At 41.2% G+C, this 64,852-nt stretch overlaps 3 protein-coding genes across 4 annotated transcripts; 2 read left to right on the plus strand and 1 right to left on the minus strand.

The window, feature by feature from the left end:
• The first annotated feature begins 4,509 nt into the window (after positions 1 to 4,509).
• Positions 4,510 to 28,772, plus strand: otud4 (OTU deubiquitinase 4). Of its 2 annotated transcripts, none has more exons than XM_078163777.1 (21): positions 4,510 to 4,945; positions 8,140 to 8,223; positions 9,505 to 9,555; positions 9,686 to 9,732; positions 11,032 to 11,104; positions 11,924 to 12,005; positions 12,797 to 12,959; positions 13,439 to 13,487; positions 13,579 to 13,681; positions 14,301 to 14,365; positions 14,460 to 14,557; positions 15,106 to 15,203; positions 15,315 to 15,480; positions 15,660 to 15,792; positions 16,015 to 16,080; positions 17,669 to 18,509; positions 21,072 to 21,875; positions 22,095 to 22,135; positions 24,055 to 24,712; positions 24,914 to 24,990; positions 27,642 to 28,772. In XM_078163777.1, the coding sequence occupies exons 1-21, from the start codon at positions 4,805 to 4,807 to the stop codon at positions 28,119 to 28,121; spliced, it is 4,320 nt and encodes a 1,439-aa protein (XP_078019903.1). In that variant the 5' UTR covers positions 4,510 to 4,804; the 3' UTR covers positions 28,122 to 28,772. The 2 variants fall into 2 exon arrangements, with proteins under 2 accessions (XP_078019903.1, XP_033465247.2); XM_033609356.2 differs by having other exon boundaries at positions 4,511 to 4,945; positions 17,666 to 18,509.
• Positions 28,773 to 37,893: 9,121 nt separating this feature from the next.
• Positions 37,894 to 51,364, minus strand: abce1 (ATP-binding cassette, sub-family E (OABP), member 1). The gene is made up of 19 exons (XM_033609426.2): positions 51,225 to 51,364; positions 49,914 to 50,055; positions 49,713 to 49,798; positions 49,408 to 49,505; positions 48,333 to 48,450; positions 47,601 to 47,738; positions 47,174 to 47,243; positions 45,126 to 45,222; positions 44,951 to 45,040; positions 44,684 to 44,805; positions 44,316 to 44,440; positions 44,069 to 44,165; positions 40,734 to 40,793; positions 40,588 to 40,646; positions 40,350 to 40,460; positions 39,984 to 40,126; positions 38,918 to 39,040; positions 38,685 to 38,796; positions 37,894 to 38,330 (listed from the first exon to the last, which is right to left on the minus strand). Exons 2-19 carry the CDS (start codon positions 50,014 to 50,016, stop codon positions 38,283 to 38,285), a joined length of 1,800 nt encoding a protein of 599 aa, XP_033465317.1. The 5' UTR covers positions 50,017 to 50,055; positions 51,225 to 51,364; the 3' UTR covers positions 37,894 to 38,282.
• anapc10 (anaphase promoting complex subunit 10) lies at positions 51,363 to 55,838 on the plus strand. The gene is made up of 6 exons (XM_033609627.2): positions 51,363 to 51,541; positions 52,811 to 52,926; positions 53,012 to 53,102; positions 53,203 to 53,323; positions 53,414 to 53,467; positions 55,169 to 55,838. The coding sequence occupies exons 2-6, from the start codon at positions 52,812 to 52,814 to the stop codon at positions 55,346 to 55,348; spliced, it is 561 nt and encodes a 186-aa protein (XP_033465518.1). The 5' UTR covers positions 51,363 to 51,541; position 52,811; the 3' UTR covers positions 55,349 to 55,838.
• The last annotated feature ends 9,014 nt before the right edge of the window (positions 55,839 to 64,852 follow it).

Consider the following 64,852-nt stretch of genomic DNA (forward strand, 5'->3'; position numbering starts at 1 on the left):
TTCATTTGCCCCCTCAGAGCGGTTCGTTTGGGCAGGTGTGAACACAGCAGTCACACTCAGGTGCGCACCACAACAACCAGACAGAGACCCTCTTGAAGAGGTGGTCTGAGTCCAGTTATAAACGAACTCAGTAAATCAATCCAACTTTATTTGCACAACATCTTACAGGTCAGAGCAGTTCGATGTGCTTCACAAGACAGTGAAGTCTGGATCATAAAAACAACGACACAGACAACAATTATTTGATTTGTAATTATTTGAGACGGATGGATACAGGACAATAAAAATTATGAATATGTGATAAAAGAGATTTAATAGCTTTAATAACAGTAAAAATAGTAAAAATAAAAGTAGATTAAAGAACTAGATTAAAAAGACAAAACCACAAAAAGATCAACAAAATACTTTTAATGGCTATAATAATAATAATAATAATGATAAAAAATAAAAACAAAAATAATAATAATTATCATTATTAAAAAAAATTAAAATCTACACTGAACCTAGACTATATATATATATATATATATATATAATTATTATTATTAGCAAGGATTAAAATGATTACAGTAACACAGATTTAATTGTAATAATAATAATAATACTAATAAATAATTATAAAATTAAAATAAAATCTAGAGTGAATCAAGACTATATACATAAATACATACACACACACGTATATAACAACATAAAAAACCAAAATTTTAAAATATAAACACTGCATTATTGTGTTTTCTGTCATTAAAGAGACCTTGATAATAATAAAATAGTTAAATAATAAAAGCTAGACTAGATATGATGGTTTAAAAGACAAAACAAGAATTAAAATAATTACAATAAAGATAGCTTTATCAATAATAAAAAAAATGTAAATAAATGAAAATGGTGACATTAAATATATATATATATATATGTATGTATGTATGTATGTATATATATATACATTAGCCTAATAAAACAATAGAATGAAATTCTAAAATATAAATACAGTTGTTATTATTGACATTCTTCTACAGTTTGGACTGTTTGTAATAAATATGTGACACATTTAACAGAGAACATGAGGCAGTAATTCTTGAACCCATGGGGACAGAAGTGTTGCTGCGTGTGAAGAATAAAGAATAAATCATATAAGCGGCACAAAAACATAAACTCAGTCAGATTTGCATCAGAAAGGAGAAAAGCGGAGAGTTTAAGAGGCGTTTTAGAGCGAAATCAGGGATGAAGGTCACACACCACACTCACTGAACGAGTGGGAGGATAAGTGTCAATCGCCATGGGTCCTATCCCCCTCCTCTGCGGTCGCCATGGTTACCTAGCATGTTGTTCATGTTGCTCTCGGGCTCATCACTTGACACTTTACCATTATACTGTCACATTAGCTTTTATATACTTTTACTCACTGTTTACACCTTTATGGGTGCATCATTAATCACATACCTGTGCTGCAGTCACGCTCACGTTCAGATTTATATTCAGTTATACTTTATTTATGCTACATCACATCCTTATTGTGACTACACTGCACTATTATATGTTGAGATTCTCATTTTATATTGACGGGTGTGATGCTCTCTTTATTTTCTTTATACATATTTGATGAGCGCTGTCTGAGGAAGACTTTGGATTTTCTCTGTAATTATTATTTATTATATGATAAATTAAGATCTTGAGATTTTTATAGGTCTCCATGGCGGCAAGCAGACGGTGTGTGCATTGGCTGGGAGCAGCTCGGGGCTCAGCGAATCATCAGGCAGCATGAAAAACATGCCGCACGCACAAAGGTCATTGTATCCTGTGTTATAGAGGAGAGGAGAGGAGAGGAAGAGTATGGAGGGAGGAAGAGGAGATGTAAAACGGGGGAGGTGAAGAAGGACAGAAGCCGAGAGGAGGAAGTGAAAAGGAGAGAGAGCAGGTCAAAAGGATTCTTGATAAAAGAGGAGGAGGGGATGAAGGTCTAAAGGTCAAAGGTCAAGGCCTAAAGGACAAGAGAGATGACGTCATGTGCACTTCAGGAACAGTTAGCTACAACTGATGATGTCATGTCAGTATTCATACACAGTCACAAACATCCAGCGTCAGCAGATAATTCTCCATAAATACTCTGCACTGTATCCACCTTGTTCCTCGCCCCCGTCGCACCTTGTGTGAATATGGGCGCAACTTCTGGCGCCGAACCTGTACCGCCATTTTCCCATTTTAATGGTACAGTAATCCAAAGCAAGTGGGAAATAAAATATGTGAAACACACCACCGGTTACACCTCAGACGGTATGACGTGATCATAATTCTGTCACTGCTGACCAACACATCCTCACTCCGACCCCGTCACGTATTGACGTTTGGTCGTGGACTCTCCACGTCCACACACGACGTCCAAGGTACCCTGGGTGTGTTGGTTGTTGACGTTCTGGGACGCCGTGTCAAGTTCTGCCTGTTACATGCATTGTCTTCTTTCAAAATACACTGTCTGTTTATCTGGACACATTTTCCCCACAAATACAACCTGCTAACGTTATTAGCACAAGCCTATGGCATTTTACATTGTATAAATTAGCCTAGCAGCTAGCGAACTTTTCCTTTTCTCATATAAAACCAGGGACAACAGCAACATTTAACAAAGGTAACGTTACAAAATTCAGCTCCGTTACAGCTCACAAGGTTCACTGACAAAACAACTGTCTTATACTAAACATTTTTACAAACAAATACAACATGCTAACGTTATTAGCACAAGCCTATGGCATTTTACATTGTATAAATTAGCCTAGCAGCTAGAAGACTTTTCCTCTGCTCATATGAAGCCAGGATAAATCACACACAAGACTTAAAATGATATTTTGTGGAGGCTTTATTGTCTTCACAATTTATTGTTTCTTATCTGTGAAATTAAAGTAAATAAAAGCTTTGTTTCCACTGAGGGAAATGGTGTCAGTGTTTCTGTGTCCCTGCGACATGTAGTTGCATTTCTTTGGAGGTGCATGTCAGGATACAGCCTGGGATCTACATCAACGCAGTCGTATGAATCCCGCGTTAGTGTGTCTTGTATTATTTTTACTAACAGTCAAAGATCTGCGCCCCCTGCTGGTAGACTTTTTGAGTCCCTAATAACACAGTGAGCAACAGCTGGAGATCAGAGGATGCACATCACACACAGTGTTCGCCAACACCCTCTCTGCCTCTTAGCACTCTGCAGGACTGAAAATCAATATGTGCTGTGTGAGACAGGAAGAGATGGAGGAACCACAGACTGAGGGCCGGAAACAGCAGAGAGAGGGAGGGAAGAGTTCAGCTGGGTCACTGAAGGGTGGGGAACAGGAAGGAGGCTCCCCAGAGGGACTGATGGAGGAGTAAAAGTATTGGTTAATAGAAGACACTTAAAGTATCCAAAGTAAAAGTACTTGTGAGTCTATATAGTGTCAGATATCTATTGATCTGTACTATTAGACTGTATCTGATCACTCAGTCAAACGTCGGATTTTGACGACTTCAGAGTGAGGCCGGGCCTTTGTTTTATGGGTGGCGTGGTGTGGCATCTTGGCCAAGGGACTACGGATGAAAAACAGCTTTTTGGCGAATTCTGGCATTTTCATACCATGTGTTTTTATTGATTTGCACTGTCCCTACTTAACTAAACTAAACTCAATCGCTCTGACCAGCACCTCCAAGTGTCTAACTTCGTCCTACCAATGGTCCAAACCTCAAAATTAGTCTCTTTAATAACATTTAAGATGCAATTTGCACATTTGAGAAGCTGAAACCATGAAAACAAAGTTACTATGAGATCTAATCTTTTGCGTCCTTTTCCCCTCATGTATGACTGTATATTTAAGTACACAACCTGCACATATTTGCTCAACATGTCTGACTGAAAACCTTTTTTCCACTTAGAATTAACAAAACTACCAAAGTGTATAAGTCTTCACAGAAAACTGTTATTTCAGTCATTTTTTTTTTTTTTATTGTGCTCCAGTTTCCGGTCCCCTTGCAGCGTGACGCAGCCTACAGTGGGCGGTGTCCTGACGTGTTTTTTTTTTTTTTTTTTCCCACACTTGTTTTTTTCCTCTGATCCACCACGTGGAGCTCGGGATTTCGCGGGATTTTCCCTGCACGTGACAATCTGTGACTGCAGCGCAAAGTCAAACACACACCACCACAAAGGGTGGGTGAGGTGTCATGTAATATGAGTTCTTAAAACGGATTCTTTATTAATTGATCCTAGTGTTGAGGTATCACGATGCTTTTATTTTGATAGCAAATACCAGGGATGTGATTCTGTCATGGTTGATTTTATTTTGAAAAACGGGAAAGGAAGGTGTTGAATAAAGCCCGATGTAATTTATCTTCTTTATAGAAATTATTTTTATATTTAAAGCTTTGAACATTCGTTGTATTTTATTCAGGTTGCGGTTTATTCTGAACAAAATTCATCACATTTTTTTACGTTGTTGAAAAACCGGAAACGTTGTAACGCGCGCTGTCTAACTTGACACCGTAGAAGAAGAAGGGGGCGTGTTGCTAGTTGTTAGCCTGGCTGCTAACTGCGGGCTAAAGTTGACCGTACTACTTTCACTTTCTGACCGTGCCTGGGATGAGTCGGGCTTCCTGGAAAACGAAACTAGACGCTGTCATTGCTGTGTTTGACACTCGCTGGATCATAGATGTAGATATTTAACACTCTTCGGCGCCGATATTTACAACTTGTAGCCGGTGGCGTCTTAAAGATTGAACCACTGCACCGTCACACACGCAGGTAGCGTTGTTTCACCAGCTAGCTTTTAGCGGTTAGCCCCCCGCTAGCATGGACAGCGGCGGAAGCATGCAGGGTAATGAGGAGAGGGGGGCAGAGAAACTAATGGATTCCTACTTGAAATCAATCGGTTTGCATCGGAAGAAGATCGCCAAGGACGGGTCGTGCTTGTTTCGGGCTGTCGCCGAGCAGGTAAAGTGATAAAACTTGTGGGAAAAGCTAGTTTGAAACTAACGTTAGCTTGTTGGGCACAGGTGAAGAGCTGGGCTTGGTCGGTTTGTTGTGCTCATGCAGGGCAGCAAGTGTGTGGTCATGTTAGCCGGATGAAAGTTAGCTTAACTATGAAGGTTGACAGCATGTTTCAAAAGCTGACAGTTAACATTTATTAACTTTAATCACTGAAACACTTTAATTTGAGTCTTTTCTAAATTGGCTTTTGAATGTAACGTAGCTGAAGCGGTATGGGGAAAGTTATGTAAAGTAACAGGGTTGTCAGCGGGTTTTAAAAGCTAAAACATTTCTTAACTTCAGTCTAAAACACTTAAAGTTGTAACTTTTCCAATTTGAGGTTTGTATGTAATGTCGATAAAGATGTACGAAACAAAGTTTGCTTAGTATCAAGGTTGTCAGCGCAGTTTAAAACAGTAAACATTTATAAACTTTAATCTCTAAAACATTTACATTTGTGACATTTCTAAATGGACTTATGAATATAATGTAAAGCTGTGTGAATAAAAGGAGTAAGTTGTCAACAGTTTAAAAGTTAACCGTAAATATGAGCAAACTTTAATCTCTTAAACAATTAAATTTGTATATTTTCCAATCTGACTCCTGAATGCAACACAGCTAAAGGTTTATGGGACAAAATAGCTTAAGTAAGAAGGCTATCAGCAGACTTTAAAAGCTAACAGTAAACATTTATAACCTTTTTAATATTTAAAACACTTAAATTTAGATTTAAAACACTGTGTGGATCAAAGTTACTTAAAGTTACAAGGTTGTACAGTTAATATTTAGGGATGCACAATATTGGATTTTTTGCTAATATATAACGACTCATTTGACCGATAACTAATCTCGATATACCTTCTTTATTCTCCACCTTATTTTAGTGATCAAGTCTCTTCTTTAGAGGAATTAACATCGTATTACGTATGTACACTCATATCGTGACAGCCCACCAGCAGATGGAGGCATGAAATATCGTACTTTTTAATGTATGCAATATTTATTTATTGTGCAAATTAAGAAAAAAAAGTTTGCTCATTTTGATGTTTCATTCTAAAGCCAGTATCATGTTATCATGCATCCCTATTAACATTTATAAACTTTAACGTCTAAAACACTTAAATTTGTAACTTCTCTAAATTTATTTCTGAATGTAACGTAATGCTGTACGGATCGAAGGTAGTGGGTGGAGTTCAGGAGCTAACGTTAACGTTTATAATCTGTAATCAAAACACTTAAATTTATAACTTTTTTTAATTGACTTCTGAATTTACGGTAGATAAAGCTGGATGGATAAAAGTTGGCTCAAGTTAAGTTAGCTTAAGGTTGTCAGCAGGCTTCAAAAGATAACAGTAACTATTTATATACTTTAATCTCTAAAACAACAAACTTTCTAAATTGATTTCTGGATGTAACGTAAAGCTGTTTAGATTAAAGTTAGCTTTAATAATAGTTATAGTAATAATAGTAGCTTTAATAGGTAGTCAGTGCAGTTCAAATGCCAGCAGTAAACATTTATACACTTAAATCTCTGGACACTTAAATTTGTAACTTTTTTAAATTGACTCCTGAATGTAACGTAGCTAAAGCTGTAAAAGTGAGTTTAAGTAACCAGGTTGTCAGCAGAGTTCAGAAGCTAACAGTTAATATTTATAATTTTCAAAATAACTAGATTTATAATTCTTATAAATGAGTTATGAATGTAATGTAAAGCTGGATTGGTAAATGTTAGCTTAAGTAAGAAGACTATTGCTGGAGTTTAAAAGCTAACAGTAAACATTTAAAGTAAACTTTAATATCCAAGACGCTTAAATTTGTGACTTCTTTAAATTGAGTTCTGAATTTACTGTAGATAAAGCTAAACGTTAACTTAAGTAACAATGTTGTCAGCGCAGTTCCAAAGCTGACAGTAACCATATATGAACTTAAATCTTAAAAACACTTAAATTTGTAACTTTTCTATAAAAGTTCTGAACGACTGTCAATAAAGCTGTATGGAAAAAAGTTGGCCCAAGTAACGAGGTTGTCAGTGGATTTCAGAAGCTAACGGTAAATATTTATAAACTATAATCTCTAAAACGGTTAAATTCCTATCTTTTCTAAATTTACTTCTGAATGTAACGTTTTTCAAAGCTAAAGGTCAAAATTTTTAAACTCTTATCTCTTAACACTTAAATTTACAACTTTTCAAAATGAATTTCTGAATGTAACATTAAGTTGTTTAGATAATTTAGCTTCAATAAAAGGTTGTCGGTGGATTTCAAAGGCTAACAGTAAACATTCATAAACTTTAACCTTTAAAATACTTCAATGTGTAACATTTGTAAAGTGGCCTCTAAAGATAACGTAGATAAAGCTGTATGGATGGAAGTAGCTTGAGTAACATCGTTGTCAACAGAGGTCAAGAGCTAACAGGAAACATTTCTAAACTTTAATCGCTAAAACACTTAATTTAGAAAAGTTACGAATTTGACTTCTGAATGTAACGTAAAGCTGTACTGATAAAAGTTAGCTTAAGGAACAAAGCTGTCAGCAGACTGTAAAACAGCTTTATGAGTGTAACCTACAGGCCCATAAAGTCTTAAAATGTCTTAAATTAAGTTCTAATAATGTAAGGTCTTAAAAAGTCTTAAAATCAGATATGATGGGTCTTAAATATTTTCAGTCACATTACCGCGAAAATTCCTCCAGCCTGACTGACGGAAGAATTGCAATAATAAGTAGCATTTGTGACAGTGATAAGATTTTGTTTTCGTTTTACATGAAACACGTTAAACTCACCCAAATTGTTGTTGTTTTTCCTTACTGGTCATTTTGAACTGACATCACTTGGAAAGAGTACTTACATAGGTTTGGTCTCAAATTTAATATAAGGTGGTATTAAAAAGGTCTTAAAAAGTCGTACATTTAACGTGGTTGTATCCGTAGACACCCTGGTGACGTGCGTAAAGCTGTATTGATAAAAGATAGCTTAAGTGGCTCATGAGGTTTTCAGCACATTTATAAACTTTAATCTTCAGGACACTTAAATTTGTAGCTTTGTAAAGTTTACTTATTAATTTAAGGTAGATAAATATGCATGAATAAAAGTTAGCTTACATACTACTACTTTGTTTGAATATTACAGTGTGTTGGTGTTGACCTTTGACCCCGTTTAGGTGCTGCACTGCCAAAGTCTTCACACTAAAGTTCGGGCCAAGTGTGTGGAGTTCCTGAGGAAGAACAGAGAGAGCTATGAAGCGGTATGTACACTGTGACTCACACCTGATCAGGCAGGTCTCTCTGATGTCATTAAATAGTTTTATTTTGAATTGGAGGAGGATGTTTTGTTATGTTGAACTATAGGTAATTTTGGTAGAATGCTGTGAACCAACTCTAGGCAATTATACAGCCTAGTATTAAAATGAGTCCCTGATTCAGACCAAAGGAGACAACGCACCCTAAGTTATTGTAAGTAATTGAATATCTTTGGGTTTTGGACTATTGGCAAAAAGCCGGACAATTTACAGATGTCATCTTGGATTTTAGGAAATTTCTCACTATTTTCTGACATTTAAAAGAACAAAAGGAGATGAATCTATAGGAAATAATATCGTTATTCTGCTCTTTGTTAAATGTTTTGTAGGAACATATTGTGTTGGAAAATAACTATAAAGGAGCATAACTGAACAAATCCAAGGGACTCTTAGTGATAGCAGCAGTTTAAAAGCTCCTCCCTGTGAATCAGCAGAGTCTCAAGCAACTGATCATGAGATTCAGAGGTTACTGTGAGACGTAATCGATCGTCGATCAGGGATAAATGTAGAAATCACAGATGGTGCTGTAGCTGGTGAGGTGGCATGGCAGGTTTGTGTGACTTGTTTCATAACTGAGGTTGAGAGTGAACTGAAAGTAAAAGCTCTCGTGGTTGTTTTATGATGGTGATATAATCGCACCGCCTGAGCTCGTTCTACAGCCTGGCATTACTACATCTCCCAGAATGCAGTTCAGTCTCTGGCAGAGCAGGACAGAGCAGGGCTGTGAGCTGGCTGGTGTTATTCTATATTTTCCTTGTCGTCCATGATCAGACTGAAACTAACAACGTGTCAGTACTTACTGACTTCCACCTCAAGCTCACTGGGTCTTAATAAAGACAAAGATCTTTTAAAAATCAAATCATGAGTTTATACTTTTATTTAAAATGAATGAATGAATAAATAATTTGTTTTAGCTAATGTTTAAAGTTGGGACGAAACACATGTCTGCATACATGCAGCTCTGAAATGACAAATAATTGTAGCTTTTAACACACGAGATCGGTTTGTTTTTAACTTTTACAAAGTGAATTTGAAACTGCTGAGTAAATATCTTTTTAAAAAATGTTTAGAATTTAAGAAAGCGTGCATTATTTCTGTGTTCTTACTACACTAACTGTTTCTCTGAAGATTCAAAGTGAAGTTACTTACTGTGTTGAAGACTTCAAAGCCGAGACTTGAGACAAACTGGACTTTAAATACTAACGTTGTCCCTTTGCTGTGTTGCAGTTTATCGAAGGTGACTTTGAGGATTACCTGTTCAAGCTCCAGGACCCGCAGGTAACACAGAATCAGTGACTCTGGTTTATTTACTGAAATATTTTATGTTCTTGTGTTCGCTCTGTTTACTGGAGCTGTTTGTTGATGTATGAATAACTGATGTCACTTCTTTGGGCTTTGTGTTTTTCAGCAGTGGGTGGGCGAGGTGGAGATCAACGCGCTGGCCGTCATGTACAAGTAAGAGTTGTGTAGAAAAAGTTTGAATGAATGAAAGTAGAAATAGTGATTTTTCTTATGTGGCTTCACATGAGACGGGATGTTGAGGTGCAACTGTTGACTGGATCATGTTTGGCCATGATCGTGGAGACGTTCCTGATTGTAGCCACATGAACCAGCTGACCTGCAGCTGAGAATGAAACTATATCAGATGAATCAGATATTGGCTCATGTTGATTTCGACGGCGGCAACACATCTTAAAAAAAATTGGGTGAGGGCCGTGGTTACCATCGTGTAGCATCCCCTCTTCTTTTAGCAACAGTCTGGGAAGTGAGGACACCAGTTGTTGGAGTTTTGGGAAGAGGAATCAATTAATGGCTCCTTTTACACTGCCAGCTTTTCGGCGAATGTTGGGCCATTTTGTTGGTAAGCTGTGAGCGTTTAGACACACAGAGGCGGATTGGCAAGTTGATCCGAGGTGCCCAATTTTCCGCCTCGTAGGGTAGACATATTGGTGGAACCTTTTTGGTTTAAACAGACCGAGGCGGCCTTCCACAACGGGAGGGGCTGTTGATGACTTGTGGGAGGAGCTGTTGATGACGCCGCATGTGCGAGCCACTGGCGGTGGATAAACAGGAAACAGCTGATAGCAGGAATTAGCGAGCAACTAGTAGCAAGAGGGAAACGCAAACCTGACAGACACTGTAAAGATGAGCAACTGGGGAGACAAGGAATTGCGCGCCCTCCTTGCCCTCGCAAACGAAGAGGCCATTAACCGTCAGATGACGGGGACGGTGAAGGACGGGCCGACTTACAAGAGAATCACAGAAGGACTGACCAGCCGTGGCTTCCCTCCCACGTCACTGTTTACGTCACACTCTGAGCTACATGTTTTGTTACTTGCTCACGCCCCCATTGCCCCAAAAAAGGCACATTCTGTATAAACAAAAGTAGGCAGGCGGCATTTTGCTGCACTCCCCGATTTTGTTTTTATACTGCCAATGCTGAAAAAAGACTGATTGGGCTTTCCTTATGATGCACCAAATGTTTTCTAGTGGTGAAGGGTCTGGACTGCAGAAATATTAGTCGGTTAAACCAATTAGTGCTTCATTCATGCACAAGGCCGTTTTACATTCATATCATATGCTGTTTATGTTCTGCTGTGAATGAAATATGTGTTTATGAGATTTGCAAATAATAGCATTCTTTTTTTATTTACGTTTTACACAGCGTCCAAACTTTACTGGATATAGGGTTGCACTTACTGTGATGTTTCTAATCCTCTCTCTGTACGTGTGAATGTGTTCGTCTCTCTGTAGGAGAGATTTCCTGATCTACCAGGAGCCAGGTAAACCAGCCGTCAACATCACAGACAACAACTTCAAGGACAAGGTGAGACTTTGACTGTTTCTGTCTTTCTGTCCCCACAGTCCATTAGTTCAGCTGCAGGTTGTTTAAAGTTGTTATTTATATTTCCCATCAACTGTTTTTTAAGTGGTGAGTTTGGAGAATTGTTTTTATTCATAAAATTACTTTGGGATTAAATGTTTCCCTCTTGAAAGAGAACACACTAAGGGTGCTCTCAGACCTAGAGTCGTCTCCTTTGGTCTGAATCAGGGACTCATGTTGTCACAAAGTTGTATAATTGCCTAGAGTTGGTTCGTGTTCTCATGGCAGCATTTACAAGAGGACCAGATCAAATGGCTTGTGTGAGAAAGCTGCTCTTGATTGGTCAGAATTTCCATGTGGGAAAAATCCAGGAAGTAAACCCAACGTTGAAGAAGAGTACACTTGCAAGATAAATGTGACACTTTCTAATGTCACAATGGAGGGACAACTACACAGGTTGATTTTAGCGCTGCTCATTGTAACATGTTCGTGCTCATGTTTAACCCAAAGAATGTGTCATGTGACTGCAGTTGGTTCGTTTGTAACCGGACCGAGACCACCTCTTCAAGAAGGTCTCGGTCCGGTTGTTTTGGTGCACACCTGAGTGTGATCGCTGTGTTCACACCTAACTTGAGTTAGATTGAACTGAACCAAACAGGGCAGGTGTGAAAGCCCCCTTATTTACTGAGAACCCAGTTTATTAGGTACAGGCTGCAAAAAAATGTTATTTTAATGCGGAATTAGCAGTTGTTTTTTTTTTCCCAGAAACTATTTAAAACCAATATGTTATATGTTCAACAACATTTTGTTTCTCTCTCTCAGGTGCGGTTGTGTTTTCTGAACGGGAATCACTACGACAGTGTGTATCCCATCAGCCACATCAAGGACACTGCTCTCTGCCAGTGTGAGTGTTTGAGATTAAACTCAGAAATCGTGAAATGTTCTTGAACTGAGACTATACTGAATATGATACCAGCACCAAAGTGCTGTAAAGTTTGATTCATATACACATTAAACACATGTTAAACACACATTACACGTTAAACACACATTAAACACACGTTACACATTAAACACACGTTAAACACGTTACACATTAAACACACATTAAACACATGTTAAACACGTTAAACACACATTAAACGTGTTTGAAATTGTCTTTATTAAGACAAGTTCACAAATCAGCTTCGCTATAACTCGCAGCATTCACAGACAAACACTTGTCTTTATCTGGACACATTTTCCCCACAAATACAACATGCTAACATTATTAGCACAAGCCTATGGTATTTTACATTGTATAAATTAGCCTAGCAGCTAGCAGAGGTTTCCTCTGCTCATATGAAGCCAGGATAAATCACACACAGGACTTAAAATGCTATTTTTGTGGAGGCTTTATTGTCTTCACAATTTATTGTTTCTTATCTGTTAAATTAAAGTAAATACAAGTTTTGTTTCCACTGAGGGAAATGGTTTCAGCTTACAGAAACAGACAGGAACTAAATCCGGCTTTAAACAGAAAGAGGAGCATTTATATTTTTGACAGTATTGAAAATCACACAGTCAGGATTTCTAAATACCCTGGTTTTGTCTTTGTGGGGCAGAATGATCGTGCACTCCTATAGGTCGTGTCTTTCAATGTCTCATCAGTGAACTGAACCATCCTGACTGTGCATGTCCTTCTGTGTCTGTCAGCCATCTTGTACGAGCTGCTGTATGAAGGAGTGTTTAAAGTGGACCGCAGCTGTCTGGGTCCGTGCCAGCGGACTGGTCGATCCACTGATCTCCTGAGTGACGACAGCATGAACGCCTGCGTCAGCAGCGACGAGTCCGACCTGGACGCTGGAGAGGCGCTCTGGTAGGAAACTTCCCCTGAACCTTGAAAAAGGGTTTCTATTTGAATAATAACTCCCATGTGCTGTACATACTGAACAGAGTCTACTTGTGTGTTCACACTGAATGTGAAGGAAATCTTTGCGTCACGTTACTTGTGTTAGTTCAGCCGCTGGAGTGTTTTGTGGAGTACAATGTAGAGCTGTCCAGCTAATTTGGTTTACCGTGAAGTAGAAGCGATAGCTGGAATCAAGTGATGTGAACACGATTGTCACACTGTCACATCACCACCTCGCTCCTGTAGTTTACACAATAACAGACCAGTGTACATCACATTTCGCAACTCAACAAAAGAAGTTACACAAGTCACAAATATATATTTTCAGAACTTGTCATGTAGCACTGTGGCTTTGCTCACTTTACTTCTCTTACTGAAGGAAAAGATCTGAATATTTCTTCCACCACTGGAGAAAAAAACGAATGATTTGTGTTTTTATGATTCAGGGTGGAAAATGGAACGAGCACAACGGCTGCAAGAAACCACAGCTACAGGGTAACAATCAAACTCCTGACCTGTACACACCTGCTACACCACCTTTGTTATTTTATCACTGATTAACTCTGTGTGTGTGTGTGTGTGACAGGGTCGCGGGCGTGGTCGGCACCTGCCTGAGCGGGTGAGACGTTCACTGAACCCGACTCTGCTCAGAAACATAGAGTACGACGTCTGGCACAAGACCAAGAGAGGTAACACACACACACACATTGTCTCTATTCAAACACAAAGTTCTGCTCAGTCAAACAGCTGATTAATTGATTAGTTAATTCACACAAAATGTATCAATCAGTAAAAATCAATGCTGCTGTCGCAGAGCATGACCAATTTCCCACATTTTAGTTTGACGAACTGAAGCACAGGTCTGTAGATACGAGCAGGTCAAGTCAAATTTAAAAGGCAAGAGAGACACAGTGGTGTGAAAAGCAGCAGAGTCATCAAGTTCAGTGGAACCTCGCTGGCCACTTTATTAGGTACACCTTGCTAGTTCTTGGTGTCATAGACATGTTCAAAGTCTCTTAAATCACCTTTCTTCATCACTCTGATGCTCAGTTTGAACTTCAGCAGCTCGTCTTCACCATGTCTGCATGACTAAATGAGTTGCTGCCACGTGATTGGCTGATTGTGTTAAGGAGCAGTTGAACAGGTGTACCTAATAAAGTGGCCGGTGAGTGTGTAATAAATCACATTAAAATATATAAATCAGTCTGACAGAGAGGTGAGGGAGAGGTAGAGTAGTGTGAACTGCGGGTGAAGAATTAATCCGTCATAAAGAGAATAAATGATTAAAATATTTTCTTTTTATTTCAGCTCAACAGAAGATGGATTATTGTATCGCTGCTGGGATGCAGTTCACTGTCGGAGACCGCTGCCAGGTGTGTGTGTGTGCACGATGTGTTCAGGGTCGTCTGTAAAGTCCTGTTTCCTCCGGTGCATTTTGAAGATTTGTTTACACGGTGTGACCTGCAGGTTCGTCTTGATGGACGGAGCTACAGCGCAACCGTCAAGGAGGTTCCTCCCAACAACGGCCCAGTGACTGTGCACATAGAAGAACTGGGAAGCAGGAAGTAGGTCTCACACACACACACACACACACACACACACACACACACACACTACACTGTAGGCTTTTCTGTTTGTACATCCTCCTCTCCTCAAGTCTTGGTCCCTCCCACATGTGAGCGCAGGAGGTGAGGAAGAGACGTGAGGAGAGGAGTCAAGGCAGCAGGCATTTAACAGAATAAGACAGAGTGAGCCGTCATTTTTAAGTGACATAAAGTACATTCATTCATTCATTCATGGTCATGGGGAGGTGGAGCCTATCCCAGCTGACGCTGGGCGAGAGGCAGGGTTCACCCTGGACAGGTCTCCAGACTATCGCAGGGCTGACACATAGACACAGACAACCATTCACACTCACATTCACACCTACGGACAATTTAGAGTCACCAGTTAACCTGCATGTCTTTGGACTGTGGGAGGAAGCTGGAGTACCTGGAGGAAACCCACACTGACACGGGGAGAACATGCAGACTCCACACAGAAGCCCATCTTTAACACAAGAACACATTTGAGGTTCTTGTACTTACGCACTCGGTTACTGTCCTGTGTGCAGACAGGTTTCACTGTGGAGTCTGCGTCCTCTCAGCGATGAGAGCAGCTGGAGTACTGTGGTCAACAGAGACAAGAGGCTCAGCAACGGACACGGAGGAGGTGGACACACACACACACACACACACACTCGCACACACGCACAGTATCGACTAAACACACATTCACAAACTCTTAAAATAAACAAACTAATGACGCCTCTGTCTCCATCAGAGTGGGAGGAGAAGGGTAAAGGCAGAGGCAGGGGGAAACACGTCCCAGCATCCTCCTCCTCTGTTGCCCCGGCGACAGCACCGGGCTCCAGCGGGCGTGTGCAGAAGCAGCACTCCTGGCCTCCGCAGGCCACCGCAGAGGAGCAGGGAGGAGCGAAGGCCACCAGGTTAGTGTGTTTGTAGTCTACAAGACGCTCAGGTAACAACTGTGTGCATGCAGGGAAAGTTAATGTACAGATTTCTTCAGAACTAAAAGCAGACGACGCTGCGCCAGGCTTCTTAATTTGGCTTCTTACTTTGAGTGTGTGTGAGGCGGCCTAACAGCTGTTTATATATTCCTTTATAGGAAGTCGGTGAGCTTGGTTGAGCGTGCTTTCGGTGTGACGGAGGAGCACCTTTTAGCCAAAGAGGAGGAGGAGAGGAACGTGGCGTTGGTGGAGATCCAGCTCAGAGACGAATACAGCTTCCCTGCCCTCGGGGTGAGTTCAAGGCCACTGATGATGTGGTGTACGTCATTGTGTGTCATGATTACATCACCAACATACAGGAAGAGGCGACGACATGAAGACACGTCTGTGTGCTTCTTCAATTCCTGTTCGTTTTGAAAGCTGCTCCTCTGTTCTGCAAACGAGACAGAAGCTACATGTGTCCGCAGTGAGTCGGGATGTTTTTGTCTTTTCTTAAGTATGTTTGTTTTTCAGGCTGGGATCCAGGGTGATGGAGGGAAGAAGAAGGGAGGAGAGAAGAGACACAAGAGCAGCAAGACGGTGCGTTCATTCATGGCATCTGTTAAACTACACAGAATTTAAACATACAAGTACAACTCTAGAAATGCCTCCTGTTGTCCAAGTAAGAGGCCGTGCACAGGACGCGTTTTTTTTGTGCCTTCAGATTTATTGTTTTCAATGTAGACGAGCGGCAGGCACGCTCAGACACCACAGCGCTCCCGCGTTAAGGTGCAGACACACCAAACCGACATCAAAGAACTAGCAGCGACGAAAGCCAACTGTTGCGTCGCCTCACGTCGCCTCACGTCGCCTCACGTCGCCCTGTGTCAGTTGCATTTGAACACACTACACGGACTACATCCGACGGCCAAGTAGCACGTACGTTCTGCGCCTGCGTGAGAGAGAGCGGAGTGAGAGAGTGGTACATCCTGTCAGCCGAGGGGTTTCCTATCTGTGCAGCCGAGCACCTCCACGGACTATTACATCCAGACGGTCCCGGTGTTTCCTCCTCAGGCTCCACTTCACTCAGCTGCCCGAGAAACCCGCTGCGTCTTCCCACTTTAACCTGAATAACAAACCAGGGCTTGGTGCTCCGGTTGGATCCAAACGGAGAGCCGGGGCTAGCTCAGAGACTAGCGGAGGCTAACTGGCTGTGCTTCCCTCCGGTCATGCTCCCAGCTAGCTCCGGTTTGTTATTCAGGTTAAAGTGTGAAGAAGCAGCGGGTCTGTGGGGCAGCTGAGTGAAGTGGAGCCTGAGGAGGAAGCACCTGTTTCACTACAGGCAGATTCACTCGCTACAGGGGCGAGGAAATAAAACCTGAACAGCCAATCAGAGTGATCTCTCTCACCAACAAGCTCCGCCGCTGATTCAACATGCTCACCGACGGCCCGACTTTGGTCGACGGCCGACTGTCGGCTTGGTGTGTCAGGGCCTTTACTGAGCGCCTGTTTTTCAGGGCGTGACGTCTGCACTCTGAGATAAACATCAGTGTAACGTTTAGTTTCATTCATACTCACAAATGGTAATTAAAGCTGTTGTAATCTAGCTGGTTATTGAAGTGTTGCGGTTTCCATATTAGGGCTGCCTCCTGATAGTCGACCAGAGAGGTCATGAGTCAGCAAGATTTCATTGGTCGCTTAGTCGCAGAGAAAACATGAAACTCAATCAGGAGCTGTGCCTTGTCAAAATAAATCAACACCTATATGACTGGACCATGTAGGAATTTACTTTGAAAGGACAGACACAGGAAGTGTCCACGCTCAGCAGTCAGACAGGAGTCAGGTTAACTTCCAGGGCTGGTACCTGCGGTTATTCCACAGGCTAGTTAATAACATGTCGGGCAGGAAATCCAAAGTGTGGGATCATTTTGAGAAGGTGAAGGACGAACCCAAGGTGATATGTAAACTCATCTTCATTGGTCGACTACAAACATGACGTATCATCTGAAACATGGAAGTAGCTACATGCCCATTAGCCCACAGCGTGAAATATACCAAATGGTGCCAGTAAAAACATTTTGGTGCTTGAAGCTGTGAACACGACTTTGTTTGACGAGAAGAAAACTCCTCAGTGAACGCTGCACATCATTTTAATAGATTTCATATGTCCTCCGTGTTTTTACAGAAGAGTCCTGTTGAAGACGTCCGAGCGCCGTCCCCCTCTGCTCCTGGAGAAAGACCCAAATCCTCCACACCACCACCTGCATCCACTGCTGCTGCTGCTACTGCACCTACTGCAAATACTACTACACCCACCACCCCCACCCTCCCTGCTGCTAAACCTCCTGCTGCTCCGTCTGCGACGTCTGACTCTAGTAATCCAGCGTGGCTGAGCTCCATCAAGGCCGCGGCGCCCAACATGAACACGACTGCTGCTCCTGCAGCGTCCACATCCAGCCTCCCACTCACCTGTGCTGCCTCCACTGTTAAAACAAACACACCTTCTTATGCTGCTGCACCAAGTTCTCCTGCTGCTGCTGCTGCTGCTCCTGCTGCTGCTGCTGCTGCTGCTCCTGCTGCTGCTGCTGCTGCTGCTGCTGCTCCTGCTGTTCCTGCTGCTGCTGCTGCTGCTGCTGCTGCTGCTGCTGCTGCCTCGAGCACCAAGCCTCCTGTAACGGGTGGTGCTGTACCTCCCTCCGTCCCATCCTCTGCCACTCTCTTCTCCTTAGTCACCCCTTCTCTCCCCGCGGCTTCATCTCCCCCCACTCCCAGCGCCCTCTCCTCATCTTCTCCTCCCCCCGCCTCCTCTTCCTCTCTCCCTCCTAAATCATCCACCTCCCCTCCTCCTCCTTCACTGCCACCTCCCACTTTCATTGCTCCCATTGCTCCCTCTCCCTCCTCTCTCCCCCGCTCCTCCCCGCCTGTCTCCTCTCTCCCACACTCCCCCAGTCCGCCCTCCTTCTCCTCCTCATCCTCTCCCATCCATCAGGCTGCTAAAGTCCCCGAGGCTCCCGCAGTTTCAGCACAAAGTAAGAATCTGTTCAGTCAGACTTCATTTTTCAAACTGGTGTTTCTACTGTGGAGTAAAGACGTTTGAGTTGTACATTTTTACACTGATGTCATCAGTACGCACTGTTAAAGCCTTCACACACTGAGTCCGAAACTTTCGTCAGTCATTAACAGTTTCAGAGCAGGCTCGATTTTCTGTGTTTGTTGCGTCCGTTAGAGCCTTCAGAGACGTTTGACCGAGAATCACTGAAGAAAATGTGGCGGCGGGACACAGCTGCGACAAGACAGAGGAACAGGGCACGCAGAATCGTTTCATGGGTCAGTTAGTAACATTCAGGTGGATGATGATGATGAGGAGGAGGATGTGGACCGCACACAGAATGAGGAGGACAGCTCCACCTCTTCATGCAGCTGCAGCGCCAAATGAAAGACAGAGAGGGAGTGATGACAGATAAATAACTCCAGTGGAGAGAGGCAAAGGAGGAAATGCGTCATATCATTTTGTCTCGTAGTGGGAATTTTCGTAACGCGTAGTACGGAAGAGTATTGCATTCACTTGACAAATAAAAAAGCCCTGTTTTTCTGTGAAATTTTTTCTGTTTTTTTTTTTTGTTTTTCGGAGTATTCGGAGTAATTTACTTATTTTTCTGATTTTTTTTTTTTTTTTGGTGCAATTTTTTTCCTTGTTTTTCTGAGTATTTTTTTCTGTTTTTTGAGTAATTTATTTATTTATTTATTTATTTATTTATTTTTTTGTCCCTTTTTTTTTTTTTTTTTTTTTTTGGTGTAATGTTTTCTGTTTTTCATGGTAATTTTTTTCTGTTTTTCGGGGTATTTTTTTTCCTGAACGAGGAGATGAGATACTTCAAAGTCTCGCAAGAAGCTCCCACCTGGCACCTGCAAGTGACACCTGCATCCATGGTGACTCCTGCTCATGGATGTATTTTGCATCTGTGCTCCTGCTCCTCGACAATTTCAACTACGGGATCAATAAGGGTAAGGCACGTAATTAGTTACACACAGGGTATGATAATCTAGCTATGTTTTCCACTGCATCCTTCTAGTGTAGGCCTATCGCTCAGTGTATCAGGTTAGGTTAGTAACAGGTTGTAACAGCGTTAGCTGACAAACGTGTGTGGGCGTGATTTCAGTTGTCAGGTAACGTTAAGCTAACAGTTTTTTTTCATCATGCTGGACATTGTTACTCATCACAAATTTCTCAGGTAACGCTGTTACAACCTGTTACTAACCTAACCTGTTACACTGAGCGATAGGCCTACACTAGAAGGATGCAGTGGAAAACATAGCTAGATTATCATACCCTGTGTGTAACTAATTACGTGCCTTACCCTTATTGATCCCGTAGTTGAAATTGTCTAGGAGCAGGAGCATGAATGTTTTGGCCTTTAGGTTTCTGTGCGTCGTGATTTTTTTCAGATGACGGATTACACAAATGGTCTCAGTGTGCAAAGGGTTAAGGCCCGAACATATTCGGGCAGAACGTACGCGGAACGGACTCTGCAGAGGTCTGCGCGGACTCAAAGCAGACGTCCGCAAGCCCTGTGCGCACAAAGCTCAGATTTTATGACCGCGCGGACTCCGCTCCGCGCACCAGTGAGTACTCTGCATGTATTTTTCACATTGTGGGGATTTTTCACAGACATTTTTACAGGAAACTACAACGCGGAAGTGTGCTGGACTATGAAAGCCCGAATGACTGCGGACATTCCTCGCGGAGTCCGCTCCGCTAATAGTACGCCCAAGTATGTTCGGGCTTTAAGTCTTTTAACTGAAGTTGTGAATTCTTGTCTGGGGCGAGGTTGTCTTCTGTCACAGGGCAAGTTTATTAGTTTAGTTAAAAAACATAAAAGCGTAGGACAACTCTTTTTCTCAGAGCCGAATCATCATCAACAACTGTCTGTGAACGCACAGTTTCTTCGGTTTTGATTCAGTTTGATTCAGTAGAACTTTATTTATCATGAAGGAAAGTAACCAGGATTCACAACCAGTAACAGCCAGACATCCAGTGGGTTTTCCAGGTCAGGGGCACTCACTGGGCCCAGTTTAGAACAATAGAGTATTACATATCTGACAGAATATACAAACATACAAGACAGAAGTGTTTTCGAGGAGCAGAAGCAAAAAACAGTGCTTAATAGAGTAACAATAGGAGCACAAGAGTCACTAACAACGAGAAGCAGTGTTGCACATGGCTGAGAAGAGGATATCGCAGATATCGAAGAATAATATTGTACAAGATATAAGTTGTTCCACCATCAGCCTTTTTGTCTGCGGGGGAAGGTAGCCGCAAAGAACTGACGTTGTTGCTCTGTGGTACCTGGGGATAGCTGCTCATAGCTACCAGGGAAAAGAATGATGCTATCCTTCTACCGTTTTGGTTGCGCAGTGGTTTCGCACCTCCTTTTTGCGAGGTCGATAGGGAACTAATCTAAACGCAGATGTTGTCATTTTTCTGTGGACGTTTCATCGCTCAATCAACGATGAAATAAAGTAAAAAAGCTTCTCTGTTTCCACATGAATCACCTCTTCTTTGTCTCTCCATGTCTTCTCTCTTTCATCAGGTTCTTTGCCAAATATTGGAGGAGCTCAGACTCAGTCTCAGATTCATCCTCCTGTGGCTCTGCCCCAAAACCAGAGCCAGATCTCTGCACCTCAGACTCGAACCAAGCCCTCATTAACCCAAGTTGAGAATCAAACCCAGCCCTCTCCGCACCAAACCACCCAGGATCTGACGCCTGAGATACAGGCCGAAGCCCCGTCCTGTCAGCCTCAGTCCCACGCTGCAGTGACCTCTCTGCCGCAGACCCAGATCCAGCCGTCTGACCTCCAGACCTCCCTCCCTCAGGCCTCTGTCTCTCACCCCCAGCCCCAATTACACCCACAGTCTCAGTCTGAGGTGGCCCAGGTCCAGTCCTCCTCCTACCCTTGCACCTCTCAGGTCTCACTTCCTGCCTCTGTGCAGCTGTCTGTCACCCATCCTCACCCCCAAGTCCAGCTTGCCCAGCCTCCTCACCCCTCTCAGGTCCCACATCCCTCCCTGTCTCTCTCCACCTCCCAGACCCCCAACACCCAGAACCAAACAGAGGCTCCATCACCTCCCGTTCAGCACCCTCAGCCTCACCCTGAGTCACCGGCTCATGTTCCCACCCAGCTGCCACACCCTCCCTATCCCCCTCATCACCCCCAGCTCCAGTCTGCACCTCCTCTCCCTCACCCCCCAACCATCCCAGGCACCATACCCCTGCAGCAGCTGTCCCAGCTCTACCAGGACCCCCTGTACCCCGGATTCCCTATGGGAGAGAAGGGCGACATGGCTCCGACTCCTTCCTACTCCTGCAGCAAATCAGGAGACGACCTGCCAAAAGGTAAGCTGGGAGACAGACTTTATAGCAGGACTCCAGCTAATTATTATTTCATTATCGATAAATCTGACAATGATTTTGTCTTCAAATGTTTTTTTATTTAAACAACAGTCAAAGATACAAAGTTTTCCAGTTTATCATCCAGATGCCAACACCAACGCGCACAAGGGGATATTTGATTTGATATTTTGTGATCAGTGCTTTATTTGTCTTCCTCTGCAGACGTCAACATCTTGAAGTTTTTCTTCAACTTGGGTGTCAAGGTAAGACAGATGTTAAAACTCAAACAAAGCAGGTTCCATATCAGTGCATTGTTATTGTCTTTAGTCCAGTCAGGACCATTTTAGTTAAAGAAAACTTTACTTCCATTTCCATTATATTTGGCAGTACAGTTCTGTTCCATGGCCTCTCTGCCCTTCCACACGCCTACGCGGAAAGCCTAAAGCGGGATTTATACTTGTGCGTCGGCTCTATACAGAGCCTACGCATGTCGCCTACGCTGTTGTCACTCTGCAGTTACACCTCCAAAACACTAGTGGGCAGTGGGGATTCGGTGAAGTGCTGTAAAGGTTTAGTTGATTCAAACACACATTAAACACACATTAAACATAGCTTAATAGAGACAGTTTCAAACACAAGTACACAAATCAGCTTCACTGTAACTCACAGCATTCACAGACAAACACTTGTCTTTATCTGGACACATTTCCCCCACAATACAACATGCTAACGTTATTAGCGCAAGTCTATGGCATTTTACATTGTATAAATTAGCCTGGCAGCTAACAGACTTTTCCTCTGCTCATATGAAGCCAGGGACAACAGCAACAATTAACAAAGGTAACGTTACAAAATTCAGCTCCATTACGTTAAACACACAAACACACATTAAACACATATTACATGTTAAACACACGTTACACATTAAACACACATTAAACACACGTTAAACACACATTAAACACACGTTACACGTTAAACACACATTAAACACGTGTTTGAAATTGTCTTTATTAAGACAAATTCACAAATCAGCTTCACTATAACTCGCAGCATTCACAGTCAAACACTTGTCTTAATCTCGACACATTTTCCCCACAAATACAACATGCTAACGTTATTAGGACAAGCCTATGGCATTTTACATTGTATAAATTAGCCTAGCGGCTAGCAGAGATTTCCTCTGCTCATATGAAGCCAGGATAAATCACACACAAGACTTAAAATGCTATTTTTGTGGAGGCTTTATTGTCTTCACAATTTATTGTTTCTTATCTGTGAAAAATGGTGGAAAAATGCACATTTTGAATCCGCTGTGTACATGTCCAAAGAATGTTTCTGAAACCCAAATAATGTCTGCATATCCCACAAGTCTTAACCTGAAAATGCTTCATTTGGAAAATCCAAACAGTTTATGCATCAGAATACTGTCAAATTCTGAACAATAATTGGCCTGTAAACAAAGTCATTGATTCAGATGGAAGGTGAACAATGGACATAAACTGAATAGCACACCTCCTGGTCCACTGGATCAGGTTTACATTGTTGCTTTTTTTTTTTTTTTTTTAATTGAATTTGCATTGAAGTAAGAAGAAGGAAGTGGACAAACAAAATAAAATATTTGGTGTTAAATTTAACAAAAGAAATCAGATTTTACTTCATTTCCACAACCAAAAGTTTGACAGTGTTTAAACTTGTGTTTTGTTATTTATCGGCTGACATGCTGTGTTGTCAGGCTGTAGTTTATGATCATATCTGATTTTATCAGTCTTATACAGTAGAAAAAATTAAGTTCTTAAAGTTTTTGGAAATATGCTCATTCGCACTGCTTGCTAACGTAGCTTAGCATAAAGACTTGAAATAGGAGGGGAAACGATAAGCCAGGCTCTGTCTGAAGGTAACAGTAAATCCACCAGCACCTCTAATATTCTCTTAGTAACAGGTTGTATCTGCATCAGAACAGAAGCATAAAATGACTGCTTGCTGTTTTATGGGAGGTTATGTGCCAGATCTTTTCTTGGTTGGACCGGAAACCTCCTGGAGTCCTCACTAGTTGCCTGGCAACTGGGCCGGGCCGAGCATATTTCCCAAAATGTTGAACTCTTTCTTTAAATCTTTGTATTGGTGCCAAAAGCAGGAAGTAACCATCATTTACTTATTGCTTCTGCTCTCGTCTCTGCAGGCCTACTCCATGCCCATGTTCCCCCCCTACTTGTACCTACTCCCGCTGCAGCAGGCCCATGCCATGCACCCCAAGCTCCCCTCCCGCTCGCCCTCCCCCACCCCCCACTACCCTCCCTCCAACCCCCCTGCCAGGCACCAGGAGGTGTACCCACACCCCCAGTACCCCCCGACTTCAGCATCAATGCCACCTCAGTATAACCACCAAGCCCCACTCGCAGAGCCCCCCCATCCCAGTGAACCCTCCTTTAACCAGGCCGGGTACCCCGTCACCCAGCCTCCACCCCACAGGATGTCCTGCTCCTCGCTGCCATGGCAACAGCCACCCCCTCCCAGAAACCCCAGCTACCCAGTTGGGTATCCCACTGCAAATCCACCATATCGGGCTCCCCCACCGTTGTCTCAGGGCTACCACTCAGGTCAAGGCCCGGGACACCTGCTGTACCCTCAGTACCCCCCCACCTCGCTGGGATACCCGCCTTCATCCTCCCCTGAAGAGCTCCAGGTGAGCCAGGCGCCGATGGAGCATCATCAGGCTGCAAATGTGGACACGATACCCAGCCAAGGACTGAGCAGAGTCCCTGGTTCTCTGGAGAGTCCTGCGCCTGCTAACGTGGCTAATGCTAACAGCAACAGACCAGTGGTGGTTCCTGGTTTTGGTGCGTAAACAGTTTTTATTTTAGTGTTTTTATCACCTCTAAAATAAAGTGTTACGAGAATTTTAAATATACTTAAAAAATCAATCAAACCTTTTTATGTTGGGTGTAAATCATTAACACATAGCAATCAGGAATTCTGGGTAATGAAGGCCTTACATTTCTTAGCACAGCTTTTAATATGAAGTGTTTCTTTCCCATCAGCCCTCAAGAAGGAGCAGGCAGACAGTTTGACCAGAGCGGTGCTGCTGGTGGACCCGCCACTCAACAACACACCCATAGTACGGAACACACACACACACACACACACACACACACACACACACAAAAACCAACTAAACTTGGTTCAGAGCCAACATGGACTCTCTCATCAAGATGAGAAGTAAGTTAATGAAATCTGGGGAAAACGTCCAGATAAATAAATGGCGTTAGGCATGGGTAGAGGAGATAGGCTGGTGCAAAGAAAGTAAGGGAACCAGGTGCATGTTTCTGCACATTGTGCTCACGTAAATTGATGTATGCAACCAGCGGCAAGAAAGTCCTATCACAGCATGACTTAGACCACGGTCATAAAGCCGCTGTACGTGCAATAAAGCACGTAACGCGTTTACTGGGCGCTGCAGTCACCGCTGACATACTGGCATAGATGACAGATTGTGTTGTCACCTAGAAAGTACACGTGTGCTTCTTCATCGCAGAACATGGTTTGTTGATCTTGCAGCCCCTTGTGAATCTGTGCAAAAAGTTAGCGGAAGATAAAATTGCGCTAACAAAACTGTTGCTCTCCAGGCAGATGTCCAGTTATGTTATAACGCAATGCATAGCACCTCAGGTGACCAATGGCTAAGCCACGCCCCCTCCACTCACTCGGACAAACTATCAACATTCAGTGCCCGGCGCTATGGCAGGTGTCACAGTACATGGCATTTCACAGGAGGCAACTGATGATTTTTGGGGACTTAATGATCAGATGTCATTGAGAAGTAACCAAAAGGGCCTAAACTACGCATTGGAGGGATATATTCATCATTTTATTGTTGAGAAGGTCGATGAAAAGCTTAAATTACAAGCCAAAATTTACAGGTCACAGTGTACGCTTGTGAACCGCATCTGGTTGCCGTCGCCATCAAAGACAACAAGTTAAAGTGCCACTGAAGTTAAGGTTTTTGGCTCAGAATATGAGAAAAGGATAACGGCCTTTTTACCATCTTTACCAAGAGTGTCTCTCCGTTAGTTTGGTGCTACAGTATTTACACTGAATCATTCAGCATAACGTTTGCCAACCTTTGTTATCTCTGCAATTACAGATAAGTTAATGAAGCTAAGCTCCAGAAGTTAACGTTAGCTTAACTAGAGCCCTTTGGACGACAGCTAACAATGATGTACGATCACCAAAGTACAAAACTAGAACAAAATAGGCTAATGAACTCCCAGCAAACAAGGTGACATGATGAACAACACAGCTAGGAGCTAACGTTAGGCTAACTTTAGCTAATGTTAGCTAGAGATGTTGAAGATAACTTTATATTTCTTTCCAGCAAAGTGACAATATGTTGCCTCAAACACTATGTTGACTTACCTTAGAACAGATGTAGACATCATTGTTAATCTTATTCACGTTGAGTTGATGTTGTGGTCTAACGTTACCACACAACTTTATCCAAAGGAGACACTTTTCTCGGTTGAGATGTGGTTTAAAGTGTAAAAAATACACCTGGTCGCCCAGCCTCTCAGGATACCTTGTGTCAGAGTTGCATGTACCCCATGCACACCGTTTGACCATTTTTTGCTCCAAGTCTTTTTATTTATATTTGTACGTAGAGAAATAGTGTAAATAGGGTAAATTCAAAGGCATTGATGATTAGAAATAATACAAATATAAACATAAACACGGAACAATATTACTGTACCATTCGACAACCTAGTATTGATTGAGTTTGTTTGCACCCACTTGTATTACATGCATCATGTACATATCGTACATATTTTATAGGAATAAATAAAAGTGATACAGTTAGAATAATAATAAGAAAAATAATAATAATTAATTAAAACAAAACAGCATGATAAACAAGTAAACAAAAGAAAATCAGCAAGTGATTGAGAGTGGTCCTTATGGGTTTCAAATTATGCATAATACAGGATCAGTCATATAGAACACCAATATTAGTGACATCTTCTTTGTCTATATAACTCAAAAAAGGTTTCCATGTAGCATGAAATGTTTGAATACATCCTCTTGTAGAGTAACGAATCTTCTCTAGTACCAAATGGTGTAGAAGGTCATTGACCCACATCTTAAAGGTTCGGGGAAGTTTCTCCTTCCACTTAAAAAGTATTAATCGCCTAGCTATAAGAGATGCGAAAGCTATCGTATTCTTTGCCTGGCGGCTAAGGTGAGTGTCTTGTGGAGTTATTCCAAATATGGCAGTAATGGCAGAAAGTTCAATAGGTACTTGTAAAACATCTGAAAAAGTTTTAAACGTTTGACCATTTTTAAACTTCAAATCTCAGAAAAAGCTCATAAAACCGAACAAAACTGACTTTCTGTAATGCATTTCAATGGACGTCCAGGCAGAGAATGTCCGAGTGTATGGGAATGGCTATACGCACTGTGATTGGCTCATCGCGTTTGAGGGCGGGGCTTACCCATAGGTCAATTGTAGTATTTGTAGGAGTAGTAAAACTGTTACAGTAATTGTAACCTGTGTAGTAGTGGTATATTAGTGCTTGTGGTAACGTTTGTAGGAGTAGTAGTAATTGTACATTTACTATAGCAGTCACAGTGTTGTAGTTACCTATGTGGTAGTAGTAATATATTACCTGTAGTTACATTTGTTTTGTTGAAACATGAATGTAGTAGCTGTAATAAAAACAGTAACACATTGTAGTAGTTACAGTGGTATTTATATATACATATGCTCTCTCTCAGATCACACTGGTTTCAAACCCTGATGTCAAGGATGTCTCCATGGCAACCATGAAGCCCAGCAGCACCCCTGGCTCTCCATCGCCTTATGATATAATTTCCAAGACGACCGTCTCCGGTGACAACAACCTCACCCGTGGTTACCGGGGCCACCAAAAACCACTTAATCCCCCCAACACGTACGTCCCGCGGGGGCAGCCGGAACCCAGCCAGGTGGGTTACATGGCAACTGTTGCCATGGCAGAGTCTCTGTCTGTGGGCTGCAGCACGGAGGACGACTGGGAGGGATTCAAACCGACAACCTTTAACCACAGAGGGTCGAGGAGGAATCAGAGAGGAGGAGGAGGTGGGAGAGGGAGGGGTGGCCATGATTCAGGGAGGGGGGGGCCCAGGAGGAGACATGGAGGAGAGGCAGGGGTGGGGTTTAACTACGTCCAGTTTAGCTCCTCCCACCGGGGGAGGGGCCGGGAGAGGGGATACTAGCCATCAGCCGATGCAGAGAGGAGAAGACACTGGAGGCTGATTGGTTTCCCCCCCAAAATTAAGAACTATCTCTTTAACAGGAAGTCAGATGTCTGACTCTATAGCATCCCTCAAACGCAGCACAACTGAAAGCTTAGCATGTCGATAAAGCATTAGACATTTTCCAGCACTTAAAAAAAAAAAGCATCAACCAAGTTTAGCCAGCACCTCTGTTAGCACTGTGAGCTAAAAGCAAAGTGATTAAAGCAACAAAAATGTATTGTAAAATTTAATTTGAGAACAGCTTTAAGAGTTGTATCGCTGCTGTGAAACTACAGCAATCTGTGTTGGACTCTGGTAGAGTCGGACAACAAATACAAGCTGCGTGGACTTTATTTCTTTAGATGTTTTGTCTTTTAATTGTCCGTCTGTCCTGTTGCTTCTGGTCTCCTTTAGTGTGTTTGTCTAGTTTCTTCTTCTCTGGGTTTATTTTTCTTTCTCGTTCTGATTGATCAACTCAAAACTCTAGAGATTCAGTGCCTTACGTTTGCCACATTTCACCGTCTTACTTCCTTTTCTTCTGAGTTTGAGAAACTGCTGTACAGAACAAAAGGCTGTTGTTGTCTGTGTTGGATTTTTCTATTGCGGTTGAATAAATAAAACTTAAGTTCAGATGATCTCTCACTTTGTATTATTTTTGCATTTTAATCACAGAGCTAAGATACAGATAAATCCCTTACTGCTGGGTTTAAGTATCACAGTCATCAGACTCATATTAACATCTGGACTAAAGAAACAGTTTGCTGCAAAATGAAAAAGGAAACATAAATTATGACTCAAAACAAAGATGGTAGCTGCTTAATATTTATGTACGAGACAAAAAGCATTGGTGTGGAAGTATCCGTGAGGTAGTTGTGACATTTTATATGACGTACTGTGAATTAAACTTAGACATTTTATGACAAATTAATAACATGCTATAACTATTGTATTTTTTATGTGATATTACACCCTAACACTTTTGGGACATTTTTTATAACATGCTATACTAAAATCAACCTATAATGCGTAAAAAAAGATGTCATGGAAAAAAGTATGTTGAAAAAGTCAAAATATAGTAGATCAAAAGCCATCAGCAATAAAATCAGTATATGTGGGGGAAAAAATAAAAATAGAAAACTTGTGAAAAGACATCATATAGTATGTCAAAAAGTTGTTGTTTTTTAAATTCCCACAATAAAAAATGTCTTATTATAGTATGTTGAAAATCTTATCAAAACGGTCATAGTTGAAGAATGTCATGGTGTAGTTTGTCATAAAATGTAATTTAAAAAAAAACTAAATAGTATGTTTAAAAAAATGTCACGGTATAGTGAGCTGAAAATTATTTAAAAAGTCTTACCATAGTGTGTTAAAAACATGTTAAAAGTCATAGAAAAACACCAAAAAAGTAAAAAATGGTAAATATAGAATGTGGGGAAACATGACCAAAAAAGTCATAGCTAAGTTGAGAGTCATATTAAAGTATGGCAAATTACGCAATCAGAAAAAGTCATACAATGTCAATAAACGTAATTTAAAAAGTCATAGTAGAATATCATAAAAATCTGTATTCTATGTCAAGCCACTACTACTGCATTGAGGAACGTCATCAAAAACGTCCTCACGACAATCATAATACAGCAAGAAAAACACTTCATCAAGGGTCATATGTCGGAAAGTATGTTCAAAAACATTAAAAAAAAAGTCATAGTATAAAATGTTGAAAAAAAGTTATGAAAAACATTGTCAAAAATCGTCATTTAAAAAAGTCAAGTTATATTATTGCAAGAAATGACATCAAAAAAGTCATCGTGAAGTATGACTAAGAAATGTCCAAGCATAGTATGCAGATGCAGAACAACCACTGCTCCACCGGCTCCGTCTTGGCAAGGTGCAAGATTTCTGCACACGAACATCTATGCAGTGTTTCCCTTTTGTGACTTTTGTGATGTTTTCGACATACCATGCTATGACAATTTCAGTTACATTTTTGGCATACTGTGCTACGACTATTTTTTTTTTTTTACATTTTTATATGACGACTTTTTGATGACATCTTAAAACTAGGGATGCACCAAATATTCGGTAACCGAATATATTCGGCTGAATATTGCAAAAAAACACACCTTCGGTATTCAGTGGAATAAGTTAAAAGCAAGGCCGAATAATAGTGGCGTGTTTTGATAACGCAATCAAACAGCGTGCCATGACGAGTGGAGTAAAATGTCGGCAGCGTGGCGATCCGTCCGTCACCGCACTCGCATTTGCGACTAAAAGCGAGCAAAATATGCTTAAATCATTTTACACACACTGTGCGAGCAGCCTACAGATTTCAACCACCAGCAGAAACGAAAGGCGAATCCCACCAATTGTGGGATGAACAGAGGAGTCAGAGGAGAAACGAGCCGTTCACGGCCCACAAACCTCACCGCACTTTAGGGACTGTTCTTTACTTGTCAGGGGAGGAGGGTGGCTGGTTGATTCTTATTTTATTTATTTATTTTATTTTGATCCCCCCTATGTTAATCACTTATTGATGCTGTTTTTGAAGTATGAATAAGTCAATAAGTAATTTATTCCATTGAAATATCATTGATGTATTATAGAAAAGTGATTTATCTTTTTATAAATGACAAAAGGCACATCTGCCTCATTTTTGCTGTGGTATCGTGATACTACTCAGAACCGTGATACCTTCACTGGTATCGTACCGTGGGATCCAACACTAATCTGGAGGGGGTTCATCTGCAAAAACTAATGAAAAACTAAACAATGATATTCGGTATTCGGTACTCGGTATTCGGCCAAGCATTTAATATTATTCGGCTTCGACTTCGGCCACAAATTTTCATTTCGGTGCATCCCTACTTACAACATACTATACCACAGTGTATTTCGTGACATTTTTGGGAAAGTATACCATGATTTCTGTGGGGATGTTTTTCCACGTGACATTTTGTCATAAGAGTTTTCAACATACTACAATCTGCCTTTTTTATGATAGTTTTCAACAGAATGTACTATGACTTTTTCAATAACGTTTATTGACATACTATGCTATTACTATTTTTGAGACATTTTTTGTTTCTGGACATCGTATACTGTGACTTTTTTATGAGATTTATTCAGCTGACTATACTGTGACAATTACAATGATTATGGACCTGCTACTTTGACTTTCTTAATGACATCTTTCAGTAGTTTTTTCAACATACTATACTATGTTTTTACATGATTTTGAACGACATGCTATACTATGACTTTTTTTCATGATCGTGGACCACATGCTATACTATGATGTTTTTTCATGATTGTGGACGACATGCTATACTATGATGTTTTTTCTTGATTTTGGACGACATGCTATACTATGACCTTTTTCATGATTTTGAACGACATACTATACTATGACGGTTTTTCATGATTTTGAACGACATGCTATACTATGATGTTTTTTCATGATTGTGGACGACATACTATACTATGACGTTTTTTCTTGATTTTGGACGACATACTATACTATGACTTTTTTTCATGATTGTGGACGACATGCTATACGATGACCTTTTTCATGATTTTGGATGACATGCTATACTATGACTTATTTTCATGATTTTGAACGACATACTATACTATGGCCTTTTTTCATGATTTTGAATGACATACTATACTATGGGGCGGCACGGTGGTGTGGTGGTTAGCACTCTCGCCTCACAGCAAGAGGGTTGCTTAGATCCCGGGCGTGGGAGCCCTTCTGTGCGGAGTTTGCATGTTCTCCCCATGTCAGCGTGGATTCTCTCCGGGCACTCCGGCTTCCTCCCACAGTCCAAAGACATGCAGATTGGGGACTAGGCTAACTGGTGACTCTAAATTGTCCGTAGGTGTGAATGTGAACGTGAATGGTTGTTTGTCTCTATGTGTCAGCCCTGTGATAGTCTGGCGACCTGTCCAGGGTGTACCCTGCCTCTCACCCGATGTCAGCTGGGATAGGCTCCAGCCCCCCCGCGACCCTCAAGAGGATGAAGCGGTTAGAAGATGAATGAATGAATGAATGAATACTATACTATGACTTATTTTCATGAGTTTGACCGACATACTATACTATGGCCTTTTTTCATGATTTTGAACCACATGCTATACTATGACGTTTTTTTCACATTGTTGGATGACATACTATGCTATGACTTTTTTCATGATTTTGAACCACATGCTATACCATGACGTTTTTTTCACATTGTTGGACGACATACTATGCTATGATGTTTTTTCATGATTTTGGACGACATGCTATACTATGACCTTTTTTCATGATTTTGAACATGCTATACTATGACCTTTTTTCATGATTTTGAACAACATGCTATACTATTACGTTTTTTCCTGATTTTGGACGACATACTATACTATGACTTTTTTTCATGATTTTGGACGACATACTATACTATGACCCTTTTTCATGATTCTGAATGACATGCTATACTATGACGTTTTTTCATGATTTTGAACAACATGCTATACTATGACGTTTTTTCCTGATTTTGGACGACATACTATACTATGACTTTTTTTCATGATTTTGGACGACATGCTATATACTATGACCCTTTTTCATGATTCTGAATGACATGCTATACTATGACTTTTTTTTCATGATTTTGGACAACATACTATACTATGACCCTTTTTCATGATTCTGAATGACATGCTATACTATGACTTTTTTTCACATTGTTGGACGACATACTATACTGTGACTTTTTTTCATGATTTTGAACGACATACTATACTATGACTTTTTTTCATGATTTTGAACAACATGCTATACTATGACGTTTTTTTCATGATTTTGAACAACATACTATACTATGACTTTTTTTCATGATTTTGGACGACATACTATACTATGACCCTTTTTCATGATTCTGAATGACATGCTATACTATGACTTTTTTTCATGATTTTGAACGACATACTATACTATGACTTTTTTTCATGATTTTGAACAACATGCTATACTATGACGTTTTTTTCCTGATTTTGAACAACATGCTATACTATGACTTTTTTTCATGATTTTGAACGACATACTATACTATGACGTTTTTTCATGATTTTGAACGACATGCTATACTATGACGTTTTTTCCTGATTTTGGACGACATACTATACTGTGACTTTTTTTCATGATTTTGGACGACATACTATACTATGACTTTTTTTCATGATTTTGAACGATATACTATACTATGACTTTTTTTCATGATTTTGAACAACATGCTATACTATGACGTTTTTTCCTGATTTTGGACGACATACTATACTATGACTTTTTTTCATGATTTTGAACAACATGCTATACTATGACTTTTTTTCATGATTTTGAACAACATGCTATACTATGACCCTTTTTCATGATTTTAAACAACATGCTATACTATGACCCTTTTTCATGATTTTAAACAACATGCTATACTATGACCCTTTTTCATGATTCTGAATGACATACTATACTATGACCCTTTTTCATGATTTTAAACAACATGCTATACCATGAATTATTTTAATGATTTTGAACGACATACTATACTATGACTTTTTTCATGATTTTGAACAACATGCTATACTATGACCCTTTTTCATGATTTTGAACAACATGCTATACCATGACTTATTTTCATGATTTTGAACGACATGCTATACCATGACTTATTTTCATGATTTTGAACGACATGCTATACTATGACTTTTTTCATGATTTTGAACAACATGCTATACTATGACCCTTTTTCATGATTTTGAACAACATGCTATACCATGACTTATTTTCATGATTTTGAACGACATGCTATACTATGATGTTTTTTCATGATTTTGAACGACATACTATACTATGACCTTTTTTCATGATTTTGAACAACATGCTATACTATGATGTTTTTTCATGATTTTGAACGACATGCTATACTATGATGTTTTTTCATGATTTTGAACGACATACTATACTATGACCTTTTTTCATGATTTTGAACAACATGCTATACCATGACTTATTTTCATGATTTTGAACGACATGCTATACTATGACCTTTTTTCATGATTTTGAACAACATGCTATACTATGATGTTTTTTCATGATTTTGAACGACATGCTATACTATGATGTTTTTTCATGATTTTGAACGACATACTATACTATGACCTTTTTTCATGATTTTGAACAACATGCTATACCATGACTTATTTTCATGATTTTGAACGACATACTATGACTTTTTTTCATGATTTTGAACGACATACTATACTATGACTTTTTTTCATGATTTTGAATGACATACTATACTATGACGTTTTTTCATGATTTTGAACAACATGCTATACTATGACCCTTTTTCATGATTTTAAACAACATGCTATACTATGACCCTTTTTCATGATTTTAAACAACATGCTATACTATGACCCTTTTTCATGATTCTGAATGACATACTATACTATGACCCTTTTTCATGATTTTAAACAACATGCTATACCATGAATTATTTTAATGATTTTGAACGACATACTATACTATGACTTTTTTCATGATTTTGAACAACATGCTATACTATGACCTTTTTTCATGATTTTGAACGGCATGCTATACTATGATGTTTTTTCATGATTTTGAACGACATGCTATACTATGACCTTTTTTCATGATTTTGAACGACATGCTATACTATGATGTTTTTTCATGATTTTGAACGACATGCTATACTATGATGTTTTTTCATGATTTTGAACGACATACTATACTATGACCTTTTTTCATGATTTTGAACAACATGCTATACCATGACTTATTTTCATGATTTTGAACGACATGCTATACTATGACCTTTTTTCATGATTTTGAACGACATGCTATACTACGACCCTTTTTCATGATTTTGGACGACATGCTATACTATGACTTTTTTCATGATTTTGAACGACATACTATACTATGACTTTTTTTCACATTGTTGGACGACATACTATGCTATGATGTTTTTTCATGATTTTGGACGACATACTATACTATGACCTTTTTTCATGATTTTGAACGACATGCTATACTATGATGTTTTTTCATGATTTTGAACGACATGCTATACTATGATGTTTTTTCATGATTTTGAACGACATACTATACTATGACCTTTTTTCATGATTTTGAACGACATGCTATACTATGATGTTTTTTTATGATTTTGAACGACATGCTATACTATGATGTTTTTTCATGATTTTGAACGACATACTATACTATGACCTTTTTTCATGATTTTGAACAACATGCTATACCATGACTTATTTTCATGATTTTGAACGACATGCTATACTATGACCTTTTTTCATGATTTTGAACGACATGCTATACTACGACCCTTTTTCATGATTTTGGACGACATGCTATACTATGACTTTTTTTCACATTGTTGGACGACATACTATGCTATGATGTTTTTTCATGATTTTGGACGACATGCTATACTATGACCTTTTTTCATGATTTTGAACATGCTATACTATGACCTTTTTTCATGATTTTGAACATGCTATACTATGACGTTTTTTCACATTTCTTGACGACGTGCTATACTATGACTCTTTTACACATTTTTGGATGACATGCTATACTATGACGTTTTTACATGATTTTGAACCACATGCTATACTATGACCTTTTTTCACGATTTTGAACGACATACTATACTATGACGTTTTTTCACATTTCTTGACGACGTGCTATACTATGACTCTTTTACACATTTTTGAACGACATACTATACTATGACGTTTTTTCACATTTTTTGACGAAATGCTATACTATGAAGTTTTTTCACATTTTTGGACGACATGCTATACTATGATGTTTTTTCATATTTTTGGACTACATAATATACTATGACGTTTTTTCACATTCTTGGACGACATACTATACTATGACTTTTTTACACATTTTTGGACGACTAAATATGATGTTTTTTCACATATTTAGACTACATGCTATACTATGACATTTTTACATGATTTTGAACCACATGCTATACTTTGACCTTTTTTCATGATTTTGAATGACATACTATACTATGACGTTTTTTCACATTTCTTGACGACGTGCTATACTATGACTCTTTTACACATTTTTGGATGACATGCTATACTATGACGTTTTTACATGATTTTGAACCACATACTATGACTTTTTTTCACATTTCTTGACGACGTGCTATACTATGACTCTTTTACACATTTTTGGATGACATGCTATACTATGACGTTTTTTCACATTTTTTGACGAAATGCTATACTGTGAAGTTTTTTCACATTTTTGGACAACATGCTATACTATGATGTTTTTTCATATTTTTGGACTACATAATATACTATGACGTTTTTTCATGATTTTGGACAACTATGACGTTTTTTCACATTCTTGGATGACATACTATACTATGATGTTTTTTCACATTTTTGGACGACATGCTATACTATGATGTTTTTCACATTTTTGGACGATATGCTATACTATGACGTTTATTCATATTTTTGTATGACATACTATACTATGGCTTTTTTTCATGATTTTCGATATACAATACATTTTTGACAGTTTTTTCGGCATACTATTCTATGACATTTTACCAGTTTTTTCGACATACTAGACTTTGACGTTTTTGTAGTTTTTTCAACAATACATTTATACAATTAAGTTCTTTCGCCATGCTATACTAGAACGTTTTTCAAGGTTTTTCTACATATGATGTTTTATGACATGCTATATTATGATGTTCTTGATCGTTTTTTTGCCATTACTTTTTTTAACACAGTATTCTGTGCACCACTTTGGTTAGGTTATAGTATAGAATGTAACAAAATGTCATTACAAAAGCTATACAATATTATGTTGAAAAACGTCATCAAAGAAGTCATAACATAGTATGACCAGAAATGCCGTTTTAAAAAAGTCATCTTATGGTATATCCAAAATTGTCATCTTCAAGTTATAGTGTACAAAAATCAAAAAATTTCCATCAGTAAAAAATGTCACACTACAGTATATTATGTTGAAAAACATGGACAAAAATCGTTGAGTATACTGAAAGATGTCTTGAAAAAATGTAGTATAATCCAAGGAAATCAACACAGTAGTCATCGTATGCAATGTCCAAAAACATCATTGGATAGCATGTAGAAAGTTCTCATTAATAAAAAGGTCTTCGTACAGTATGTCCAAAAACATTGAAAAAAATTACTGTTCAGTATGTTAAAAAGTGTCAAAGAAATGACAGGTATACTTTTTCATGGTTCTTGTAATGATATAGTACATTTTAAAAAACTAAACAAAGCCATAGCATTCTATGTTGAAAAGTGTCATGAGAACATTTGTGGTATAGTATCTGATTTACTCTTGTGAATTACTATACAGTTTTTTTTTAAACATAATACACTGACATTTTTATGACTATAATTAAAATACTTATATAATAATAATTATCTCCTTTTCCTCATGCCATTTTGAAATTATGATGCAATATCTCAAATTGTCAGAGATCCAAAGATAATCTTAGACAAAATTTTGGGGGTCAGCCACCTGTTGGCTGGAACACGGTACTACAACTTAAAATGGTTCAAAATAGCCTCCGAATATCTAAAGGGTTGGAATTAGCTGCGGCTGCAGAGACTATGATGACAGATCCGGGACATAATAAATAGAGATCGAAACTTTTCTTGGATCAGGTAGCATCAGTTTATTATTATTTATTGTAAATGCATGAGTGTTAAAATATGCTGCTTAATGTTCCACAATGTCGCTGGCTTGTGAATACAGCCCAGTATGTTCGGGCTGACGGACACAGAATGCAATGCACTTTTTTCATTTTAAACATGTCACAACATTGCTGGCTATTGAATGCAGCCTGGTACATAAAAGGCTGATGGGTTTTTATTTTTATGTTTCTTACAATATTCTTTTAAACATATCTGCTGTTTGTTGAATGCAGCCTAGTTGTTATTGTTTGTAGGTGTCTCGGCTGCAACAAGAACACTGCCAGGTGCTGAGCGCAGCCCCGGCAACGTTGCAGGAAGTCACAGTTGGTCAAACAGGAAGTCGTCTTAGTCGTCCAGGAAGAAGTAGTTTCCGCTCTTCTTCTGTTCTGTGTCCTGGGAGACAGAGGGGACACAGGTCAGTCTTTAAACACAACTGTATTTGCAAGTCAAGGCGTTGACGGCAAAAATCACGGTTGGTTTGTGAAGCTGATATCTGTGTGCTGGGATGTGCACACTTCAGCACATAACGCAATACAGTGTCTACTCTTTGGGACACAATAAGTAACAATACTATATTAATATAACTGTCACTTGAAAAGAAGTGACTTATGTAAGTCTTGAACTTAGGTCGGCAGCAGGAGGCAGTGAAGGTATAAAAATAACGTCTCAGTCGACTGATTTGTCCTTTTAATCTCGAGTTCACTTGGTATGAATGACTCGCAGTCCGTTAACTATCCGTGTTTGTACCTTGATGGAGTTTTGCTTGTTGATGCGCGGTCTGAAGTTGTTCGGGTCTCGCCTGAACGTGATTTCCAACAGCGACAGAAACCTGTTCATCCCCGCTAACAGACCCTGAGGACTGACGGACACACAGAGACAATCAGATTTATAGATAACAGTAACAATCAGACGTAAATAAATTAAACATCACAGGGAGTTTGTTTAGCTAATGCTGGGAGCATTTCATTTAAAGGTCTTACGTGTTAGCTGCGGTCATCTTGGAGGGAATACCGTCGAACACGATGACTCTGTCAGCCAGGTAGGTCGCCATGATGAAGTCGTGCTCCACCACAAACGCTGTCTTCTTCGCGTGGAGGATGTACCTGCGCGCACACACACACCAGAGACACAGTCAGACAGGCGGACGATGGAGGACGTAAAGACAGTGAGGGAAATAAGGGATGTGGAGGAAAAGGGAATGAGGAGTTGGAGGAAGGGGTGAAGTATGAAGGAAAGATGAGCAAGGTAGGAAGAGAAATATAAAGGAAATATTAGGGAATGAAGGAAAAGTGAGGGAGGATGGGAGGGAAATATGACGAAAAAGTGAGGGAGAAAAGGAGGGAAATATGAAGGAAGGGAAGAAAATATGGAGAAAAAGTGATGAATGACAGGAAGTATAAAGAAAAAATGGGGGTTAAAAAGGAGACGGAATTATAGTGGAAAAGTACGGGAGGAAGAGAAGAAAACAAAGAAAAAAATAGGGTGGAACGGAGGAAAATATAAAGGAAAAGTGAGGTTGGAAGGAAGGGAAAAGAGAGGGAAATATGAAAGAATAAAAAGGGAGTACAGGAAGGAAATGTGATGGGAAAGAGGGGATATATAAAGGAAAAATGAGGGAGTACGGAAGGAAAATATGAAGAAAACGTGAGGGTGGAGGAGAGAGAATTTTGAAGGACAAGTGAGAAAGGAAGGGAAATATGAGGGGAAAAGTAAGCGATGAGAAGGAAAAATTAGGGTAGAAGGGAAAGTGAGGGAAGAAGAGTGGGAGGTATGGAGGAAAAATGGGGGTGAAAAAAGAGGGAATAATAATGGAAAAGTAGGGTGGGAAGAAAAGCAAGTATGAAGGAAAAATGAGGAAGTACAGGAGAAAAATATGAGGAAAAAGCTGAGGATGGAAGGGAGGAAGTATTAAGAAAGGAGAGGGAGGATGTAGAGAAAAGGGAAGGAAGCGAGGGCAGATGGGAGGAGACGTGGGAGCAGAGGAGGGATGACTGCAGGAAGCTACACTCTTCCTGTTACTGTACGAAATGGAAAAGTGTTTGTGACCTCTTGATGACCCTGGCGGCCATCAATCTCTGCTCGGAGTCCAGGTAGGCCGAAGGTTCGTCGATCAGGTAAACGTCAGCTGGTTTCCCCAAACACAGAGTGAGAGCGACTCTCTGCAGCTCACCACCAGACAGGTTCTGCACCTGAAGGGAGGAGGAAGAGGAGGAGGAAGGGGTTAGTCGCTCATTATGTCACAACATTAACGAGGACTTGTAATGGAGTGCTGCTTGTAATGGAGTATTTGTCCACAGTGTTACGGATACTTCTACTTGAGTTAAAGATCAGAGCACTTCCTCCACCTCTGCTTCCTGTGTGATGCGACTCTGGGTAAGAACAATCAGATAAGTGTGCATGTGAGCGTCTTACATCCTGGTCGATGATGCTCTCTATCTGCAGCGGCTTCATGACGTCGGTGATGAACTGCGGGTGAGTGTAGGCGTCTCTGATCTTCTCGTGCAGCAGGGCTCTGACGCTGCCCTGCACACACACACACACACACACACACACAGAAACACAAACTCTTCACATCTTCAAACATTCGACTCATCTGTCAAACACGTGAAGGCATCACACTGGACTCGATGAGGAAACTGACTGAACAGACCTTGAACTTTGGGCTGATGGTCTGAGGCTTGTAGCTGACGTTCAGGATGGGAACCTCACCTGGGTGGGAGAGAGCGCACAGGTGAGTCAGTGTGTTCACACATTTCACTGTGTGTGTGTGTGTGTGTGTACATGTGTGATACTCACCTCCCCCGTCAGGTTTGAGTCCTCCAGCCAACATCCTGATGAAGGTGGTCTTCCCCGTGCCTGCAGACACACAAACATAAATACAAACATTAAACACACTGCGCAGATCGATCCTATGACTTTTCATTTAGCGCCACCTGCAGGTCAAAGTTACACCAGCAACATGTTTGTTTGCTTAGGACCAAACAGGAGGTGACGGCTGACAGTGGACGATGCCTTGGTGCCGATACGATAACTAAACTTTTTCCCTTCCCTGACTCATGAATAACCATATTTTACTTTTCTACAAAACTATTTTTTATTCAACAAAGGAAGCCAACGTTTTCAATGTTAAATGTTATCTAAACAAGATTTCACAACTACAATTATCACCTTGGTAAACCGAGCGTAAACCGTTCCTGAGATATGACGTTTAATAATGACCAGAGAAGTGTTTTATGCAGAACATGATGATGTCACAGTGAAGTTGACCTTTGACCTTTTGAATATAAAATCTCATCACTTCATTATTTTATCCTGTTAGACATTAGTGTGAAGTTTTGTCATAATTAGTGAATGAATTCTTGAGTTATGGCCAAAAAAAAAAAAAAAAGTTTGTGAGGTCACAGTGACCTTGACCTTTGACCAACAAGTTCTAATCTGTTCATTCTTCAGTCCAAGTGGACGTTTGTGCCAAATTTGAATAAATTCCCTCAAAGCCATTTTGAGATATCACATTCTGAAGATGAGATGGATGCAAGGCCAAAGTGACCTTGACCTTTGACTACCAAAGTCAAGTTAATTGTTGAGTCCAAGTTAACGTTTGTGCCAAATTTAAAGAAATCCCCTCGAGATGTTCTTTAGCATTCACAGTGACACTGACCTTTGATGTAAGACGCCCAAATTCTAATTAGTTTATCATTTAGTACAAGCGGAGGTTTGGGCCAAATTTGAAGAAATTCCCTTGAGGCGTTCTTGAGAATGGGACGGATGTACGGACAACCTGAAACATGATGCCTCCGGCCACGGCTCTCACCGGCACAGAGGCACGATAAAAATCTGTCTTCAAATTGGTTAAATAAATAAAATCTGGCGCAGAGTTTCGTGGTGCCCACATGGTGAATACGACTGATTTTGGTGATCCCGTGACTTTTCTTGTAGCGCCACCATGAAGCTGACATTTTTGGGTTTTAGTAAAATGTCTTAACTACTAAATGAATTACCATGAAACTGTGCGATGATGTCATTTTTTTAAGTTGTCATCGTGGTGTGAACTAGTGCAGTAAACATATTGTGAAAAACTGCGATTCTGCTGTCAGGTTGTGTTTTTTTTAGTACGTTGTAATAAAGTATCAGAAGAAAGCAGCACTTTAAAATGTAACTTATTTCTTTTTATTGTGTCGAGTTCAATGATCGATTTGTTCAATAAAAGAACGCTGGAAATAATTTCCACACACAATTTGTAGTATTTCTGCAGTGTACTGAAAGCAGCAGAAAAACTGAGTACACTTGAATATCTGTTTATCACAAGTAATATCGTTATCATAGGGCTGCTCGATTATGGACAAAAATCATAATCACGATTATTTTAGTCAAAATTGAAATCATGATGATGCAAATGATTATGTTTTCACTTTGAAAACATGCTGTAGGCTGGATGCTTATTTGTTGATGATGTATTTGTAAACAAATACACAGGCCTAGTCGTGGCACTACGTGGCGCTCTAACATTGCTTAAAAGACCAGTCCAGGGTAAAATTGATCTGGGGTGTATTCCTTGATGATCCCGAGTTGGAACGTGCCTTGGGAAGCAAAATCATGCAAATAGGATGTAGCGCTATGTAGACAGCTTCAGTGCATACTAGCGGAATGGCTCACACGGCTAACTCTAAGGGCACAGCATGGAACCCCACTTGAAAGTTATCGTTGAACCCACTTCCAGTGCACAGAATCGCACCACACTTCGGTGGTCGACTGCGACAGACCCTAACATCATACCAAAAGCAACGAGAACTTCTGAGGTGATCAGAGTGTTTATTTAAAGGTGCTGACACACCAGGCCGACGGTCGGCCCGTTGGCCAATGTCGGGCTATTGGTGAGCGTCTGTTGCCCTAGTCTTTGTGGTGTGTCCCGCACTGTTGGCACTAGTCAAACCCCTGTCGACAGCTTTTCGGCCGATTGAGCATGTTGAATCAGCAGCGGAGCTTGTTGGTGAGAGAGATCACTCTGATTGGCTGTTCAGGTTTTATTCCCTCGCCCCTGTAGCGAGTGAATCTGCCTGTAGTGAAACCGGGGCTAACCGGTGCTTCCTCCTCAGGCTCCACTTCACTCAGCTGCCCCACAGACCCGCTGCTTCTTCCCACTTTAACCTGAATAACAAACCAGGGCTAGCTGGGAGCGGCTAGCGGAGCATTAGCCGCAGCATGACCGGAGGGAAGCACAGCCAGTTAGCCTCCGCTAGTCCTGGCTCTCCGTTTGGATCCAACCGGAGCACCGAGCCCTGGTTTGTTATTCAGGTTAAAGTGGGAAGAAGCAGCGGGTTTATCGGGCAGCTGAGTGAAGTGGAGCCTGAGGAGGAAACACCGGGACCGTCTGGATGTAATAGTCTGTGGAGGTGCTGCGGTGCTCGGCTGCACAGATAGGAAACCCCTCGGCTGACAAGATGTATCACTCTCTCACTCCGCTCTCTCTCACGCAGGCGCAGAACGTACGTGCTACTTGGCCGTCGGCTGTAGTCTTTGTAGTGTGTTCAAATGCAAGTGACACAGGGCGACGTGAGGCAACGCAGACGACGCAAGAGATGGCTCTCGTCGCTGCTAGTTCTTTGATGTCGGTTTGGTCTGTCCGCACCTTTAAAAAGATTGTTTGCAACTGTATTACCGACCCAGACCGAACTGCCTGCTGCCGCCATCTTGGAAAGACGTAACGTGATCTGAAGTCTGTGGAAGGTCTCCGGGAGAGGAGGGGAGGGGGCAGTATTGAGCATGCGTGTCTTCTAAAAATCGTTTACCCTCGATTTAATTTATTTTGAAATTGTTTGACCTCAAAATCGTAATCACGATCACCAGACGATTAAGTGCACAGCCTTACGTTATCGCGATATTGACCGTTATCATGTCATGCAGCCCCAGACTGGTTCAAGGTTTTTGCAACTCAGCCGAAACAGGATCTTACAGATCTGGTACCGACACCCAAACGTTACTTTTTTCAACAGCCTGATGATTAACTTTTTTTTCTTTTTTACAAAGTTATGAAATGTTTAAGGTCTAAACACGAGCAGCAGTTTTTCCACAGTAAAATTCTGTCTTAATTCTGTCTGATAAAAATGATTCAGACTAGGACCTCGGCTGCTTACCGTTCTCTCCCAGCATCACCATGATCTCAGAGTCTGTAAACTCTCCTCCTTTGATGTCCAGCGTGAACTCGCCCATCGTCTTTGACATTTCTGGATACTGAACAACGAAAGCACATCAAGATGAAAAGGGAGGAGGACAGACGAAGGAAATATGGGAACAGAAGAAAGAAACTGGGGGAAGGAGGATGGAAGTGACTACCAGGTAAAAAAAGACAGCGATGTATAAGATCAGATGATGTGAACACACCTGGTAGTGCCTGAGTCTCTTCACCTCCTCCTCATTGGCCGTCTCAGCCACCTTGAAGACCAACGAGGTCTCACGAAACCTGAGATTCTCCGTGGGAACGTAACCGTCCAGGAAGATATTGATGCCTGAGAGTGAAAAGGAAATTAAAGACTTCTTTTTGATGGACAAGTTGTCTTAATTTCTACTGTAAGAATCACCCATCAGTCACCATTTAGTGTTTGTAACTTTGAATAGATTTCATCTTTTGTTTTCTCTGCTGCAGTGGAAACATGCAGACCCATGACCCGAAATCCACAGTATGTTTCCAACCATTTGTTTTACACACTGTTGCACTTTCACTGTGTTTATTTGTGTGTTTTGGGTTTTACCCTCTCGGACGCTGAAGGGCATGGTGACGACTCCGTAGGCGCTGGGGACTCCGTACAGACAGCAGATGAAGTCAGACAGGTAATCCAACACACTCAGGTCGTGCTCCACCACAATGATGTACCTGCAACACACACACACTTATACACAACTCTGATACAGTTTAAGAACGATGAAGAAAATGCACAGTCTGTGTGGTGATGCACTCGGATACTTTAAGCACTACAAACTGGTCGCTGTAAGCAGAGGGAGTGACTGACGGGCGTTACCTGTCCGGGGTGATGAGTGAGCGGATGGTGATGGCAGCCTTCAGCCTCTGTTTCACATCCAGGTAACTGGACGGCTCATCAAACATAAATCTGCGGCACAGAAACAAAACGTCAGTCTGCGCGTTCGCAGTCAAACAGTGAACCTACGATCGGCAGCAGCAGGTCGTTTCCTCACATGTCGGCTCTCTGGATGCAGACGACGGCGCAGGCGAACCTCTGCAGCTCTCCTCCGGACAGATCCTCCACGTTCCTCTCGCGCAGGTGACTCAGATCTGCCCGGCAACAATAAATAAACGACCAATCACAATAGAGACGTGACAAAACAACCTTTACAACTTAACCTATTAATATAGGAAAATAAATAACACATTATTTTTTATATCTGGTGTATTTTAATCATATTTTGTTCCCTTGTGTTTCTTTTCTTTTCCTTATGTTGTTGGTGTGGCTTATTTTACTTAGGTTAACTACTATGGTGTCACCATAACTACTATCAATTCATCCATCTATTTTCATCGGGTCATGGAGGCAGCAGGCCAAGCAAAGCACCCCCAGCGTCCCTCTCCCCAGCAACGCTTTCCAGCTCCTCCTGTGGGACCCCGAGGTGTTCCTAGGATGAGATGAGATATGTCATCCCTCCAGTGTGTTCTGGGTGTGCCCCGGGGCCTCCTACCAGTGGGACGTGCCCAGTATGGAGACGACTAACAACTACAGCTTAAATAGTTTTTGTTTTGTTACCTGCTCTTCTTTGATCTACTATAATATGTTGTCTTCAGCTGCATTATGTTGTTTATCTGTTGGAAAATTTTAATTGTTGAATGCCACTAGTTAAAAGAGTACTGTCTGTAGCTCTGGTTGAGGGTGAGAGGCTGTCAGCAGATAAACAGAGATCTGTGTGGGTACATGAGACCCTAAAAAAGAGGCTGGATCATGGGGAGTACCACCAGTTGGTCCAGGAGCTTCTCCTCCATCATGGACGCTTACAGGCATATTTCAGGACGACTCAGGGGCAGTTTGACAACCTGCCGTCTATCGTCAAGCCGTATAGCTCTGTGTATCCAGCAGCTGCTACCACCAGTTTCTCCTCCATTGTTTACCAACTGTAAACTTGTTGTCATGACGACCACAGAAGACCCGCCTCTCAAATCATCCACCTGGACAATGGGAAAAAAGATGACTTGGGGCGCCTTTTCCGCTTTGAGTTGACGTTTTTTAGACTCAAGGAGTTCAGAGCGCCTTGGCCAAGGCATCCAGAGCGCACAGACGTCAGGCGCGTCACAACGCAAAAAGCTTCATTCTCATTAAATACTATTACAAAAAGGAGCCTCCAGCTGCTGTAACACATCCCGACCTAACCCCCAAAATCCACCAGATGTGTGTTGGTTGCGTCTGCGCCCCGGAACGGCAGCAGAGCCGATCCATTTCAATTCTAGTCAATGTGTGTGCTTCCACTGGCTGCGGCTCCGTCACAGCTGCGGCACTCCAGAGCCCTCCGCAACAGATACGCAGGACTTCTATTTCTGCTGGAGCACATTGCAGCAATTCAGCACAGAGCAGATCGTGTGGGGCAGGAAGTCGTGCACAGAAACAAAATAAAACATCCGGTTAATTTTCAAAAATTAATCCATGCACTACAATTTGAGAACGTCATAATGGGCGGAGGCAGGCCTGAAGTCAACAGGTCAGAGGTTTCCAGACGTCATTTCACCCCGTTGACACCATGGACGAGGAGATGTTAATCATGGAGGTGCACTGAGATGTCTTCCTACTACTCCTCTGGCTTTGTGGTTCTGTTTATAGAAACTACATCTTGTTATAATCGCGAGATCTCACGGGTCCTCGTGACTCCTGCTGTGCGTGGAGCTGCACCGTTCCGCACAGCAAGCGCAGCCGGTGGGTGTTGACAGACGGTGGAGCACGGAGCAGATAACCAGTGCTGCCGTTCCGCAACGGACACACATCCAGTGGAATTCCGGCGTAAGATAGGCCTTTCCTACTCTTACCAGGACTCATGTTCAGCTCTCACCGCAAGAGTCACGTCTCGTGAGATGTCAGAACGAGACTTCTTCAGGGAAACTTTGACACAAAACAGGATGCAACAATGTTGTCAGACACTGACAGGGGATACTGACAGTCAGACCTGTCAGGGGCAAAAAATACCAAAGTTCCCCTTTTAAGTGTTTGTCTGAGTGTGTATATATGTATCGTGTGTTTGTTATTTACCCAGCTGATCACAGACGATGTTCTGTGTGTCTGTGTCGTCTTTCCTGCTCAGGATGGCCCCTACTGACCCCTGCAGGCACACAGGGAGAATTACAACCAGTCCTGCAGTACTGAAATCATTTAACACACTTGAAACAATATGATTAAAACAATAACAAGATCTGTGGTGGAAGAAATATTCAGATCCTCTACTTAAGTGACAACATCACGCTGTAAAATATTCAAGTTTGTGCTTGTAACAGAGTGAAAGTACATTAGTATTACTGGCAATATGTTAACGTATAAACCTATTTTACATATAAAATCAAAGCTATTACAGCTGTACATGAAGTAAACATATCAACCTGCTACACTTCAGTACAGTACTTGAGTAAATGTACTTGGTTGCTTTCCCCCGCTGTGAACAGGAAGTGCTGAGCTGGCTTACCTTGACAGTCTTTGGGATCTGGTCGACGTACTGCGGTTTGACGATGGCCCGCAGGTCGTCCTCCAGGATTTTGGTGAAATAGTTCTGCAGCTCAGAACCTCTGAAGTAGGTCAAGATCTCCTGCCAGTCTGGAGGATTCTGGGGAACAACACAGTCACGTACACTGCATTAACATGTGGACAGAGAGAGCACGTGAAACAGCAGAGACGTTTAATGCTTATTGTTTGTTATCTCTGCTCTGACAGCAACCAGACGAGTGTTTGACTTGAAACCTGCACAGTACAGACTGTGACACACGACTGCTCCTGATTTGACTCCTGTAGATACATTTAATAAGTCGCTTAGACTGTTAAAATATCTCATAAATATCTAAGTGATGTCACTTTAGCGACAGGAATCGAGAAGCGGTTTTAAACTATCTGATCAAACTGAATCATATGCTCCTGTATATGTGTATTTTTTGTAAGTGATGAGGGAAAACATTAATTAGCTAATTAATCAATGAGCTGGATTTGGAGTATTGTCCTTATCAGTACAAGAGACAATCTTTTCTTATCACACAGTTTTTCAGCAAACGAAGCTTTCAGTCGATCAGTTGGTCAGAAGAGAAAATGGCAGCTGTGAGCAGCTACACCCACGTGTTATCTCATCAGCACAGCACCGCCTCTAACACCAGATCACACCGCAACATGTCGGCTTTACAGAAACATGACAGTGTGTCTGAACACTCACATCGTATCTGCCCAGGTTGGGTTTCTGTTTTCCAGCCAGGATCTTCAGAGCTGTAGACTTGCCGATACCGTTGGTCCCCACCAATCCCAGCACCTCACCGGGCCGGGGGATCGGCAGTCTGCACACACACACACACACACATAAACCACATTATAAACACAGCAACACATGTGGAGCGACACCAAGATGTCAGTATTCTTCAAACACAGTGTAGCAGTGGTGGAAGTACTCTGCACCCACACAGCAACGTAAAAATACTCTGTTACAGGTTAGCCATGCATTTAAATACTTTATATTCAATTTAGTTCAGTGGTTGCCAACATGGGGGTCGGACCCCTCCGAAGGGTCACCAGATAAATCTGAGGGGTCGTCACATGTTTGATGAGAGAGGAAAGAAGAAAATAAAGGTGCGTTCTGAATACATTTTCGTTTTACCTTTAGTAGGTCCAGCAGCTGCCCTTAAATGTTGCACGCAGTACGCACACAATCGAGACACACTACTTTCTCGTAACACTGCACCCTGAACCCTGTTGCCCTTTTATCCGTTACCTTGGAGTCAGACGCGGAGGTCAAGAACTCGTAATCACTGTCATAACGTGACACTGGGACAAAATAAAACATAAAGGTCCTAAAAATGATCGAATAAACGACATTTAGCGCTCCAATCAGATTTGGCTGTTCAATATGAATATTTGATCATCCAAATAGTGCTGAGCGAGGTTCAGCTGGACGTTCAGTGACAGTGACGTCCATGTAATACAGTAAACAAGCCAACTGCACAAAAAATGGATCAGAACAAAATTTCTCTCTGACGCTACAGATTAAATAAAAGCTGGAGACTGTGTCGTATTAAGTTGCTGTGAGCTGTAAAAGAAGAAACCATTATCTCAGAGCCTGACGAGGAAAAGCGTCTCTTCCTGAGGGCAGCTGCTTGTACCAAGGAGCAAAATCTGGGGACCAAAATGTCCCCAGAAGGCACACTGACTGACACAATAAAAGAAAAAAAACCTGCTTGACTTTAAGAACCTCAGTTGACTGAGAGGTCTCTGACTGATGACTCAAATAAGCAGCATACCGGTGCAGTTTGAAGGAGTTGGCGCAGTATCTGTGTGTGGTTTCCTTCTCCAGGTTGCTGGGCAGGTTGACGATCGACAACGCTCCGAACGGACATTTCTATAACGACAAAAGACAGCCAGACTTAAAATAAAAACATGGATGCAGTAACTCTTTTTAATCAACCCTTCAGACTGTCTCGATTGACTGAAGGGCAAATGAGATGACAGAATGCTGAACTAAAAGTCTCATGAGGCTGCTGATGAAAGACCAGCTATCATAATGTCTTAACTAACTAGACTTAAATGTGACTTCAGGTGTTATTACCTTGATGCAGATGCCGCAGCCTATGCACAGAGACTCTGAGATCCAGGCAATCTTACTCTGTGGAGTCACCTCGATACACAGCTTACCTGCAAACACACACATTTGAGTACAGGCTAGTTTTGAAGTGTTGCAGTTGATTCTACTTCTGACAGCTAAATCTTTCTGGACATGAACAACATGAGCGACTACATGAGCGCTCACCCATGCGGACCACTGGGCAGCTTTTCTTGCACTCCTGACGGCATTTCTTCGGTTTGCATTTGTCGTGGTTGACGATGGCGATCCTGGTGTTTTTGTCTGCCATGATGGAGGGCTGGAATGACGGACGCTAGCACCTGTGGAGCTGAACAAGAAGACGGGAGTTATCTGGGTGGTTAATGACGAGGCAGGCTGATGAAGGAAATGAAGGTAGAATGTTGGTTTTCATCTGACACACACATTTAGAGAGTCAGGTACCACAGTCAATAGAGACACTATCTAAATTGCAGAGGTTCAGGCTCAAACCTGTGTCCTCATTCACACTGCTCACTCTGCTGAAGCAACACATTTCAATTCTGAACAAAAACGCACAGCCTTTGCCTTGAACAATGGGCATGCAGCACCACGGCCCTGCACCAGCCTCTATCTGCTCCTGAGTGCAACCACAGCTAACGCTCCCTGGCTTTAATGCAGATCCCAGTCTGGTGGGTTTTCATTTCAAGGCATCAGGAGGTGGAACTGACGTTAATGAATCTGCTGCGAACCGGTCAAGTTAGCGCCACGCAGTGTTTTTTGAGGAGAGTGAGTCACACCAGACTCCATTTAAAAGCCTGGCCTTTTATTGTTGCCTCGCCACTGAACATACATGCCCGTCATTATACGTGATTTACGACCTTTAACCAGTCGGTGGTGTCCGCCCTTTCAACCCGGCATACATTTAACACATGGAGTGAAACGCGTCATTAAAAATGAAGGTTAAACTGTTATTTTCTATGAATAACATCCCAAAGGAGAGACGCAACGTGACGGGCGGTGTCGAGCACCAAAGTTGGATTTGTCCTTAAATAACCTGCCGATGAGTGAGTCATTCATATGCCGAATTCATCAACCGACCGTAAAGACTGACAAGACGTCTTGTATCGTGGCCTTTTATGTGTATATAAATGTCGATGAGCAGGAAAAGCTTAAATTGAAAAAAAAAATTAACAGGATTTTGAGAGGCGAAGCGAAAACGTAATGTTGTCGGTGGGCCTCTGCTATTAATAAGAGCTGTGTTACTCTCACAGTATTAACTAGCTCTACGTTTGTGCTCAGGCGGGTAAATCGATGGTTAAACGGCCACGCTGGAGGCTACACAACACCGCTTACTACGAGTATTAACCTGGAGGCTACTGTCGGCAAGCTAACGGTTGCGACATTAGCATCGGAGGCCCCGCACTTTGACAGCTGCTCCGTGGGGGAACAGCGCTCGCTTTTACGGCGACACAACCCGAAAAAAGGCACGAAATCCGGAGCGATAAGTTAAAAACTCACCCCTCTTCGGCTCCCGTTCCCCGGCTCGAGAGAAAACAAACGAGAAACAACGTTTAGACACAAAAAATCGGGGCTGAAACTTCTTTTTTTCCAGCAACGTGTTCGTCTCCTGGAAGCCGGCTGGAAAGATGGCGGGAGAGACGCCGACAGAGTGCGACGCTGCGCTCGGTGACGTCATCTGAAAGCGCCCCGGACTCACAAAAGTGGGAGATTCGAAGTGGCCGCAGCAAAACAATGCGGATTTGAGCTTTGTCCACCTTTTTCTTAACATGTGATGCATTAACTCGACACATTGGAGACTCGTCACAACCACTATTGTAAGTTTTACTTCATATTCATGTCGTACATTTAAGTTTCAGTGGCTTTAGTGGAGAAATGTTAGCTGTTAGCAGCTAGCTGCAGCTCCACACCAAACTCCGTTTGAACGCTCGTTTAATTTTTACTCACATAATGACATTGCCTGTATTACGGGAAATAACAAACAACTTCTTTTTTAAACGTTGTGGTCCTTTCTTAAATTCGGTGTTACCGATTAGAGTGTTTGAGTTCCCCTCCTTCAAATAGCCACGATTAAAATAACCACATATTTTGCACTTTATATAAATTTTAACCAAATAAGATGGCACCAGATGTGTCACTTGTATGCCGAATTTCCCCTAAAGATCTAGTAATTCCCAGAAGCCTTTCACTTTGACTCTATCGTCATTTTAATGAGTAAATGTTTGAATCAGTAGGTTTGATGTCCCCCTCCTTCAGATAGCCACTTAGATTTATCCTATTTTTTAATGCAGCTAAATAAATGGCTTCTAGATGTGTCACATATATGCCGAATATATCCTAGGAATGTAATAATTCCCTGAAGCTCTTTAGTCAGATTGTGTCATCAGTTCAAATCTTCTAATATACAATTTAACTAAAAATGTTAGAAATTTGAAGGGAGTTCGGCTGACTTTCTGGACATTGCATGCATTTCAGACAAGTAACGATTTATTGAAACGTTGTAGTCCATTGTTATGTTCAGCTTATACGAATCTATATGTGTGATACTCCCACCCTAAATAAGATGCCACCAGATGTGTCACTTATATGTCGATTTTCCCTTAAGGACCTTTTAATTCTTAAAAGCTCGTAAGTCAGATTCTGTCATTAGTTTACATCTGTCAGTTTTTCAAATAAAATGTGAGAAATGTGAAGGGAGTTTGGCCTTAGGTTGCATGCATTTAACAACACATAATTCAAACACTGCGGTCCATTTTTATATTCTGTGTTAAGGATGAATATGTTTGATATTCCTTCCTTAAAGTATTGCGAGTAAAGCCAAGGCATTAACCACAAATGTGGCACTAAATGTAAGCTGCCTGGCGAAATAAGATGCCACCAGACGTGTCACTTACCTGCCGAATTTTTCCTAAAAGCCTATTAATTCTCAGAAGCTCTCAAATCAGACTCTGTCATTAATTTACATATTTTAATTTACAGGCAAACATCAAAATGTAAAAAATGCAAAGGGAGTTTGGCGTTACGTTCCTGAGTTTTGAGACTGTGTTCACTGAACTCATGTTTCTGTATTTCCCTGTGATGTAAAGGATGGCCACCCCGAGCAAGACGCCACCCGGCGCCGACCCGAAGCAGCTGGAGCGGACCGGGACGGTTCGTGAGATCGGCTCCCAGGCGGTGTGGTCCCTCTCCTCCTGTAAACCTGGTCAGCTCCAAACCCTAATGCACAGATACAGATACAATACACAGAGTGGTGAGTGTAGTCTGATTGTAGCTGAACTTTTGTCCAGGTTTCGGAGTGGATCAGCTGAGGGACGACAACCTGGAGACCTACTGGCAGTCAGACGGATCGCAGCCTCATTTAGTCAACATACAGTTCAGGTAACACGGTCCTGCTGGTACTGGGAGTACTGGGAGTACTGGGTGTTTTGATAGGGATATGGTGTGGCGTGTTAAACTGTGCGTCTGTGTTTATGTGCAGGAGGAGAACGACCGTGAAGATGCTGTGTATTTACGCTGATTATAAATCCGATGAGAGCTACACGCCCAGTAAGATCTCCGTCAGAGTGGGAAACAACTTCCACAACCTGCAGGAGATCAGGGTAACAACTCTTGATGTGTTTATCGCTGCCTGACGCTTCACATGATGTGCTCTGTTCTCACCATCGTCCTCCTCCTCTTCCTCTCTGCAGCAGTTAGAGATGGTGGAGCCCAGCGGGTGGATCCACATCTCTCTGATGAATCAGGTAACGTTTCTAATCAGTGTGTGCCTGTGATTCCTCTGCTTCTTCCTGTACAGGTTTGTTTCATGAATGGTTCTCAGGGCTGTCGGTGTTTGACGTGACCTCATCTTTCATTTGAGCCATAATACCTTTTTGGCTCTGATCAAAACCAGCCTGTAGCTCCGAGCATCAAGGAGCCGTCAAGTGCAGAACGCTGGCATTGATCGATCTACACTCTTCACATTTATTAATATAAATATTAAGTTGTGTCATGAACCATTTCCTTTATTTTCTGCGCCCACTAGATGGCGCAAGTGTGCCACCTAGTGGTGAGTGTATTTAAACCCTTTCAAACCTGGGTCAGGTGCCTTTAACGCGCATTTCAACCATCAAAACCTCAAAGTATTGGTTTGATTTCTATAGAAAACATGGTGGGGAAAAGGTTATGAGCATTATTAGAACATTATCAAAGCTCTTAAGTATTCTTAATATATGTTTAAAATTATGCTACAGAAAATAGATATTATTTCATTACATTTTTTTACCAATCTTTTTTAGGTAGTTTTCTTGTTTGTTTTTTTAACTTTTATTTTTTGCTTATTTTCAGGTAATTTTTTTTTTTTTTTTTTTTTACTTTTCTTTTTTGCTTACTTTGGGTAATTTTCTCGTTGTTTTTTAACTTTTATTTTTTTTGCTTATTTTCAGGTAAGTTTTTTTTTTTTTTTTTTCTCAAAAAACATTTAATATCTTGCTCATTTTCAGGTAAAAGTATAAAGTTCTCATTGCCTTTTTTCCAAATCAAGCCCATTCACTCAGGTTTCAAAGGGTTATTTTATTATTATTATTATTATTATTATCTATTAATTCATTTTAATTAAATACATTGAAATTATTCATTAAGGCATATTTTAATCACATGTATTTATTTAAATTAAATAAATAAATAAATAAATAAGGTACAAGTACAAAATTATTTATTCAAAATTAAAAGAGATTAATAAAAATAACATCTACATATGTGAGAATTTACTAATAAATCATTAAATAAATTAAAAAATAAAAAGCAGCTGTTGTTTTAAAAGAATAAATAATAATAAAAATAATATCTACAGATGTGAGGCCTTTTAAGTAAATAAATAAGTAAATAAAATCAAAATATGAAAATAAGATTATAAAAAAGCTCAAATTAAAATTAAACTAAACACCTTTTTAAAAATATTATAGAAAATAAATAATAATAGGCTAATAAACTGTAAATTTAAATCAGGTGACTTGTAGTTTTGAGTTGAATTGTCCTCGTACAGTTTATTTATTTTTTTTACTTCTGATTATTTACTTGTTGTTTCTCTGTTTAACTGTAAATATTTTTGTCTTTCTGCTGCTGCAACTTTTATTTTATTATTAAACTCGTTTGATCAGACGGTTCCCGAATAGTCAATATTTTGCTTTTTTATTCTGACTTTTTTTGTATGTTTTTGGCAGGTTGTCTTCAGAAAACATTTAACATTTGAGAGCTTTGGCTTCTTTTTGTTAAATAAAAAATGAGTTAATATTTTATTCTGAATCGAATCAGCGCTAAAATCTAAAAAAGACTGAGTGACAGCAGCCCTCCTCTTCATGTGACACTGTGTGTATCTTTGTGTGTTGTGGCAGGAAGTTGTGAGTAAGAGCATCACTAATGACCAAAGTGTGTGTCTGTGTGTGTGTGTGTGTGTGTGTGTGTAGCGGACAAACGAGCCCATCAGCACCTTCATGATCCAGATTGCGGTGCTCGCCAACCACCAGAACGGCAGAGACACGCACATGCGTCAGATCAAAGTCTACACACCTGTGGAGGAGAGCTCCATCGGGAAGTTCCCACGATGCACCACGGTTGACTTCATGATGTACCGCACCATCAGGTAATCGGGAGCGAAACGTGACTTTCTGTGGACGAGGCCTACAGGAGACGAGAGGGAGAGAGACACAATTAAAAACTCATGATGTAGATTGATTGATGGTTGCCCTGCTTATCATTGAAGTCTTTTTAAACGTGGCTTTTTAACGAACAGTACAGATGTTTTAAATTACAGTGCAAGTATTAAATATAACCACATTTAAAGTTAGTGAAAAGTTCGTATGTTGTGATGTGAAGAATGGAAAGAAACAAACTCCCTCTGTGATGTTTTCTAAAGGTTCAGCAACATGTGCTCCGGCTGCACACGGCCCCACACACTGAAGAATCTTAAGTGAATAAGTTAAGTTTATTTTTTATCTTGGCGCAGGAGCCAGACGGAGTTTATCTAGAAGCCAAAATGTTTTCACGCAGTTCAAACCCAAACTGCTGCTGTGCCTACAGACCGTCTCCTGTTGTGGTTTTGTTTGTGAACATTGAATTAAACGTGTTTTAACGCAACATGGCTGCCAGCGTGTGACTGTGTGATGAATGAACACAGGAATAAATCAGGTTTGAGGAGCTTAAAGAGGAGTTAGAAATAGAGAATGTGACTTGGAGAAATGAGTCAGATTCCCTCTGAACATGAGGTGATGTGTGTTTGTAAAAGCAGGTGAGCGACTTGCTGCTGTTAAAGGGTCAGTCCGTGACTTTTTATTTTTTAAGTTTTTATTTCACGCTGTATCTTCCCAGTATAGGTTTATTGCTTTTAAAATTTCCCTTGTGATGTATTTACAGGTGTTAGCTAGTTAGTTAAATGCAACTAACACCATTTTCTCAAATCATGTTAAAAATTATACTCGTGATAGTGAGTAAACGGATGTGGCAAGCCGCTAATCATTATTAAAATCATAATATTATTATTGAGAGACTGATGTTTCGGGTCGCTGCAGTTCAGCTGTTTGACCACTAGATGGAGTCAGATACATGGACAGATCATAGACGGACACATGCACAGTGAGAACAGTGGTGTTAGAGGGACTCAGATCTTTCACTGAAGTAAAACAAAGTCCTGCATTCAAAGTGTTTTACTTCAGTAAAATTACAAAAGTTTTGGCATCAAAATTTACTGCAAGTACCCCAAAGTAGGCGACATTTTGCAGAACAACTCATTTTAGAATAATTTATATGAAACTACTGGATTGTAATTATTGTTGCATTAATGTGTTCATCACTTTAATGCTGCAGCTGGTAGATTTAGTGACTTTATAAACTGCTGCGCAGTTTAATCTATAATAATACATCATAAAATATTGGTTGATTAGGTTTTGTATTATAATCTGAACCTTTATAGTTATCAAATAAATGTTGTGGAATAGAAGTATGTAGTAGCTTTTGCTGTCAGGGCTCCACAGTTGTGGAACGACCTGTATGAGAAACATCGGCTTGTTACGTCTTATTTTATCAGGGCTGTAGTCAACTAAAGAAAATCTTGGTCGACTAAAGTCGCACATAATCTTCAACTAATCGATTAGTCGTGGGGAAAAAAACCTGCACGTTATTTTTTACTTATGTGGTAGTGTGTCTGTGTCACTCTGCAGTTACACCTCCAAAACACTAGTCGGCGGTGGAGGACTGTGTTAAGTGCTGTAAAGTTTAGTTGATTCAAAACACACATTAAACACACATTAAACATGTCTTAATAGAGACAGTTTCAAACACAAGTACACAAATCAGCTTCACTATAACTCGCAGCATTCACAGACAAACACTTGTCTTTATCTGGACACATTTTCCCCACAAATACAACATGCTAACGTTATTAGCACAAGCCTATGGCATTTTACATTGTATAAATTAGCCTAGCAGGTAGCAATCTTTTCCTCTTCTCATATGAAGCCAGGGCAACAGCAACATTTAACAAAGGTAACATTACATAATTCGGCTCCATTACAACTCACAAGGTTCACTGAGAAAACAACTGTCACACTAAACACGTTTTCCAAGCAAATTCAACATGCTAACGTTATTAGCACAAGCCTATGACATTTTACATTGTATAAATTAGCATAGCGACCAGCGGAGATTTCCTCTGCTCATATGAAGCCAGGATAAATCACACACAAGACTTGAAAATGATGGATTAATCCTGGAAAGCTGTTGATGTAGCACTTTTCTCCTTATGAAAGCAACATGGCGATTATTCTACCAATGAGAATTTGGTTGTACGACAGCATATCGACCAAAAAATCGACTAGTTGACCAGGAGACTACAGCCCTAAATTTTATATTGCACTTCCCTTTATTTATTTGTTTTTTAATTAATCAGTAAGTTTTATTTATGTATTTATTTATTATTAATCGTATTTTTTTTTACTTTTTTGCATTACACTACGTTACATTTGTAATATGTTACCCCCAACACTTTATCAAAACCGAGGTTACAATGTACTTTACACATAAAAACAACAAGTACAAAAATAAGTACACAGTAAATATTTCACTGACCAGGCAAGGATACGCAAAATACTACTACTAATAAATAAATGAATAAAACTTTGTAAGAACAATAAATAATAATTAAAAAAAACATAAATGAGAGGAGGAAATGTAAAAACAATGGGTGCAATTAAAATAATTTACATGGATTTGAAATGAACTGTAACAAGCTGCTATGAAGCAGCACATGTAAATAATGTAATGTAATGTAATGTTGTAAAGTAACTCATTATCTTTAAATGGAGGTAACTAGTAGAGTGTGGTTATTACATTTTGAGAGTAAGTTACCCAAAACAGTATCACGTGTTGTTTGTAACACGACTCCTTGTTTCTGTTTGTCTAAAAAAGCTCATTTGAACTGAACTGAAAGAGGGGGGGGGGTGGTGGTGATGTTCTCGGTTGCTGTGGTAACTGAAACTACTTCAGCCAGTAAGTGTTGCTCTTAGTTGAATTACATTGATCTGTATGTGTGTGTGTGTGTGTGTCTGTCTCACACAGTAAACACATTTAATCTGGATTACACTCCACATCCACTCCAGTTTGAAGATTCAACACACACACACACACACACACACACACACACACACATTCATGTACCTCTATCTTTCTGAGGACCGTCATTGACATAATGCATGTCCCAGCCCGGGCGGCACGGTGGTGTGGTGGTTAGCACTCTTGCCTCACAGCAAGAGGGTTGCTGGTTCGATCCCGGGCATGGGAGCCCCTCTGTGCGGAGTTTGCATGTTCTCCCCGTGTCAGCGTGGGTTTCCTCCAGGTGCTCCAGCTTCCTCCCACAGTCCAAAGACATGCAGGTTAATTGGTGACTCTAAATTGTCCGTAGGTGTGAATGTGAGTGTGAATGGTTGTTTGTCTCTATGTGTCAGCCCTGTGATAGTCTGGCGACCTGTCCAGGGTGAACCCTGCCAGCCCCCCCGCGACCCTCAAGAGGATGAAGCGGTTAGAAAATGAATGAATGAATGTCCCAGCCCCGAACTCTAATTCTAACCTGAACCTTACAACCAACTCTGAACCCTCAAAAAGGCCTTTGAGGAAGCGAGGACTGGCCAAAATATCCTCACCTTCCCAAAGTGTCCTCACTCTGTTGGTTATAAACATGATTTGGTCCTCACTGTGTAGCAAATACAAGCACACACAGACACACAGTAATGAGTCCCAGCCTGATGTTTTGATTGTGTTTTACTGGCTGCTACTTAGGCTGAGTGCTTTTTCTGGACTTTATTAGGCATTTTAATCATCTACACACACACACACACACACACACACACACACACACACACAGACCCTATATTCATAGCTGCTAGTTTGTGTGTGTGTTGTCAGGAAATGCAGAAGACACGTTTCATCTTCCTCCTCGCTTGCAGCCATGATCTCACACACACACACACACACACACGCAGAGTACAGTTGGACAAAATAACACGAACGTCTGCACAATCTAATGCAATGCAATGCAAAATCTCTGCAACACACCCAACTCTGTTAACATGATTGTGTTTGGGCAGTCAGAGTCATTACAATAACAGCTCACACACACACACACACACACACACACAGGTACTGTAATACTTAACCCTCAAACCGCCACTATAACTCGCAGCATTCACAGACAAACACTTGTCTTTATCTGGACACATTTTCCCCACAAATACAACATGCTAATGTTTTTAGCACAAGCATATGGCATTTTACATTGTATAAATTAGCCTAGCAGCTAGCAGCCTTTTCCTCTACTCATATGAAGCCAGGGACAACAGCAACATTTAGCAAAGGTAACGTTACAAAATCTGCCCCATTACAACTCACAAGGTTCACTGACAAAACAACTGTCTGATACTAAACACGTTTTACTAAAACAAATACAACATGCTAACGTTATTAGCACAAGCCTATGGCATTCTACATTGTATAAATTAGCCTAGCAGCTAGATGTCCTCTGGTCACATGAAGCCAGGATAAATCACACACAAGTCCACTAGCCCTTAGACTAATTCATACAATGTAAAATGCCATAGGCTTGTGCTAATAACGTTAGCATGTTGTATTTGTGGGGAAAACGTGTCTGAAATTGTCTCTGTGTTTAATGTGTGTCTGTTTCTGTTTAGACGACGTTTAACATCTGATTTCTTATGGGATTTGTAGAAAAATTTCTTATTCATAACAAACCTGAATCATATTGACACTGGAATAAATAAATAAATAAATAAATAAATAAACAAAATGACACCAGAACTGTTCTTTACATGACATTATGTGTGTGTGTGTGTGTGTGTGTGTGTGTTGAGCCCTGAGGGGACTTACTTGTTGTCAACAAGCTGCAAAGCCTCATGGGTAATAGATGAGAGATGTTTTTCAGTTGCAGCTCACCTGCATCATAACTGCCTACACACACACACACACACACACACACACACAGGTAATGAATTTATGAATAACCTCTACCTCCTCATTTCCTTCCCTTCCTCTCCTCTTGTCCTATTTCACCTGTCATTGCCCTCCTCTCCTTTCCTATTCTTCCTCTCTTGTCTATTGTTCCTTTCCTTTCTGTCCTCACCTCTCCCTTTATTCCTCTCCTTTTATTCCTCTCCTTTTATTCCTCTCCTTTCCTATTCTTCACTTCTTTCCTTTCAATTTTTCAATTTTATTTACAAAGCCCAACATCACAAATCACAGCAGGCCTCAGAGGGCTTTACAGCGTAGGAACTGTTTTCTGTTCTACTTTTCTTTTCCTTCTTCACTCCTCCGTTCAGTTCCTGTCTTCCCTCCTTTTAACTTCTTCCGTTCCCTCCATTTCTCTCCTTTCCTATTCTTCTATTTCCTTTCCAATTAGTTCTTTCCTTCCCCTCTTCTCCACTCCTCTTCTCCCTCTCCCTTTCTTCCTCTTCTTTCCTTTCTTTTCCTTTGACAATTCATGTCCTTACCTCCCTCTCCCTTCATATTCTTCCTTTCTTTCCTGTCCTGTCATCATTTCCTCTTATTCCTTTCCTCTGTTTTTTCCCTTTCCTTTCCCTTCCTTTTCTTACTTTTCCTTTCCTTTCCACATCTTTTCTTTCCTTTCCACATCTTTTCTTCCTTTCCTTATCTTTCCTTTTCTTCCTTTCCTTTCCTCATCTTTCCTTTTCTTCCTTTCCTTTCATGTTTCCTTTTCTTCCTTTCCTTTCCTCATCTTTCCTTTCCTTTCCTTTCCTTTCCTCATCTTTCCTTTTCTTCCTTTCCTTTCCCTGTCTGTCTTTCTTCTCCTCTTCTTTACTGGATCAGACCCTCCTCTCAGGTTGTCTCCTCGTTCACGTCCCCTCGTTTACGTCTCCTCGTTCACGTCTCCTTGTTCACGTCCCCTCGTTCACGTCCCCTCGTTCATGTCCCCTCGTTCACGTCTCCTCTTCCACGTCTCCTCGTTCACGTCTCCTCGTTCATGACTCCTCGTTCTCGTCTCCTCGTTCACGTCTCCTCGTTCTCGTCTCCTTGTTCACGTCTCCTCTTCCACATCTCCTCATTCTCGTCTCCTCTTCCACGTCTCCTTATTCACGTCTCCTTGTTCACGTCCCCTCGTTCACGTCTCCTAGTTCACGTGTCCTCGTTCACGTCTCCTTGTTCACGTCTCCTTGTTCACGTCTCCTCATTCACGTCCCCTCGTTCACATGTCCTCGTTCACGTCTCCTTGTTCACGTCCCCTCGTTCACGTCTCCTCGTTCACGTGTCCTCATTCACGTGTCCTCGTTCACGTGTCCTCGTTCACGTCTCCTCGTTCACATGTCCTCGTTCACATGTCCTCGTTCACGTCTCCTCGTTCACGTCCCCTCGTTCACGTCTCCTAGTTCACGTCTCCTAGTTCACGTCTCCTCGTTCACGTCTCCTAGTTCACGTCTCCTCGTTCACGTCCTCGTTCACGTCTCCTTGTTCATGTCCCCTCGTTCACGTCTCCTAGTTCACGTCTCCTCGTTCACGTGTCCTCGTTCACGTCTCCTAGTTCACGTTTCCTCATTCACGTCTCCTAGTTCACGTCTCCTCATTCACATGTCCTCGTTCACGTCTCCTTGTTCACGTCCCCTCGTTCACGTCTCCTAGTTCTCGTCTCCTAGTTCACGTCTCCTTGTTCATGTCTCCTTGTTCACATTTCCTCGTTCACGTGTCCTCGTTCACGTCTCCTAGTTCACGTCTCCTTGTTCATGTCTATTTGTTCACGTGTCCTCGTTCACGTGTCCTTGTTCACGTCTCCTTGTTCACGTCTCCTTGTTCACGTCTCTTCCTTCACGTCCCCTCATTCATGTCCCCTCGTTCACGTCTCCTCTTCCACGTCTCCTCGTTCACGTCTCCTCGTTCATGACTCCTCGTTCTCGTCTCCTCGTTCACGTCTCCTCGTTCTCGTCTCCTTGTTCACGTCTCCTCTTCCACATCTCCTCATTCTCGTCTCCTTATTCACGTCTCCTTGTTCACGTCCCCTCGTTCACGTCTCCTAGTTCACGTGTCCTCGTTCACGTCTCCTTGTTCACGTCTCCTTGTTCACGTCTCCTCATTCACGTCCCCTCGTTCACATGTCCTCGTTCACGTCTCCTTGTTCACGTCCCCTCGTTCACGTCTCCTCGTTCACGTGTCCTCGTTCACGTGTCCTCGTTCACGTGTCCTCGTTCACGTGTCCTCGTTCACATGTCCTCGTTCACGTCTCCTCGTTCACGTCCCCTCGTTCACGTCTCCTAGTTCACGTCTCCTAGTTCACGTCTCCTCGTTCACGTCTCCTAGTTCACGTCTCCTCGTTCACGTCCTCGTTCACGTCTCCTTGTTCATGTCCCCTCGTTCACGTCTCCTAGTTCACGTCTCCTCGTTCACGTGTCCTCGTTCACGTCTCCTAGTTCACGTCTCCTCATTCACGTCTCCTAGTTCACGTCTCCTCATTCACATGTCCTCGTTCACATGTCCTCGTTCACGTCTCCTTGTTCACGTCCCCTCGTTCACGTCTCCTAGTTCTCGTCTCCTAGTTCACGTCTCCTTGTTCATGTCTCCTTGTTCACATTTCCTCGTTCACGTGTCCTCGTTCACGTCTCCTAGTTCACGTCTCCTTGTTCATGTCTATTCGTTCACGTGTCCTCGTTCACGTGTCCTTGTTCACATCTCCTTGTTCACGTCTCCTTGTTCACGTCCCTTCCTTCACGTCTCCTTGTTCATGTCTCCTCGTTCACGTCTCCTTGTTCAAGTCTCCTAGTTCTCGTCTCCTCGTTCACGTCTCCTCGTTCACGTCTCCTCCTCAGTATCCTGTCACTGTGGGTTCAGAAACACTCTGATGTCACACCGAGTGAACGCATGAAGACATCAGACCATTTCATGTGCTCACAGGAGGAGAAAGTACCCTCCGTTATAGGATTTATATGATTCATTTTATCAATGAACAAACATCACATCACCTCCTCCATGTTTCACTTCTCCTTCAGGATGTTGGAGCCAGTTTGTGTTGCGTAATGTTCAAACTCCCACGTACTCAAACACAAAGCTCTGCTGTGAGGGAACGAGACAGACTGTCAGGAAGTGTGGAGGAAGATGAAGGACTTCTGTCTGCCTCACAGAAAATAAAATATTAAATACTCAGCGCTCTCTCTCTTCGACACTCCTTGTTGGAAAGACGTCCTTCATAAACACCAGCAGGGAAAAGTGACATTTAAAAACATTTACTGAAATGAATTATCAGTAGAAATGTTCCATAATGTGATCACATCAAACGGCTAAAGTGAACCATTGAACTCTCACTGTGTGCTGGGATTGAAAACACTCTGGTATAAGTCTAGACTCACAAGTCAGTCTTTAGACGCTTTGCTTAAATAAAGACTGATGACTTTCTCCCTGATTTTGTGTTTAGATGGGCGGATACAATTTCAGAGTTTAAAAAAACTCCCTACGTTGCAGAACTAATAGTAAATCTGCAGGGCAGTCCTTCGGTGGCTCGCTGAACTCTTGTGCTTGTAAACATAGTCCCACTAGAAACACGTGTAGCGGTACAAAATGGCTCAGCCGTGCTCGCAGAAAATGCCGTCAAAGTTAGTGGATGTTTGTCGCGTTAGCGGCGACACATTCTCGCCAACTAAAAGAAACAAACATAATCTTTTACAAGGCCATGACTCATCCGTCCGGCCGGACTATAGAGGGAATCGCCTTGTTGTTTACAAATACTTCCGGGTAGAAAACCAGCAGAGCTTTTAGCTATATATATATATATATATATATATATATATATATATATATATATATATATATATATTTATGTATATATATGTATATATACACACATATCACATTTTTGTATCACCGTTTAGACTAATCCGATGTTTGTAAAGTCTATAAACACAATGATTGAACAAACATTACAATTTCTGTGTGCACGTTTAGCTGGGCTAACCGTTAGCTGTTAGCCCTGTTAGCCGTTAGCGGTGACTGTAATAGGTAATAACTCATTAAACGGTCCGTGAAAAAAATATCTTTTCCAGCGGATATCTTAGTTACAACATGATTGAGCTAGCAAAGCAGTTTTGTGTTGCTATGTGTGGTATTTATTCAGTTTTGGGAAATCATGATGTCTAGAGAGCATCAGTGGCTGCAGCTGACAGGGACAGCTAACAGCAGCAGCAAAGCTAACATCAGGACGTCATCTGTTAAAAGCCTCCCGTTGTCGGATACGACATGAAACTACTCCAGTTAGCTCAATCATGTTGTAACTAAGACATCCGCTGGAAAAAATATTTTCTTCACGGATGAGCACACGTTTGATAAAACGGAGTTGAATCTCTCGGCATCCATTTTCAAGCTGTCTGTGTGTTTGTTTCCTTGCGGACGAGAAAAGGGGGAGCGCACATTTCCGAGAAGGCGTGTCCTTTTCAAAAATGCAAGAGGCGTTGCTTTGTTGCCGGCCATTTTTGCCGGTGTGTTAAACACACTTTAGAAAGGAGTGTCTCCAGACTATCAGAAGGCGGAGATCTCTGATTGTCTGGTGGCGAGACTAGTATAAGTCAAACTTGACTGAAGCAAGAGTACACAGC

The sequence above is a fragment of the Epinephelus lanceolatus genome, chromosome 22 (assembly GCF_041903045.1).
Source record: "Epinephelus lanceolatus isolate andai-2023 chromosome 22, ASM4190304v1, whole genome shotgun sequence".
NCBI classification, from domain to species: Eukaryota; Metazoa; Chordata; class Actinopteri; order Perciformes; family Serranidae; genus Epinephelus; species Epinephelus lanceolatus.

Coding starts and splice junctions, on each gene's coding strand:
- abce1 (XM_033609426.2), bottom strand. CDS start 50,016: ATGGCAGACAAAAACACCAGGATCGCCATCGTCAACCACGACAAATGC. Junction 40,647..40,733: donor ACTCAAACCTGACGGGGGAG/GTGAGTATCACA, acceptor TCTCCCACCCAG/GTGAGGTTCCCATCCTGAAC. Junction 40,461..40,587: donor CCATCAGCCCAAAGTTCAAG/GTCTGTTCAGTC, acceptor GTGTGTGTGCAG/GGCAGCGTCAGAGCCCTGCT.
- otud4 (XM_033609356.2), top strand. CDS start 4,805: ATGGACAGCGGCGGAAGCATGCAGGGTAATGAGGAGAGGGGGGCAGAG. Junction 8,224..9,504: donor ACAGAGAGAGCTATGAAGCG/GTATGTACACTG, acceptor GCTGTGTTGCAG/TTTATCGAAGGTGACTTTGA. Junction 12,960..13,438: donor GACGCTGGAGAGGCGCTCTG/GTAGGAAACTTC, acceptor TTTATGATTCAG/GGTGGAAAATGGAACGAGCA.
- anapc10 (XM_033609627.2), top strand. CDS start 52,812: ATGGCCACCCCGAGCAAGACGCCACCCGGCGCCGACCCGAAGCAGCTG. Junction 52,927..53,011: donor CCTCTCCTCCTGTAAACCTG/GTCAGCTCCAAA, acceptor ACTTTTGTCCAG/GTTTCGGAGTGGATCAGCTG. Junction 53,324..53,413: donor ACAACCTGCAGGAGATCAGG/GTAACAACTCTT, acceptor TCCTCTCTGCAG/CAGTTAGAGATGGTGGAGCC.